Source organism: Lolium rigidum, chromosome 5 (genome assembly GCF_022539505.1).
Source record: "Lolium rigidum isolate FL_2022 chromosome 5, APGP_CSIRO_Lrig_0.1, whole genome shotgun sequence".
Classification (NCBI taxonomy): domain Eukaryota; kingdom Viridiplantae; phylum Streptophyta; class Magnoliopsida; order Poales; family Poaceae; genus Lolium; species Lolium rigidum.
The window spans coordinates 28961938-29034026 of NC_061512.1; the positions used below are offsets into that span (position 1 = coordinate 28961938).

Here is a 72089-nt window from a genome sequence, read left to right on the forward strand (position 1 = left end):
ATTGTTGCTGACATACTCCCCAACTAAATTAAATGTAACATCGGGAGCGTAGACACTCTTTAAACAAGGAAGTTCATCAATTTTATGTCTAGCATGTGATAAACATATAGGTGGATCCATCACAATAGAAAACAAAGAATTAGCATGAGAAATCTGAGCCAACACTTCATTGTTCATAACCATTTTTAAATGATCCTTACTAGAGTCAACTTTCAAATCACAAGGTGCATTATCAGGAGCAAGAATTTGTTATCACCAGATTTTTACCAAATCAGAGGTGGGCCGTGATTGAGATGGGCTTAACAAATATACGTAGAAAATATTCATGAATCGGCCTTGTATAAAGAGTTTGGGCTAAATTGCCCGTGTATCTGTAAATATAGTAGGATACGTGTCGGTTAGGATTAAAAGATAGAGTTTAGCTCGTACACGGTTGGGATTATTCCCACGTTAGAAAGTCTACGGACTATAAATATGTATCTAGTGTTATTGAGAAAGAAGACAATCACGTTCACAACAAAACCAATCTAGGCGCATCGCCACCCCTTGTTTCGAGGGTTTCTTCCGGGTAAGCGCTATGCTGCCTAGATCGCATCTTGCGATCTAGGCAGAATCTTGTTTATCTGTTGTTCATGTGTTGCTCGTACTGAAGCCTTTTTGATGGCGAGCAACACCGTTATCATGGATATGTTAGGGTTAGCATCGGTACTTTCTCGATGTATTTGATTAGTCATGCTATTCCTGGATATCTAGCCACCCTTGTACCAATCTTAGGTGCAAGGGTGGCACCCTGCTTAGTCATTGTTTAGTAGATTCGATCCGTTACGATTGCTCCTTGTTCTTCAAGGATTAGTTTAATATCTACATAGTTAGGCCTTATAAACGGGTTGAAGGATCCAGTAGCACGTAGGGTATAGTTTGCTAGTCCTAGAGAAGATGTTCCGGGAATCAGCTACATGTTGGTTGTTAGGCCTTGTCTAGAGCTGGTTTATTATCACCTTTCGTGTCTGCCAGGCTCAATCACGTGTAGGACGTTCCGATTATGTGGTGAAAACCCTAGATCGTCGTAGATCGTTTTAACATAATATTGATCAAGCAGGACCACCATGTTATCGTAGATCTCATATGAATCATGGGTGGATCGGCTCCCTGAGCCGATTCACAGGACAACCTGAGAGCCGATCGAGGCTCGTATTTAATGTTTACGTGTATGCCATGCAGGAAACTAGTCGAAGCAATCCATCACCTTCCTGACCAGGTATAGGTCAGGTGGCACGCCCTTGCACCAGCATCGGACGTGCGTGCCGGATCTTTGCGGGCCGTCGACCGAGGGACCAGGGCCCTCCAGCAGTCCTGGGAGCCTCCCGGCTCTTCGTGTTGCCCGTCGCTACTCGTCTGTGGGTTTTGGTGGTCAACACATTCTGGCACGCCTGGTGGGACCTTCTTCTACAACAACTGCATCAACATCCGCATCAGAGATGGCGGAAGATCCAGTCACGTACGAAGAGCTGTCTGAGGAGTACAAGAAGAAGTACGACGAGATCAAAGCTCTCTTCGAAACCGACCTCATCGGGTCTTTCCAGAGGACCCGCTCACACGGCATCAGGTGGAAAGGGTTCTCAGCTGAAGGCGCTCTCGATGGAGTGGATCTGTCTACTCCTTCAGAAGAACGCACCAGGTCTCTACGTCAGGAGGTTAATCACATGGTAGCGCACTCGCTACACCGCCATTCTGAGAGCCTGGTGAACGCTTTAGAGCGTGTTGCGCTGCGCGTGGTCCAGGAAATCATGAAGCATCAGTACTCTCCGTCAGGACCTGCCCTAGGGACTCACCAAGGAGAGAAACAGTTCCAGACCCGACCACCGCTGCCGTTCGCGCTAGCAGCACCAGAAGTGCCGAGTTCACCGGCATACGTCGTCTACAAGATCGGTGGCGATCCTAGTGATTACCAGTTCTTGTATGAGCCGCCTAAGGAGATCCCGCACGGATACATGTGCACATATGTGCCAGACTGCAATAACTGGGCGTGCACGAACCAGGTTGCAACAGTAGGGGTTTCTGGAGCAGCAGGAGGGATTTCTGGACCAGATCCTGAGAAGCAGGCGTGGCTAGCTAAGTATGCCACTCCAACGAATCATCAAAGCTCAACTCCTGCAGCTAGCACCGTGGATCAGATCAGCGCAATCTTGAGGGACCAGTTCAGCATGGTGCCGAAGAGGAGGGTAGTCAGCTACTCCAAGCCGTACCCCAACGAGTATGATTTGATCCCACTACCACCCAAATATCGGCTCCCTGAATTATCCAAGTTTAGTGGATCGGAAGGCTCTAGTTCAGTTGAGCATGTGAGCCGATATTTGGCGCAGTTGGGCATGATCTGAGCATCTGACGCATTACGTGTGAGGTTTTTCGCGCAATCTCTCACAGGACCGGCTTTCGGGTGGTACACCTCGCTGCCACCAGATTCAATCCAGACTTGGAAGCAAATGGAAGAACAGTTCCACATGCAATATCACTCAGAAAGTTCCGAGGCTGGCATTGCCGATCTAGCACAAGTACGACAGAAGCGCGGAGAAACGGTATCTGAATACATTCAGCGCTTCAGGGCCGTCAGGAACCGATACTATTCGGCTCGCATGAATGAAAAAGAGGCAGTCGATCTGGCAGTGGTGGGTCTCGCATCACCGATCAAGGATATGGCTTCCCAAGCAGAGTACACTTCACTGGCGCATATGGTTCAGAAATTATCGTTATATGAACAGCGCCACCCAGAGTTGTACCAGGACAAGTTCAAGCGCGCGGTAGTCCTGGTGGAGATGCAGGAAGATGAAGACTCTGCGGGAGAGCAGGAGGTAGCCGTGGCTGAATGGACTCGGGGGGCAAACCCTGTGTCCTGCAAATGGGTTAAACCACAAGGTCCTGCAAAAGGGTTTGACTTCGACGTAAGCAAAGCTGAGCAGATTTTCGATCTCTTACTCAAGGAGAAGCAGCTGAAGTTACCCGAAGGCCATAAAATCCCTACGGTGCAAGAGATGAACGGAAGGCCATACTGCAAGTGGCATAACACGTTCACCCATACCACCAGCGACTGCAGGGTGTGGCGTCAGCAGATCCAAATGGCTATAGAACAAGGCCGTCTAATTTTCAGCCAGTACGCCATGAAAGTTGACACGCACCCCTTCACTGCCGTTAACATGGTAGAGTGCACTTACCCTGGGAGGTGCCAGCCAGGTTTCTCGTTCAGCATCAACATGGTAGGACCTGTGTACCACCCTGGTAAGGACAAAGGCGAGAGCAGCCGCTCTCGTAGCAAGGACAAAGAAGAGGCCGTTCCACGTGACCGGCCCCAACGTAGTGACAAGCGCTACATCACAGAGGAGCAAGTGAGGAACGTGCGATACCAGCGACCTCTCTCCGAGCACCTCCTCAACAAATATGAGCGTCAGTACGACCAGCGCCGGCGATACGACAGTGACGACGAGAAAGATCGTCGGTCTAGTATGGAGAACAGGAAATATCGTCGGTACGATCGAAACGTCGAAAGATATGAGCGCCGTGTCAAGGAAGAGTCAAGGGAGCAGGACGACGTGGACATACACTGTGATTGTCCTTTCTTCAAGCATTGCTGGGATTCAGGGATGAGCCGATTGCCTACAATCGGCAACTGCCCAGAGTGCAGACAGAAAAAGAGGGACACAGGAGACGTGTCAGTGTTCAAGCGTCTAGGGCCTCTCCCATCTCGGAACAAGCAAGCTGAGTCCTCTCGGGTGGAAGATCTAGAGGAGTTAGAAGATGACGAAGAAGAAGAAGATAGATACCACCGGCCAAGGTGGTGCCCTGATGGACTCAGCCATTCTCAAAAGCGTAGGGTTCAGCGACTACGTAGCGTAGAGGAAGCCGAGAGACGATACCTACACGCGTTAAGGAAGGCGCGGCCTGATTTGGCCACGAAAATTCAGCAAACTCTGGATGAGGAGGGTCATCCACAGAAGAAAGAGTGGCGCCCCAAACCAAAGAAAGCCGATGATACGACATCGGCTGGCACGAACATGGTGTTCATCCTTCCATCGGAGTTTTGTGCTCCAGGAATAGAAGAGGCACCTATAGCTCAGCTCGACTGCAGCCCACGGCCAGTGATCTTTGAGAAACCAGAAGAAAGGAGCTACAGGCATCTGAAAGCCCTATACTTAAGAGGTTATATCAACGGGCAGCCTGTCAATAAGATGCTAGTCGACACGGGAGCGGCAGTCAATATAATGACATACTCCATGCTACGTCGCTTGGGACGCTCTAGCGCAGACCTGATCAAAACCGACGTCACTCTGAACGACTTCAACGGCCAGGCATCAGAAACGCAAGGCGTTCTGAACGTGGATTTAACTATAGGCCGAAAGACCGTCCCTACGTCATTCTTCATCGTCGACAGCAAAAGCACTTACGCTGTCCTGCTAGGGAGAGATTGGATCCACGCTAACTACTGCATTCCATCCATGATGCACCAATGCTTCATACAGTGGGATGGAGATGAAGTGGAGGTCGTCCATGCAGATGATTCAGCCGAAATATCAACGGCTGGCATGAACATTTGGGAAGCGGGAGGCCAAGAGCCACTCTCCGGGATCAATCTGGACGGCTGCGAGTTCATCGACGTGACAAAAAACGGGGTGAGGCTGGTCTTATCCACTGGCCTGACAGTATAGCAAGAGCAAAGGCGATGGACATACGTGGCAAGGCCGATCCCTGCGATCGGCCCCAAAAAATAAAAAGTGATGATCTCGTCTCAAGTATGCCACGTAGTCACAATAAAGCACAGACAAGATGTAAACCTTCATTGAGCAATGCAATAAAAATGGGGGCCGATTCCAGCAATCGGCCCGTACTATCCTCGCCATATGTTTTGCCCGTGTTTAACATCGATCTAGCAGGCGACGGAAAGCTAAGGTATGGGTTTACATCGGCTGATGAGCTAGAAGAGGTTGACATTGGTCCTGGGGATAAGCCACGACCAACTTTTATCAGCAAAAAGCTAGATCCACATCTCAGGAACCAGATGATAGCTCTACTAAAAGAATACCCAGATTGCTTTGCATGGGATTACACAGAGATGCCTGGGTTAGACAGGAGCATCATTGAGCATCGGCTCCCTCTCAAGAAAGGATTTCGGCCGTTCCAGCAACGTGCACGTGAGATGAAGGCCGATACCCTAGAAGAAGTCAAGAAGGAGGTCGAGAAAATGTTGATCGCCGGGTTCATCAGGCCGTGCAGGTACGCTGAATGGATTTCCAATATAGTGCCTGTACAGAAAAAGGATGGCCGATGGCGCGTTGCCATAGATTTTCGAGATCTCAATAGAGCCACTCCAAATGATGAATATCCCATGCCGGTAGCAGAGACATTGGTCAATGCAGCTGCTGGTCATAAGGTCTTAAGTTTCATGGATGGCAACGTCGGCTACAACCAGATCTTCATGGTTCTAGAAGATATACACAAGACTGCATTCAGAGTACCAGGTTCAGTGGGCTTGTTTGAATATGTAGTCATGACTTTTGGACTGAAGAATGCCGGTGCAACATACCAAAGAGCCATGAATTACATCTTTCATGATCTAATCGGCAAATTGGTGGAAATCTACATTGATGACGTGGTGGTCAAGTCTGTCTCCGTAGAAGGACACTTGGAGGATTTGCGACGCATCCTGGACCGAACCAGAAAATTCAGGCTAAGAATGAATCCAAAGAAGTGTGCCTTTGGGGTGACTGCCGGTCAGTTCTTGGGTTTCTTGGTTCATGAACGTGGAATCGAGATCGGCTTGAAAAGCCAGGAGGCAGTACGCACCATGCAACCACCTACCACGAAGAAGGAACTCCAATGCCTCATCGGCAAAATCAACTTCGTCCGAAGATTCATCTCCAATCTGTCGGGACGAATTAAGCCGTTTATGGGATTGGTGAAAATTAAGTCTGATGACGAGTTTCACTGGGGGGCAGAGCAGCAGCAAGCGTTCGACGAGATTAAGGAGTATATATCGACACCACCTGTGCTGGTTCTGCCTCAGCAAGACAGACCGTTCTACATTTACTTATCGGTAGCTGACACTTCCATCGCGTCAGTTGTGGTACAACTGTATGAGGGTCTGGAAAAGGTGGTTTTCTACCTCAGCAGGAGGATGTTGGATGCAGAGACGAGGTATCCTGAGATCGAGAAGTTTTGCCTCTGTTTGTTTTTCACCTGCACCAAGCTTCGTCACATCTTTCTGACGGCAGAAATCATCATCATATGCAAATCAGACGTCATCAAACATATGTTGTCGGCCCCTGTTTTAAAAGGCCGACTCGGTAAATGGATGTTTGCATTATCGGAGTTTGATCTCCGGTATCAGCCTGCGAAAGCAGTCAAGGGACAAGCGTTGGCCGATCTCATTGCTGAACGAATCAATACTGATATAGCAGCACTATCTGTACGTGCATGGGCTATGTTCTTCGATGGATCGGCTTGTGACGATGGTTGTGGCATCGGCATTCTGCTCGTGTCGCCTCGGGTGGCAACATATTCCTTCTCCATCAGGTTATCTACCCCTTGTACCAACAATGTCGCTAAGTATGAGGCAATACGCAAGGGAATGGAGTTGCTTCTGGAAGCCGGGGCAGAAGCAGTGGAACTTTTTGGAGACTCTAAGTTGGTGATTTCCCAGCTCACAGACGAATACAAGTGCGAGAGTGAGTCACTCTTCCCATTATGGATGGAATGTCGTGAGCTGATGGCACAGTTTCGGTACATCAACTTTAATTGGGTCCCAAGATCTCAAAATACCGAGGCCAACAATCTTGCACAAATGGCGTCAGGATACAAGGACATACCAGACGGGTCAGAAGTTCAGGTGCAGTTCCTGGAACAGGATGACTGGAGAGCCGATATCTTCAATTACTTGAAGGATCCGGCTCGGGGGGCACCTAAACGGATAAGGTATAAGGCCATGAAATATGTCCTTATAGGAGATGATATGTTCTACAGGACGTTAGAAGGGTTCTTGCTCAAATGCACGGGACCAACCGAGTCTAATCGGCTCTTACACGAGGTGCATGAAGGCGCTCGTGGAACTCACCAATCGGCTCATAAGATGAAGTGGCTGATTAGGCGATCAGGGTTTTACTGGCCCACCATGCTTGAGGACTGCTTTAGGTACTATAAAGGGTGTCAAGCGTGTCAGATGTTTGGGAAAATTCAGATGGTGCCCGCATCAGCAATGAACCCCATCATCAAGCCTTGGCCATTTCGAGGTTGGGTCATGGATATGATCGGTAAAATCCATCCTGCATCGAGCAAAGGCCACGAGTGGATTTTGGCCATTACAGATTACTTCACTAAATGGGTGGAGGCCGTCCCGATGAAGAAGGTAAAATCGGAAGATGTCATCAATTTCGTGAAGGAACATGTCATTCATAGATTCGGGATTCCCCAGACTATCACGACCAATGGAGGATCGGTCTTTGTTTCTAAGGAATTCAGAAAGTTTTGCGATGACATGGGGATTAAGCTGATCCGATCGTCTCCATACTATGCTCAAGCCAACGGGCAAGCTGAAGCGTCCAACCAGAGCCTTATCAAGCTGATTAAGAGGAAAGTTGACGAGAACCCTAGACGTTGGCACGAAGTATTTTCAGAAGCCTTGTGGGCCTACCGCATGTCATGCCATGGAGCTATAAAAACTTCACCATACCAGCTGGTCTATGGGCAGGAAGCCGTATTGCCTTGGGAAATTACGGCTGGATCGAGATGTGTTACGTTTCAGAATGATCTAACAGCTGAAGAATATGCAGCCCTGATGGGTGATACTATTGAGGATTCAACAGAACTCAGACTTTGGTCGTTGGAGAAGATTAAGGAAAACAAAGCCAAGGTAGCCCGTGCATACAATAAGAAGGTGAGACCAAAGGAGTTTCAGGTTGGTGATCTAGTATGGGAAGCTGTGTTGCCATTAGGGACTAAGGATAAAGAATATGGTAAATGGTCTCCTAATTGGCACGGTCCGTACAAGGTCGACCAGGTTTTGAAGGGCAATGCATACATGCTCGAGCAGCTGGACGGTGTTAAGTTCCCAGTAGCCGTCAATGGTCAACACCTCAAGAAATATTTCCCAAGCATGTGGGATGACGGACAGTGAAACATGGGGGCCGATGCATAAAATCGGCCAGTAAAAAAAAATTTCACAGCCGATGCACAGACATCGACTTTAGACATATGGATACCAGTACAGCCGATGCACAGACATTGACTTCAGAATAATAATAAAAAAGCCGATGCATAGCCATCGACTCTAGAGGAATAAGCTCAATTGAGCAGTTAACAGATTATGTTCAGGCCAGAAACCATGGCATTGGGATGATTCTCCCATTGGATTTGCTGAGGAGTTGAACCTGTGCGTTTGAGATCTAAGGTTGGCGTGGACACGGATTGAACCTGTTTGGACGGCAATTTGGGGAATCTGATTCTATTTTCTCAAACGAAGGTTGCAAGTTACTGTGCAAATAGGCAACTGATTTGGCCTTAATCGCGATTCATGGGAAAAGCCGATGCGTGGCCATCGGCTCTTTGCGCGTTGACTTGCTTTGGCAATCGGCAAAATTAAGGTGAAACAAAATCAACATAGGAACATTTTCTTCATTATAGAAGGGATTTCTTACAAAGAAAGAGCCGATTGCTCGAGGGAGGAAGAACAAAAGAGAGGTCTATTGACCAATCTGCTACTACTACTAGACCTATACTAGTAGGTGCTGCTCTACGGGCCGTTGATGCCCTCGTCGTCGCCGTCGGAGCTATCATCGGCGCTGCTGCCGGCGGGCTCCTCGTCGCTGCTCCCGTAGCCCTCATTGGGAGCCTCCTCCTCCTCGTCGTCGTCGTCATCGTCATCTGATCTGGCGCGGAAGCGCTTCGCCGGCGGGTAGTCTTCGAGGGAGTCGTCGTCCTCCTCTTCTTCCTCCTCTTCGGAGGAGGTGAAGTCGTCCCAGGAGAAGAGGTCGTCCTCGCTCTCCGCCTCCAGCTCCCCATCAACGAGGAATTGGAAGTCGTCTTCTCCGTCGGTCAAGGACTTGTCATCCTCGGACCAGACGGAGGAATCATGATCCTCCTTGTCCCACTTCGGTGGGGCGAGGATATCGTGCGCCGCCAGCGAGTCCCACTCCGGTGTCGGCTCACGAGAGGAAGAGGATAGGGAGGAAAGACCCGACGAGGTGGAGGAGGAAGAGGAAGAGGAAGACATTGCTACAGGAGATGGGGGTTTTTTGGTGCCGATGGCTAGAACAGAGCAAGGGGATGAAGAGGCGAACTGTTCGGCGCGGTTAAATAAAAGGAGATATAGTGGAGATTCAATGCCACAGCAGTTTCCGAGGAAGTGGTGCCAAAAGAAAAAAAAACTGTCAGATCACGCGGAGAAGTTGAGAAGGCAAGGCATCATGATGAAGGATACTGTGACGGTTCTGCTCTGCCACGACATGGCCCGACGAAGAAAAAAACAGAGTGGTTTTGAAATTATCATTACCAAAACCAGGGGGGATGTGTTATCACCAGATTTCAACCAAATCAGAGGTGGGCCGTGATTGAGATGGGCTTAACAAATATACGTAGAAAATATTCATGAATCGGCCTTGTATAAAGAGTTTGGGCTAAATTGCCCGTGTATCTGTAAATATAGTAGGATACGTGTCGGTTAGGATTAAAAGATAGAGTTTAGCTCGTTGGGATTATTCCCACGTTAGAAAGTCTACGGACTATAAATATGTATCTAGGTTTATTGAGAAAGAAGACAATCACGTTCACAACAAAGCCAATCTAGGCGCATCGCCACCCCTTGTTTCGAGGGTTTCTTCCGGGTAAGCGCTATGCTGCCTAGATCGCATCTTGCGATCTAGGCAGAATCTTGTTTATCTGTTGTTCATGTGTTGCTCGTACTGAAGCCTTTTTGATGGCGAGCAACACCGTTATCATGGATATGTTAGGGTTAGCATCGGTACTTTCTCGATGTATTTGATTAGTCATGCTATTCCTGGATATCTAGCCACCCTTGTACCAATCTTAGGTGCAAGGGTGGCACCCTGCTTAGTCATTGTTTAGTAGATTCGATCCGTTACGATTGCTCCTTGTTCTTCAAGGATTAGTTTAATATCTACATAGTTAGGCCTTATAAACGGGTTGAAGGATCCAGTAGCACGTAGGGTATAGTTTGCTAGTCCTAGAGAAGATGTTCCGGGAATCAGCTACATGTTGGTTTTTAGGCCTTGTCTAGAGCTGGTTTATTATCACCTTTCGTGTCTGCCAGGCTCAATCACGTGTAGGACGTTCCGATTATGTGGTGAAAACCCTAGATTGTCGTAGATCGTTTTAACATAATATTGATCAAGCAGGACCACCATGTTATCGTAGATCTCATACGAATCATGGGTGGATCGGCTCCTTGAGCCGATTCACAGGACAACCTGAGAGCCGATCGAGGCTCGTATTTAATGTTTACGTGTATGCCATGCAGGAAACTAGTCGAAGCAATCCATCACCTTCCTGACCAGGTATAGGTCAGGTGGCACGCCCTTGCACCAGCATCGGACGTGCGTGCCGGATCTTTGCGGGCCGTCGCCCGAGGGACCAGGGCCCTCCCGGCTCTTCGTGTTGCCCGTCGCTACTCGTCGGTGGGTTTTGGTGGTCAACAGAATTTCAGTTTGTACACTCATAGATATGGAAGAATTAACTTGTACAGTAGGTGTACTCAACATAGTTGGTATATCATTTACACAAGTTCCTAACACATGGTCATCATTGGAAACAAAATTCTCCATTGGTACACTCATATCCATAGAGGAACGAAAAACAACACATGGTACACACAAATCTGTAGGTCTATCATAACTAGAATCAACCAAAAGATTGCTAGTCATATCGATGATATTTTCAGTGGGTGCACTTATATTCCAAGACATATTAAAGTGATCAATTGGTACACCCAGCCCAAAATGACTCTTAGCATGTAACTCATTTGGGGCACTCGAATTGATAGATGCATGAATGTCCGCAAAATAAGCACCCAAAACATTTGGTATTGTAGCATGCAATTCAGTGGGTGTACTTAAATTAGTGGACGTGCACATAGTCAAAGAAGAATTGAAAACAGGACTAATTGCGCTCACAACAACATCAATTTCAGTGGTATGATCACATGGTACTTGCAAATCAGTAGTATGATCCTCTAATATAGGCGGTGTGGCCAAATCATCAGTGAACTCCACACATGGTATATTCATATGAACATGGTAGTTACCAATTTCAAGTGGATTAACAAAACTAGGAAGCATCTCCAATGGTTGATCATGAGATTGTTTCAAAGCGACAACTCTATCCTCAATCAACTCAATAGACAAATCATCACATGACATATGTAGATCAGCATGGTGTTCATCAGTCACATGTGGAAGGACAAAATCAGTACCTTCATTTTTACCTTGTGACTCCAACGTAGAAGATGTTCGCAGCGACGTGTCACAAGTCTGTGGCTGGGAAACTCGCACAATAATATTCATGCATGGAACGTTGGAAGAAACAATCGGTGCTAGTGTGCATGACTTGAAGGAGTTGGAATGGTCCAACGTTGTCTCCTGTATGTGTTTCTCAAAAGCACAAGCTCGGACATATATACCAATAGTAGAACGAGGAATATACTTAAATATAACCTTAATATCAGGGTTCAAACCGTTGAAAAATATGTTTCTAGTACTTTCCTCAAATTCATTTATATCACAACGGTACAGGTAAAATTTAAATTCCTGATAGTAAACATGCACAGTATTACTACCTTGTTCTGATCGTTCAAGTTTGCGGAGTATTTCACGTTGATGAGAAAGAGGCATAAATTTACGTTTCAAAACAGATTTTAAATCTACCCAAGTAGTAGGTGTATTATCAATATTTTCTTTATAATTCCAGTCCCACCAAACGGAAGCAAGATCAATAAAAGTTTGGGCGGCAATTCTTACTTTCTCATGTTCATTAAAATCATGGCATCCAAAAATATGGTCGACCTCAAACACCCAATCAAAATAAGCATCAGTATTATATCTACCCTCATAAACTGGTAAAGAAATAACCTGATCATGATCTCCTATAAATGGTCGCACATGCATCTCCGTAGTCTTCATGGTACTCGGGTCGATGGCTTGGTCCTCAATTCCTGTCATGGTTAGTACCCAAAAAGCACAAGTGTATATGCCTAGAAGCTACGCAAATATGGTGGTATCACGCTCAATTCATCAAGAAAGATACAAAGCTCTTACATGTTCTTTACAAAATAGGAGGAAGGCGATATGGCAACCAGCAAAGATCAGCTTCTCCCCGAGATTGCACAAAGCGATTACCAGGTGTCGACACAAAGCACGTGGAGAAATCTGTGGAGCTCTGGGAAGGCAAAGTATAGTGATATGGTGGCACAGTAATCAAATCAGCGATGCAAATTGAGTAAATGCTCAACGAAGGTACTGTGCTGGTCCTAGGCTAGATCGTATTAGAGACGCGAGCCTAAATCACCAACGAGGTCACAATGCGGCACAAGATGCAAGAGGCAGCGAAACTGGTGCTGGAGGATAGAGGCACCTACGGTAAGGTGGCAAGTTTTTTTTTTTTGACTCAACTTAGCGCTAGACCCTAGAGGTCTCTATGGTAGGGCGCCTTTTTTTTTGGATCAACCTTGGCGCATGACCATAGAGATCTCTATGGTAGGGCGCCCAGAATTTTTTTTTTTTGGATCAACCTTGGCGCATGGCCATAGAGGTCTCTATGGTAGGGCGCCCAGAATTTTTTTTTTTTAGGATCAGACTTGGCGCATGACCATAGAGGTCTCTATGGTAGGGCGCCCAGAAATTTTCGGATTTTTTTTTGCAGCTAGACTGCTATCAGGATTCCGACGGAAAACGCGAAATTGACCAAGAAAACGGATCTAAAACCCGAAAAAACTCTGAAACGAAGTTCAAGAAAGACCCTACGATGATGGGAAACAAAGGGCTCAACAAAGAGTTGCTGGCAGATGTGGCGGAAGTATATGGTGGCGGTGATATGGCGAGGACTGCAAGCGGAGATGGTGCGGCGGCGACGCGACTACTATGACCAGAACTCGAAACTCTAACGACTCTAGACGCTAAGACCAGCACGCGACACAACGATTGCAGACAAAGAATCAAAAAGCAAAAACTGAAAAGATCATGCAATGGCTTGGCAGGGGCTATGGGACGGATGATCTAAACCTAATATATTTTTGTGGGGCTTTTTCTGGGTTATAGGTAAAACAAATCTACACTAGGAAAACTGTAAATCTCACCGAGCAACCTGAAATCTGATACCACTTGATAAGGCAAAGGTGTCCGATCTTTCGATGAGATGGGGATAAATCGATTTGTTGGTGGAGTTCGTGCTTGACGATCCGACTACACGTGCAAAGCTCGTGTGCCAATGCAATCGCTAGGACAATCTCCGGGAGTTACTGATCTTGCGGGAGCACGATCGGCTCGACCAACAAGGGTCTTAATTCCTACCTGAAATTGAGAACAAGTAAGAACTAAAGATGCAATCAGAATATTGCGAATAGAGATGAAAAGCTTGATTGATAATGGTGGGATTCTGAATAGTCGGTCTTGTTCTGGGCGTTGGCCTCAAAAGAAGTACACGTAGTTGCAGCAATTGGCTAACTTTTAATCTAATCAAAATCCAAGTTCTAATGACGGCTACAGAGGGATATATATGGGGGAAATGAAGGGATTTTCGTCCAACCAGCTAGGGTTGGCCAAAAACACCCCTAATTGGGCCTTCCTCCACTTATATGGCCTCTTAAAATCCCCTAAAATACCTTTTTCGATAAAGGGAATATATTAATATCAAGAAGATACTAATTACACCCAGCCTCTGCAACAACGCACCACCCTAATGGCACTACGGATGCACACAGCCAAAAACAAAAAAAGAAAACTAAGAAATAAAAGTCCCGCTATAGTATCTCGGGCCTAACAACAGCAATACATCCACCGCCAAGACAACACCTGAATTACAGACTAGTCCCCGCTCTCAAAACAAATGCCTCCACCAAGGACATTGCCAGGCACAACCAATTAAGGCCAGACCTTGGATTTTCACTCTGAACAGTAGGACTCTGCACTTCACCTGTGTTGTCGCCCCCACTTTCATACCGCTGCTGTGAAGCCCGAAACACCAAGAAAGTCCCTCAACATCACAAAGACTTGAACCTCCCTTAGCTAGTCCTCCCCTCTGACCTTCATGAAATTCTCTTCTTCCGACTTTCATCATGGATCCATAGTCACTTGATGTCAATCAAAGAAAAAGAGCTTCGTGCCGCTCCCTCCGGAACCAATCGGTCGGAATAAAAACATGGGTGCGCACGACCGAATACCTCCGATCCAACAAACTCCAGGCAAAAGCACTGTTACATTCATCGGCGGAGCCTTCCGGAACTCAACACTCCGGCCAGATCACGAGTCCAGGCCTCTGGTGGGTTCTCCTCTTCACGCAAGAGAGGCCCTAGGACCGCTGCCTTTATTCAGGTCGGACCCCCACGTCGCGACCATCCCGGGCTGGCCACTCCAACCCACCACCGGTGACACCGACGCTGGCCTCCAAGCTCCTCCATCACGCCGCCGGAATGCGGTGATAGATCGATAGATCCACCACCACCAACCGCAGGCCGACCCTCTCCGACGAAGAAGATGGCCACCTCCACCGTCGTACCCAAGGCTGCTGCCCCGGGCGACCTCGTGACGCGAGAGAAACCCGAGATCGCCTCCACACACGGCCTAGAGGCGGGGGGAGAGTGGCGCAGATCATGGCCTGGCCGCTGCCCGCCACCAGCCCCTCTGGCGTGCTGCGGTGAAGTCCGGCGGAAGGCAAGGGCTGCCGCTTCTGGCCGATCTGGCCGCCGCCGCCGCCCATCTCCAATTCCGTCCGGCCGCAGCGAGGGTAGAGGGCTCCCGGTCGCCGTCCCAGCGCGACAGCAAGGAGAGGCCACCACCGCCGCCACGCCCCGCGGCCTTTGCCCGGTGGCGCTACCGGCGGCGGCGGCGGAGGGGTGCGTTTAGGGTTGGGAGGGGTTGCGGGTTGGGAGGGGTTGCGGTCCCTGATGCGTGTAGTTGACACGTCCGTTGGGAACCCCAAGAGGAAGGTGTGATGCGCACAGCGGCAAGTTTCCCTCAGTAAGAAACCAAGGTTTAATCGAACCAGTAGGAGTCAAGAAGCACGTTGAAGGTTGATGGCGGCAGGATGTAGTGCGGCGCAACACCGGAGATTCCGGCGCCAACGTGGAACCCGCACAACACAACCAAAGTACTTTGCCCCAACGAAACAGTGAGGTTGTCAATCTCACCGGCTTGCTGTAACAAAGGATTAACCGTATTGTGTGGAAGATGATTGTTTGCGGAAAACGAGTAGAACAAGTATTGCGGTAGATTGTATTTCGAGTATAGAGAATTGGACCGGGGTCCACAGTTCACTAGAGGTGTCTCTCCCATAAGATAAATAGCATGTTGGGTGAACAAATTACAGTTGGGCAATTGACAAATAAAGAGGGCATGACCATGCACATACATATTATGATGAGTATTGTGAGATTTAATTGGGCATTACGACAAAGTACATAGACCGCCATCCGGCATGCATCTATGCCTAAAAAGTCCACCTTCGAGGTTATCATCCGAACCCCCTCCGGTATTAAGTTGCTAACAACGAGACAATTGCATTAAGTATTGCGCGTAATGTAATCGAGTAACTACATCCTTGAACATAGCACCAATGTTTTATCCCTAGTGGCAACGACACATCCATAATCTTAGAGGTTTACGTCACTCCCCGATTCACGGAGACATGAACCCACTATCGAGCATAAATACTCCCTCTTGGAGTTACAAGCATCTACTTGGCCAGAGCATCTACTAGTAACGGAGAGCATGCAAGATCATAAACAACACATAGACATAACTTTGATAATCAACATAACAAGTATTCTCTATTCATCGAATCCCAACAAACGCAACATATAGAATTACAGATAGATGATCTTGATCATGTTAGGCAGCTCACAAGATCCGACAATGAAGCACAATGGGGAGAAGACAACCATCTAGCTACAGCTATGGACCCATAGTCCAGGGGTAGACTACTCACACATCACTCCGGAGGCGACCATGGCGGTGTAGAGTCCTCCGGGAGATGAATCCCCTCTCCGGCAGGGTGCCGGAGGCGATCTCCTGAATCCCCCGAGATGGGATTGGCGGCGGCGGCGTCTCGGTAAGGTTTTCCGTATCGTGGCTCTCGGTACTGGGGGTTTCGCGACGGAGGCTTTAAGTAGGCGGAAGGGCAAGTCAGGAGGCGGCACGAGGGGCCCACACCATAGGTCGGCGCGGCCAGGGGCCAGGCCGCGCCGCCCTAGGGTTTGGGCGCCTCGTGGCCTCACTTCGTCTCCTCTTCGGTCTTCTGGAAGCTTCGTGGCAAAATAGGACCCTGGGCGTTGATTTCGTCCAATTCCGAGAATATTTCGTTACTAGGATTTCTGAAACCAAAAATAGCAGAAAACGACAAGCGGCACTTCGGCATCTTGTTAATAGGTTAGTTCCGGAAAATGCACGAATATGACATAAAGTGTGCATAAAACATGTAGATAACATCAATAATGTGGCATGGAACATAAGAAATTATCGATACGTCGGAGACGTATCAGCATCCCCAAGCTTAGTTACGCTCGTCCCGAGCGGGTAAAATGATAACACGGATAATTTCTGGAGTGACATGCCATCATAACCTTGATCATACTATTTGTAAAGCATATGTAGTGAATGCAGCGATCAAAACAATGTATATGACATGAATAAACAAGTGAATCATAAAGCAAAGACTTTTCATGAATAGCACTTCAAGACAAGCATCAATAAGTCTTGCATAAGAGTTAACTCATAAAGCAATAATTCAAAGTAAAGGTATTGAAGCAACACAAAAGAAGATTAAGTTTCAGCGGTTGCTTTCAACTTGTAACATGTATATCTCATGGATATTGTCAACATAGAGTAATATAATAAGTGCAATATGCAAGTATGTAGGAATCAATGCACAGTTCACACAAGTGTTTGCTTCTTGAGGTGGAGAGAAATAGGTGAACTGACTCAACATAAAAGTAGAAGAATGGTCCTCCATAGAGGAAAAGCATCGATTGCTATATTTGTGCTAGAGCTTTGATTTTGAAAACATGAAACAATTTTGTCAACGGTAGTAATAAAGCATATGTATCATGTAAATTATATCCTACAAGTTGCAAGCCTCATGCATAGTATACAAATAGTGCCCGCACCTTGTCCTAATTAGCTTGGACTACCGGATCATCACAATGCACATGTTTTAACCAAGTGTCACAAAGGGGTACCTCTATGCCGCCTGTACAAAGGTCTAAGGAGAAAGTTCGCATTGGATTTCTCGCTATTGATTATGCTCAACTTAGACATCCATACCGGGACAACATAGACAACGAGATAATGGACTCCTCTTTTATGCATAAGCATGTAACAACAATTAATAATTTTCTCATATGAGATTGAGGATATATGTCCAAAGCTGAAACTTCCACCATGGATCATGGCTTTAGTTAGCGGCCCAATGTTCTTCTCTAACAATATGCATGCTTAACCATAAGGTGGTAGATCGCTCTTACTTCAGACAAGACGAACATGCATAGCAACTCACATGATATTCAACAAATAGTAGTTGATGGCGTCCCCAGAAACATGGTTATCGCACAACAAGCAACTTAATAAGAGATAAAGTGCATAAGTACATATTCAATACCACGATAGTTTTTAAGCTATTTGTCCCATGAGCTATATATTGTAAGGTGAATGATGGAATTTTAAAGGTAGCACTCAAGCAATTTACTTTGGAATGGCGGAGAAATACCATGTAGTAGGTAGGTATGGTGGACACAAATGGCATAGTGGTTGGCTCAAGTATTTTGGATGCATGAGAAGTATTCCCTCTTGATACAAGGTTTAGGCCAGCAAGGTTTATTTGAAACAAACACAAGGATGAACGGTGCAGCAAAACTCACATAAAAGACATATTGTAAACATTATAAGAATCTACATCGTCTTCCTTGTTGTTCAAAACTCAATACTAGAAATTATCTAGACCTTAGAGAGACCAAATATGCAAACCAAATTTTAACATGCTCTATGTATTTTCTTCATTAATGGGTGCAAAGCATATGATGCAAGAGCTTAAACATGAGCACAACAATTGCCAAGTATCACATTACCCAAAACATTTATAGCAATTACTACATGTATCATTTTCCAATTCCAACCATATAACAATTTAACGAAGAAGAAACTTCGCCATGAATACTATGAGTAGAAACTAAGGACATACTTGTCCATATGCTACAGCGGAGCGTGTCTCTCTCCCATAAAGTGAATGCTAGGATCCATTTTATTCAAACAAAAAAAAAACAAAAATAAACCGACGCTCCAAGCAAAGCACATAAGATGTGATGGAATAAAAATATAGTTTCAGGGGAGGAACCTGATAATGTTGTCGATGAAGAAGGGGATGCCTTGGGCATCCCCAAGCTTAGACAGCTTGAGTCTTCTTAGAATATGCAGGGGTGAACCACCGGGGCATCCCCAAGCTTAGAGCTTTCATTCTCCTTGATCATGTTGCATCATACTCCTCTCTTGATCCTTGAAAACTTCCTCCACACCAAACTCGAAACAACTCATTAGAGGGTTAGTGCACAATAAAAATTAACATGTTCAGAGGTGACATAATCATTCTTAACACTTCTGGACATTGCATAAAGCTACTGGACATTAATGGATCAAAGAAATTCATCAACATAGCAAAAGAGGCAATGCGAAATAAAAGGCAGAATCTGTCAAAACAGAACAGTTCGTATTGACGAATTTTAAAATGGCACCAGACTTGCTCAGATGAAAATGCCCAAATTGAATGAAAGTTGCGTACATATCTGAGGATCACTCACGTAAATTGGCATATTTTTCTGAGCTACCTACAGAGAATTTAGCCCAGATTCGTGACAGCAAAGAAATCTGAAACTGCGCAGTAATCCAAATCTAGTATGAACTTTTCTATCAACGACTTTACTTGGCACAACAAAACACAAAACTAAGATAAGGAGAGGTTGCTACAGTAGTAAACAACTTCCAAGACACAAAATAAAAACAAAGTACTGTAGGTAAAAACATGGGTTGTCTCCCATAAGCGCTTTTCTTTAACGCCTTTCAGCTAGGCGCAGAAAGTGTGTATCAAGTATTATCAAGAGACGAAGTGTCAACATCATAATTTTTTCTAATAATAGAATCAAAAGGTAACTTCATTCTCATTCTGGGGAAGTGTTCCATACCTTTCTTGAGAGGAAATTGATATTTTATATTACCTTCCTTCATATCAATAGTAGCACCAACAGTTCGAAGAAAAGGTCTTCCCAATATGATGGGACAAGATGCATTGCATTCAATATCCAAGACAACAAAATCAACGGGGACAAGGTTATTGTTAACTGGTAATGCGAACATTATCAACTTTCCCCAAAGGTTTCTTTGTAGAATGATCAGCAAGATTAACATCCAAATAATAATTTTTCAGTGGTGGCAAGTCAAGCATATTATAAATTTTCTTAGGCATAACGGAAATACTTGCACCAAGATCACATAAAGCATTACAATCAAAATCTTTAACCTTCATCTTAATGATGGGCTCCCAACCATCCTCTAGCTTTCTAGAAATAGAGGCTTCGCGCTCTAGTTTCTCTTCTCTAGCTTTTATGAGAGCATTTGTAATATGTTGCGTGAAAGCCAAATTTATAACACTAGCATTAGGACTTTTAGCAAGTTTTTGCAAGAACTTTATAACTTCAGAGATGTGGCAATCATCAAAATTCAAACCATTATAATCTAAAGCAATGGGATCATCATCCCCAATGTTGGAAAAAATTTCAGCGAGTTTTATCACAGGCGAGTTTCAGCGGTTTTAGCAATTTCAGGCGGTTTCTCGCGCTTTGCATTAGAAGTGGAAACATTGCTAACACCAATTCTTTTATTATTAATAGTAGGAGGTGCAGCAACATGTGTAGCATTAGCATTACTAGTGGTGGTAATAGTCCAAACTTTAGCTACATTCTTCTCTTTAGCTAGTTTTTCATTTTCTTCTCTATCCCACCTAGCACGCGAGTTCAGCCATCAATCTTATATTCTCATTAATTCTAACTTGGATGGCATTTGCTGTAGTAACAATTTTATTATGATGATTCTCATTAGGCATAACTTTCGATTTCAAAAGATCAACATCAGCGGCAAGACTATCAACTTTAGAAGCAAGTATATCAATTTTCCCAAGCTTTTCTTCAACAGATTTGTTAAAAGCAGTTTGTGTACTAATAAATTCTTTAAGCATGGCTTCAAGTCCAGGGGTTGAATTCCTATTATTGTTGTAAGAATTCCCATAAGAATTACCATAGCCGTTGCCATTATTATAAGGATATGGCCTATGGTTGTTACTAGAATTGTTCCGGTAAACATTGTTGTTGAAATTATTATTTTTAATGAAGTTTACATCAACATGTTCTTCTTGTGCAACCAACGAAGCTAACGGAACATTATTAGGATCAACATTAGTCCTACCATTCGCAAGCATAGACATAATAGCATCAATCTTATCACTCAAGGAAGGGGTTTCTTCGACAGAATTTACCTTCTTACCTTGTGGAGCTCTTTCCGTGTGCCATTCAGAGTAATTGATCATCATATTATCAAGAAGCTTTGTTGCTTCACCAAGAGTGATGGACATAAAGGTACCTCCAGCAGCTGAATCCAATAAATTCCGCGAAGAAAAATTTAGTCCTGCATAGAAGGTTTGGATGATCATCCAAGTAGTCAGTCCATGTGTTAGGCAATTTTTAACCAGAGATTTCATTCTTTCCCAAGCTTGAGCAACATGTTCAGTATCTAATTGTTTAAAATTCATTATGCTACTCCTCAAAGATATAATTTTAGCAGGGGGATAATATCTACCAATAAAAGCATCCTTGCATTTAGTCCATGAATCAATACTATTCTTAGGCGAGAGATAGCAACCAATCTTTAGCTCTTCCTCTTAATGAGAAAGGGAACAATTTTAATTTTATAATGTCACCATCTACATCTTTATACTTTTGCATTTCACATAGTTCAACAAAATTATTGAGATGGGCAGCAGCATCATCAGAACTAACACCAGAAAATTGCTCTCGCATAACAAGATTCAGTAAAGCAGGTTTAATTTCAAAGAATTCTGCTTTGTAGTAGCAGGTGGAGCAATAGGTGTGCATAAGAAATCATTATTATTTGTGGTTGTGAAGTCACACAACTTAGTATTTTCAGCGGTAGCCATTTTAGCAACAGTAAATAAAGCAAACTAGATAAAGTAAGTGCAAGTAACTAATTTTTTTGTGTTTTTGATATAGCAAACAAGATAGCAAATAAAGTAAAACTAGCAACTAATTTTTTTGTATTTTGATTTAGTGCAGCAAACAAAGTAGCAAATAAAACTAAGCAAGACAAAAACAAAGTAAAGAGATTGGGAAGTGGAGACTCCCCTTGCAGCGTGTCTTGATCTCCCCGGCAACGGCGCCAGAAATTTGCTTGATGCGTGTAGTTGACACGTCCGTTGGGAACCCCAAGAGGAAGGTGTGATGCGCACAGCGGCAAGTTTCCCTCGGTAAGAAACCAAGGTTTAATCGAACCGGTAGGAGTCAAGAAGCACGTTGAAGGTTGATGGCGGCGGGATGTAGTGCGGCGCAACACTAGAGATTCCGGCGCCAACGTGGAACCTGCACAACACAACCAAAGTACTTTGCCCCAACGAAACGAGTGAGGTTGTCAATCTCACCGGCTTGCTGTAACAAAGGATTAACCGTATTGTGTGGAAGATGATTGTTTGCGAGAAAACGATAGAACAAGTATTGCGGTAGATTGTATTTCGGTATAGAGAATTGGACCGGGGTCCACGAGTTCACTAGAGGTGTCTCTCCCATAAGATAAATAGCATGTTGGGTGAACAAATTACAGTTGGGCAATTGACAAATAAAGAGGGCATGACCATGCACATACATATTATGATGAGTATTGTGAGATTTAATTGGGCACTATGACAATTTACATAGACCGCCATCCAGCATGCATCTATGCCTAAAAAGTCCACCTTCAGGTTATCATCCGAACCCCCTCCAGTATTAAGTTGCTAACAACAGACAATTGCATTAAGTATTGCGCGTAATGTAATCAGTAACTACATCCTTGAACATAGCACCAATGTTTTATCCCTAGTGGCAACGAGCACATCCATAATCTTAGAGGTTTACGTCACTCCCCGGATTCACGGAGACATGAACCCACTATCGAGCATAAATACTCCCTCTTGGAGTTACAAGCATCTACTTGGCCGGAGCATCTACTAGTAACGGAGAGCATGCAAGATCATAAACAACACATAGACATAACTTTGATAATCAACATAACAAGTATTCTCTATTCATCGGATCCCAACAAACGCAACATATAGAATTACGGATAGATGATCTTGATCATGTTAGGCAGCTCACAAGATCCGACAATGAAGCACAATGGGGAGAAGACAACCATCTAGCTACAGCTATGGACCCATAGTCCGAGGGGTAGACTACTCACACATCACTCCGGAGGCGACCATGGCGGTGTAGATTCCTCCGGGAGATGAATCCCCTCTCCGGCAGGGTGCCGGAGGCGATCTCCTGAATCCCCCGAGATGGGATTGGCGGCGGCGGCGTCTCAGTAAGGTTTTCCGTATCGTGGCTCTCGGTACTGGGGGTTTCGCGACGGAGGCTTTAAGTAGGCCGAAGGGCAAGTTAGGAGGCGGCACGAGGGGCCCACACCATAGGTCGGCGCGGCCAGGGGCCAGGCCGCGCCGCCCTAGGGTTTGGGCGCCTCGTGGCCCCACTTCGTCTCCTCTTCGGTCTTCTGGAAGCTTCGTGGCAAAATAGGACCCTGGGCATTGATTTCGTCCAATTCCGAGAATATTTCGTTACTAGGATTTCTGAAACCAAAAACAGCGAGAAAACAGCAATCGGCACTTCGGCATCTTGTTAATAGGTTAGTTCCAGAAAATGCACGAATATGACATAAAGTGTGCATAAAACATGTAGATAACATCAATAATGTGGCATGGAACATAAGAAATTATCGATACGTCGGAGACGTATCAGTCCCCCCCCTAAAATACCTAATCCGAAAATACATGGGCCTGGCCCATTAAATAAGGTGACGCAGCACCATAAATAACTCTTTGGACGAATTTTATGATGGAGTAACTTGTATAATTCATCCAAGCATCGTTGCTTCACTATGGTGGCTTCAATATTCTGAAATCCTCGCTTGCAACGCCATCATGAATCTTTGCAGGTATGCTGCCATCTCCATGCACGTTCCTAATCCAATGCTTGGCGTCCATGCTAGATCCATTCCTAAATAATATAAATACATTTGATTTAGGCAGCATCATATTCTCATATATATTAGGAAGGATTCCTAGTAACGAAGGTACCTGAGATGTGGTTGTAGGAGTATTGGTTGTAACTATCATAATGATGTCCTCATCAATTGTTCTATGTGATCTGTTAAAATCATTTATAGCACTAATGTCTCATGACTATGTTTTTGTCTTTGCATCATTTTCTAAAAGTTTGCCGTTGATGCATGTAAAATGCATGTATGGATTTTGTAGTTTGTTGATACATATTTCCAGATATTTGTAATATATGATGTTATATCCATATCTGATAAAAATGTATTTACAAATAAATTTAGACAATATAAATAAACTTTTTTAGATATACCAGAGTCATATCCCACACGAACGTATTAGGTGGTGGCAAAGGCCAATGACCCCTTTGCCGATTCAACTCACACGAGTCCTATGGCGCCTTCTTCTGTACTATGAGGCGTAATCCTTCGTGACTTCTTGTGCATTATTGAGTCCTCCGTGGATCATGGTGTATTATTGATTTCACCAACTTCCTCCGTCTCGGTTTAACAGGCATGCATGCAGTTTAAGATAAAATTTAACCTTTGATTGAGTTAACAAAATATAAATTTTATGTCTACAAAATATGTATTATTAGATTCGTATGAAAAAAGTTTTCTAATGATATAATTTTTTTGACATATATTTTATATTTTATTAACTAAAATAATGGTCAAAGCAATTTCTTAAACTACATACGCGCCTATTAAACCGAGATGAAGGTGAAAACTCTAGCCAAAAAACATGGGAAGGAAGTTGTGTCGGAATTTATTTTACAATATCACAGTATCTATCGTAGAGGATACCAATTAACACAGAAAAGTATTCTTGAGTATAGAGAAAAACAGATTTTGAATTTCTTTTTTGCGAAACACAGTACATCGTAAGCGCTCACAAATACGCACATACACTCACATCTATGACTCGCGCATACCCTACCTCGATGAACACCTCCGAGATGCTAAGTCCAAGAAACTGATGACTGGTGGATCATAAGATTGACAAAATCACCATAGGTGTCTCACTATCTTCGGAAACGTCGCCGCGCACTGAAAAAATATTCCGTTTTTATGAGACATCTACATCAAAGCGTTAAACCCAAAGTTTAAACTCTTGTGGGTTTGGGGTGCCACTGCCGTCGTAACCACACAACCACAAGTTGATTCTCACAGATTTTTAGTTTATAAGCACAACAAATTTCACAAAGATGCTGGTGTAGATTGAGTAGCAAAAGAGGAACGTGACAGCGGGCACACCTCGTTGAAAATTATTTGACATCGCTATTCTTTTCTTGAGATGGACATGGCAATTCTTGTGTGAAAAGAAAATAAAAACGTCATTCTAGTATCTTAATTGGGGACAGGAAAAGATAGGCTGTCATCAATTGCTCGTGGCCTGCCGTGAGTCGTACGGTGAGCAGAATTAGTTAACACAATAGCAACCCTAGCTCGTCGTTCCTAGTCATTGGGAGTTGATAATTGTGCTGGCAAAGTCCAGCATTCCATTGGGAGTTGATAATTGTGCTGGCAATGACCGTCGCTCTGTGCGTGGTGGTGCTGGTTCGATCTGTGCGAACGAGAACAACGAGCAGCTGCTAGAGCAGTTCAAAGCGGCCGTGCGGAACAAGGGGGAGCTCGGGGGATGGACCCGCGGCGATGGCGCGTGTCGTTTCCCTGGCGCGCGGTGCGTCGGAACGAGGCTCTCGTCGCTGTCCCTAGCCGGTGTCCCGCTCAACGTCGACTTCCGCGTCGTCGCTGGCACGCTGCTGCGGCTGGCCATCGTCGAGGCGATCAGCCTGCGAGGCGCCAACATCAGCGGCTCACTCGCGGATGCCTCCGGCAGAGGGTGGAGGTGCGGCCACACGCTAGCCGAGCTCGACCTCTCCGGCAATCGCGGGCTACTGCGCGGGTCGGTCGCGGATGCCGCGGCGCCTGTGGCGGGCTGAGGAAGCTGAACCTTTCTCGTAACACACTCGTCGTCGGCACGAAGGGCGACCGAAGCGGCGCGGGCTTCGCCCGTTTGGATGTCCTTGACCTGTCATACAACAGGATCGCCGGAGACCTTGGCTGGATGCTGGTGCTCGCCGGCGTGGGGGGTGTCCGCTGGCTAGGCCTCACCGGGAATATGATGTCCGGGTCAGTCCCGGCGTTCTCCAACTGCTCCAGGATGCAGTCGCTTGACCTGTCCGACAACGCCATCTCCGGCGAGGTTGCGGCCGGTGTCTTCTCCGGCTGCAGCGCTCTAGTTTCGCTCGACATTTCCATGAACCATTTGTTGGGCGCTTTCCCGCCGGACATCCTGGGGCTCGCGTCGCTCTCCTACCTAAACCTGTCGTTCAACAACTTCTCCGGCGCACTCCCTGCCGGCGACGCGCCCGCTGCTGGGCTCCCGCGTCTCGCGACTCTCTCACTATCTTCCAACTACTTTGACGGCTCCCTGCCAGACTTCATCGGCGCGCTTGCCGAGCTAAGGACGCTGGACCTCAGCTCCAACGCGCTCACTGGCGCTATACCGGCGTTGCTCTGCCCGAGCATGGGAGCCTCCAAGCTCCAGGTCCTCGACCTGCAGAACAACTACCTCAACGGAGGCATCCCGCTGGCCATCTCCAACTGCGCCAGCCTCGAGTCTCTCGACCTCAGCCTGAATTACATCAATGGCTCCATTCCGACATCCCTCGGCGACCTTCGCCGTCTCCGAGACCTCATCATGTGGGAGAACGAATTGGAGGGCGACATCCCGGCGTCACTTGCCGGTGCTCGAGGGCTCGAGAACCTCATGCTTGATTATAACAAGCTCACTGGCGGCATCCCACCAGAACTGGTGAACTGCGAGGATCTGAAGTGGTTATCCCTCGGTAGCAACAAGCTCTCTGGACCTGTGCCGGCATGGTTGGGGCGGCTAGACGACCTGGCGATCTTGAAGCTGAGCAACAACTCCTTCTCGGGGCCGATACCACCGGAGCTAGGAGACTGCAAGGGGTTGGTTTGGCTCGACCTCAACGACAACCAGCTGAATGGACCAATACCGCCGGAGCTGGCGAGGCAGTGCGGGAAGATGTCCGTGGGCCTCCTCACCGGGCAGCCGTACACCTACTTGCGCAATGACGAGGGGTTGGGCGGCCAATGTCGAGGCAAGGGGAGCCTGCTTGACATCAGCGCCGTACGGCCCCTCGATCTGAACCGGATGGCCATCAAGAAGGTGTGCAACTTCACAGTCATACACATGGTGGCGAGCACGGAGTACACTTCCAATAGAAATGGGTCCATGATATTCCTTGACCTGTCCTTCAATCAACTCCATTGTGCGATCCCCAAGGAGATTGGGAACATGTACTACCTCATGATCTTGAACCTTGGGCACAATTTGCTCTTTGGTGCTATCCCTGATGAGCTTGGAGGCGCCAAGAAATTGGCTGTGCTTGACCTGTCACACAACAAATTGGACGGCCCGATTCCGGAATCATTGTCAACGTTGGCATTGTCGGACATTGATCTGTCATGTAATAGGCTCAGTCCCGAGAGTCAGTATGGGAAAAACTCTGGGTTGTGTGGTATACCAAATTCGACAATCGAAGGCGTGTATGGCTCCGATGACAAATTCTTCATCTTCGAGCTGGCGATCCTATTGGTAGGTGTCACTATAACTCTTGGTACTATTGCTTTTTGCTTATTCGCAGTGATCGTTAAGAAGATGGAGAAAGTTGGGGACACAGCTTCTGCTGATGATTCGGTGGACCAAGTAGGGCATCAATTAATCTCTCATCCCGAGCTTGTTCGTGCAACCGATAATTTTAATGAAGACTACATGCTCGGATCAGGAGGCTTTGGAAAAGTTTTCAAGGGCCTACTAAGCAGCGGTTTGGTGGTTGCGGTAAAGGTTCTTGACATGCAGTCCAAGTACACCATTAGAAGCTTCGTCGCCGAGTGTGGTGTGCTCCGCATGGCGCGGCACCGAAACCTCATACGGATAATAAGCACGTGTTCTAACATGGACTTCAAGGCACTAGTGTTACAGTATATGCCAAATGGCAGCTTAGACACACTGCTACACCACTCCCAGGTGAAAAAGGTTCAAATTGGATTTGGCGAGAGGCTGGGAGTTTTGCTCGATATTTCAGTGGGAATGGAGTATCTGCATCATGGATACCATGAGGTAGTTTTGCATTGCGACTTGAAGCCAAGCAATGTCTTATTTGATGAGGACATGATTGCACATGTGGCAGACTTTGGCATTGCAAGATTGCTACAAAGTGATGATAGCTCAATGCTCTCCTCAAACATGCCTGGTTCGATTGGGTATATGTCACCAGGTACCTAACTAAGATTGTTTATCTTGTTCAATAAACATAGTTTCTTTTTGGAATGATCAATTATGCTGTATTTTTTCATCCTTTTCTTGTGTAGAGTATGGGTCATATGGAAAAGCATCACGAAAGAGTGATGTTTTCAGCTATGGGGTAATGCTTCTAGAAGTTCTGACTGGAAGGAAGCCTACAGATGCTATGTTTGTTGGTGAGTTAACCATTCGGCGATGGGTTCACCAGTTATTTCCTTCAGAGCTTATCCATGTCATGGATACCCGGCTACTGCATGGATCCTCTTCAACCCGTGACCTGCACGATAGCTTTCTTGTGCCTATGATAGAAATTGGTTTGCAATGCACAAACGAGATACCTAGCGAGAGGATAACAATGAGCGATGTGGTCCTCAGGCTAAAGAAGATCCAAATTGAGTACGCCAAATGGATAACAAGGACATCATATCTAGTGCAGGGCAATGATTGATGATGGTTACCCCAAATGTTGTGTTTGGATGCACTGAATTGAGCTCCGAATTGAATTGTGATGGAATACCAAATCAACCAATTCAATGGAATACCATAATTGTTGTTTGGATGCGCATAGTATTCATCTGTATAATCAAAAGAGCAATGGAATTCTAAATCCTGTTTGGATGCACATTGTGTGGAATTGATTCAGAGCTTTCGGAGCTAGGAGCGGAACCGGAGGGCCGCGCCGGCCGCATCCGGCGAGCAGCGGAGGGGGCACCGATTCAGAGCTGGTTGAGGATTTGCGGCCGAGGAGGAAGCATCGGCGGAGCTCGGGGCGAGGAGGAGGCGGCGGCGGAGCTCGGGGGCGAGGAGGAGGAGGCGGCGGCGGAGCTCGGGGGCGAGGAGGCAGCGGCGGCGGCGAAGCTCGGGGTCAAGGAGGCAGCGGCGGCGGAGCTCGGGGGCGAGGAGGAGAAGGCGGCGGCAGAGCTCGGGGGCGAGGAGGCAGCGGCGGCAGAGCTCGGGGCGAGGAGGTGGCGGCGGAGCTCGGGGGTGGCGGCGAAGCTCGGGGGCGAGGAGGCGGCGGCGATGGAGCTTGGGGGGCGAGGAGGAGGCGGCAGCGGCAGAGCTCGGGAGCGGGGACGGACCCAAGCTGGCCTGCGGGACGGAGCGAAGCGTTATGCTTCAATTCAGAGCCAATACGGAGCACCTGACCTCTGAATTGGGGAAGGGATAAGTTACACACGCGTGGGGGTGAGCTCGGAATTGGGCCCGAATTCCAAGATCCAATTCCGAGCGCAACCAAACAGCAGAATTGGCCTTTTTGGTCCTTAATTCCAATTCCGAGCCTCAATTCCGCGCAACCAAACAGGGCATAAGTGAATAATAGCCCTCCATTTACGTCCATCTAAAGGCTAAAAAAAAATACTTCTCTCGAAGACGTGAGCAGTATGTATCATACCTCTACCAATTTTCGCACCAAAAAAGAAAAAGGCCGTAGCCGGGCCCCAGTCCAGTAGACGCCCCAGCCCATGTGCAATCCCTGGGCAGCGCTGGAGGGGACGGGATCGCACTAACCCTCGTTCTTCCTGAGCTCGCTGGGTGGGATGCCGCCGATGATCATTCGCTTTCGCAACTCCAGCGCCACAGCCGCCGCGGCCCCTACCTCGCTCGCGAAGGTGGCCGATTTCGTTGCGCGGTTCCACGTACCGGCTCTGCAGTGGCGCGGGAGATGGTAGGAGGGTGACGAAGTAACTTTGGGAAGCGGAATGGAAGGAGGAGGCGTCGCTGGCGCGTGTTTTGGTGGTCAAAGGCGTCGCTGATGCTTATCCTTCTCCGGCGTCGCTCCTTCTTGCTCCTCGTGGCCCTGCGGCGTCACCTGGTGCGTGTGTTGCGACGGGCCGCCGCACACCGGGGAGGAGGGGTCCCCTGGCTACGTCGAGCCCGCGCCCGCCAGCTACGACCTGGTAAGCAACTAATCATCCATCCATTTTATCTAGGCTCTTACAGATTTGTGATCGTCCTCTACGAACCATAGCATCAAGGGTTGGTACCATTAGCCTCAGATTTATTACCGAATTGTAGTTTGAAACACAAACATCTTTCTAATTAGAGCGTTTTGCTTACATATTATATATTGAACTGTTATGCTTGGTGCGGTTGCAAAATGTCTGTGTTATCAGTAATCACATTGTTCAATCGTGTGGTATATCCTGAATTAAAATGAACCTGTAGCTGAGTGAGCATCCTCGTCAACACTATTAACAAAAAAAAACAAGTGATCACTAGTTGTACTTAGTCAACTAGCAAGGTATACCGAATAAGATATAATAATATGCTGCTAGTTCATTGAAGTACTTTTGCCTTTTGGCTAAAATTAGGTATCACCAAGAGGAGATCAAAGTTGCTCAAAACTTCAGGGGATAGTCCAGTATAGAAAATTAAAGAGCATTTACCTTGCATCGAGTTAGTAGCCATATGTACCTTGCATAGTTGTGATGTAGTGCAAATGTTCCATGGATTAAGCACACTAAGATGAAAACAGAGCCCACATATTCTTTTCATCTTGTTTCGCTAGTATTCACTGTCACTGAATGTCATAAAACTGCGAAATAGCTTTGGTTTTGCTGCCCTGGCCCAATTCATCATTATTATTGAAAATTAAAATCAATGGCATGACATAGATAAGGGTGTACTACTGTAGTAGTAAGCTGTGTATTTGCCTCCATGGTTTGAATGAAATAGAGAATTAGAAGTAAACACGGAGTTCAGTAGTTGTAATTTACCTTGGTGATGGGATATCTGAGCAGATCATTTTAACCGTTGAATGCTGCAAGTTGCTTAATTTTCATGTTAATGTCTGATTTATCAGTGCTTTGTTTCTTGCACCCAGTATGTTCATCAACAGAGCCATTTCAACCTCCTCCTGCTGGTCCATCTTTAACTAGTTGGCTGACAAATGTTGCTGTTTCATCATCTATTCAGTCTGCTAGTGTGGCCGCATCATCAATGTTTGTTCCGCCAAATCAAGGTATAAATACCTTTGTGTTGACATGCATGGAGCGGCTCGTTTTACTCATCTTTGCACCAAAATTGACATGGCGTGGCAAGATCGACGACACAGGTCCTGGTCTTCATGGCGAGGCATGATTGGAGTTTGCTATGAACAACTTGTCTAGTGGCAAGATCGACGACACAGGTCCTGGTCTTCATGGCGAGGCATGACTGGAGTTTGCTATGAACAACTTCTCTACGGTGTTTAATTCAGTTTGTAATGTTTGGTACTGTTTATGTTTAATTCAGTTTGGTACTAGTGTTTAATCCAATTTGTCATTCGGTTTGAGATAGAAAGCTAGCAGCTAAGTTTGTTTAATTCATATTATTCATTTTTGTATTTTCATTGTGCCTGGGAATATGTAAATTAAATTTGGACTTCAGTAAGCTGACCTATTCTGATGTTACAGTTGAGCCAAATTCTGAAGTTGGGCCAAATTTTGACTGCATATAAGCTGAACGACTCAAAATGTCTTGTTTGACAACAAATAAAAAGGAAAGCTATTTTGACAGCACCATATGTGAAACATATTCGCGGTTGACATCGCTCCAAATGTCAATGTTTAACAGCAAATAAGTACCAAGTACAATAACCTAAATAAGTAGAATTTTTTGCAAGCACATTTAGTTTCAGCAACAAATAGATCATGTAATAACATTGCAAAACTGCTACCACAAGTACGAGTGCATGGTTATGCTTGTCCTCAAAATCCTTCACGGACCATTCTCCGGTACTCGCACTCAGCTCAGATCGTTTTTGAAGTTCTTTTTGGTTCAGGTCTTTCGAAGTTCCCCAATGTACGGTATCCTTCTTTAAAGCACGTGTAAAGCTGCCTGAATCGAGTCTGTATGCTGGCAAACACTTCACCTCCTCCTTCCAAACACTGAAACCTTTGACCTTTGTGTGCTTATTATAAAACTATATCCTTCGTCCTCACTTCTAAAGGTCTTGCTAACCACAAGGTGATACTTGCTCCTCCTCGCCATTGCCTTGACAATCCATGTCTGATAACCACAAACATAAAAATAAGATTCATGTTACTAGTCAAATAAATCATGTCTTACAAAAAAGGATTTATAATATACTCCACTCAACACAGCACAAATGTATCAGTACAATACTTTGTTTCTTCATTACAAAAAAAAGCTCTATAATATACTTCACTCAACACAGCACAAATATATCAGTACAAATGTACAATACTTTGTTTCTTCATTGCCAAAACAATTCTACTTGCCTAGAAAAAATATCATAGAACAGTACATATTCTTATTTACAGTACCACGCATCTGCATGTAGCTGCATATGAATGTCGGTTCAGTAGGTTAAACAGAAAGTAGGTAGCATGTAGAATTTCACTAAAGGCACACAAAATGCCAGATTATTGCTCAGAAATAACAGCTACAGATTCCAATTAGCTGTGCAATTATGTCTGCTCTTCCTGATTCGAGAATCATGAAGTTTCATCGCGAGAGGAATTAGCCAGGAGAGAGTTGAGCTGTACTTTTTTACATCAATCATGGACTGTTATCAGAAGGACATGTGACGTTCTGCTTCACAGATCATATCATGTGAGCTTGTAATAACAATCGATCATGGACTGTTTTCCAAGGAGGTCTGATGTCGCTGTCAATGCTTGCGCACACTAACCCTATCAATGTGGCGATTGCGTCGCTCGCTGGTAGACGTGACGGCGGAGTGAATGGGGCGGGCGGTGGAGTCGCTAATGGATAAGGCGGCGGCGTACCTGCTCGATGTGGCGGCAGCGGTCGCTGGTGTGGCGGCGACGACGTCCCTGGTCGTGTGGCGGAGGCAGCGGCGATCGCTGGTGTGGCAGCAGCGGAGGGGATGAGGCGACTACGTCCCTGATCGCTGGTTTGGCGGAGGCAGCTTCGATGCTGGTGTGGCGACGGCGGAGTGGATGAGGCGGCGGCGTTACTGTCGCTGGTGTGGCGGCGGCGGCGCTCGCTCGTCTGCCAAGTTTGCTTGGTCAACTCTATTACTAGCTAATTGATGGACTGGGCCCAATTACTTCTATAAATGTTCCTAGACTACCCGGCCAACCAGCCATCCAAGAGGGGCAAAATAATCTGGTTCGTCCGTTCCACTTTGCACAGTAAAACTTCAATCCCGCTTTTCACTGCAGCCGTTCGATTGGTGAATTCCTCGTTCACGTTGGCTCAAGGCTGAAAAGTCTATGACAAGTAGGCCCTCCCGTACGTGGGGTCGTGTGGTTGAGAGTAGAGGGCTGCTCCTCAGGGTACGTGATTTCTGCCCACCGAGGTGAAAACCTAGGCATCCCGAGCAACTCCCGTCCCCCAATCGGGCCGCCTCCTTCCTCCTCCCCCAGTCCCCGAGCCGCCTCCTTCTCCTCTCGTTTGCCCGCCTCCTCTCCTCCTCCCCAATCCATGGTCAAAGTTGGCGCACCGCCTTACGCCGCCTCTCCCCGGGATGGATCGACCGGCAGGAGCGACGGCGCACTCCTCTCGGAGGTGGCTGGATGCAGGAGCCGCCGGCGGCAGGGAGGACGCCGCGGCTGGAAGCGGCGGCGGCCTGCAGCGCGCGCCGAGCGATGGGACGCCTAGACGCACCAGCGGCGATGGAAGGCAGCGCTGAGCGACGGGGGCGGTTGGACGCGGCAGCAGTGGAGGCATGGAGCGTGCCCGAGCGAGGAGTGGTCGTCGGCGGCTGGTTCCCTGTGTACCCATCGGTAATGGTTCCACGAATCCAACCTACAGGATTTTTCTTTTCGTTTCTTAGGTTCTATGGCAGATTTACCTCACCCTTGGCCTTTTTAGTTGGTATTAAGATCTGAAGTAGTCTCCATCCACATGCTTCCAGGACTGCCTGCAGTACCTCTCATCTTCCTTCCGATCAAATTGTGCCAATAGGTCAGTACTAAAGATCCTCCTGAACCATATCTTTACCCCCTTTTCTATTGCAGATTTACCTCACCCTTGGACTTTTTAGTTGGTCAGGTTATGTGCTTGCACGTGTGTGTATTATTTGCTAGATCCGAAGTATTCTCCACGAAATCATTGTCCTTTTTTCGAGCAAAAAATTTCATAGCTGCGTCTTTGTGATTTAGTTCACACGCATGAGGTTGCATCCCATAGTTATACTGAATTTGAGCATTCTCCTTTTAGCCCCTTTATTCCTGATTCCCCATGGCAAGTTCATGTCTGCCTGTGCAGTTCATACTTAAATGACCCCAGATTTATCTGTTTGCAGTTCATATTTTGAGTTTTGCATCATGATATTATCCTACATATTGAGCTAAATGAACACCTTATGAAGGTAACATTGTTGGTTACGTTATAGCTATGCACGTACTAATGTATTTGACCCCAATCCAGAAGTCACATTCGACGAGGGTTCTGATCAGATACACGAAGGCTTGGTTGCAGTGGCTATTTTATTTTGTCTACTGGAATATTGCCATGAGGAATTATTCACAGGCTTATCTTGTGGTGTGTATGTGTTGAGTGTACTCCATCATGAGCAAGGTCAGATACTCATATTTAATAACTATGGTTGCACATGCAGGACCATTTTACCGGCTCTTGTAAATATATGAAGATTAGTATTAGGGCTTTGATGTGCTTATCTTAAATATTATGAATCTCCAGCACACACGAGGCCATCAGTATAACCATCCATTCTTCTATTTGTACACTAGATTTGTCTTCTGGAATCCACTACTGATGTGAGCTTTCGAAAAGGGGACTCGAGCAAACTTTTGGAGTACAAAATAGATCTTGTAGAAGCTCTATTCTACTCATTCCCCTGAAACATTGGACATGTATTTTCTCCAGATATTGTAGGTGTCTTATGCCAGTCATGGAATACCCTCTAACCTTGTTCTTATTTTTCTTCTAGATAGCCTACTTTGTGGCTAATCTTTCAGGCCTAAAGAGAATATTATTTTGAGTTGCTTATGTCTGTTGTCATGAGAAAATTGGAACGTGTGGTGCAGATTCAAAGAAATGGAGGTTTTGCTCGACAAGCTCTTTGTGCTCAAGCTCTGAAGCTGTTCATATTGCAACAAGGTGATGCTTTGTAACCTGCCAATATCCGCTCCCAAACTATCACATCATGTTAGCTGTTTAGAAGTGTTAATTATTATGGTCTTTAGCTGGCACTTACAAAACCTTGGAGGTTTCTGCAGTTCGGTGATTTATTTGTGATGAATGTAATACTCCCTCCAGGTCAAAATAATTGTGAGTTTAACCATTTAGTCATATGTTATTCATTTTCTAACTTCCATTACGTACTGGAATTTTCCTTGGGTGCGAAGTTACTCAACCTGGTCTCTTTTCATGTTCTAGAGCTCTAATTGGCATGTTGCTACTGCTTTTAACTCCTGAGTGAACTACTTTGTCCCCTTGGCTAGCTTCGTTGTCGGCGTGCATATATATGGTTTCTAGCTTGGCATGTGAAGAATCCACTTACAAGCTATTTCCCTACCTTTCTTCAAATCAAACCATTGTTGATTTCATTTACAAATCATGTTTATTCATGTATCTCATATGTACATCCATCTTGTTTAGTTAAAGGCCATTCTTCTCTTTTCTCCTTGCGTGTTAGTTACTTATTCTTAGAGAGCATTGCTTGATTTCCTTCTTCTAGCTTTCTTCTGTTTAATGGAAAGGATTCTTAAAAGTTAAAGGTGCACCTCAATTATTTGTATTACCTTGCAGCTTTCTTCTGCATAGTTGTGCTCCTATTGGAATATATATGCTAACGTGGTACATTATTGGTCAGGCTTCTGCACGTCTAAGTGTTGTTTATGGTGGTACCTATGTGCTAAATAAGCCAGATGGCCAGGTAGTTCTTATCCCTTCTGTGATAATCATGCATTGTGGTACCATAGTCATGCAGTCTTAATAATACCAATAAATTGATAGATTTACAATAGAAGTTAAAATTTTCCTTTCCTTTATGTGATAACCTTGCTCGTGATAATTATCTGCAATGGCAATAGAACTTCAAAGGTTTCTTTCCTCTATTTGCTGATTCTTTGCATTCAACTCATGCCAGATTAAAGTGAAGCATGGATGACCCCGAATAATTGGGAAACAAGAAAAGTAGAAGCATTCTACCAGTATCCTCTTGTTTAAAGTGTCCTAATATAACTTCTAACTAAAAATAGTACAATAATTGATCCTGGCTTCCATCGTTTTTTCGTCTAACTGTGCCTTTTCTGAATTATCTAATTAGTGTTTAAGCTGAGCCTTTCCTTCCCTCCAGTATTGTTTTGATATTTCCAGAACATGGCTTCTCCTGATAACTACATGTTTCTGCATTTCAGTTCAGATCTCCGAGTTTCTTCTTGGGTGCCCTATTTCACGATGTTGAAGGGAGAATGCATTTGGTTTATATTCCAGGTGTCGTCATCTATACCAAGCAGCTAGACAGTATGTATCCTCCAAACTTGGTTTGATCGTTGCAATGGAACATGGTGCTTTCCTCTTACTATTCTGAAAAGCCGTAACTCTGCATTTAAGAAGTGATTGTCTTCACGGACGTATAGATGAGTTAGAATGGTGACTAGCACTCGTGTGTTGAATATAACACTCCCCTTTATCAGATGCTTTAGTACAGACTATTGATATAAGAGAAAAGGCAAGTTATGTCTTTTTGTAACCTTTGTGGGTGACATGACTAACTATTGTACTCTCTCTGTCTCTAAAAAAAGCTGCTCAACTTTGTGTAGATATGGAGGTATATATACATGTTTTAGTTATAGATACATCCATATCTACAAAAAGTTGAGCACTTCTTTTATTTTGTCTCACTTCCCTTAGAAAAAATATAAAAAGTCAGAAATTCTGCAGTCTTGATTTCAAGATGTGAACTAGCTGTCTTGAAGTGATTCATATAATTGGAATTTTTTTTTGCGGGGCATATAATTGGAACCTGAATTGTGTAAAAACTGAATTTTATAAAAAATACTTATCTTAGCAGTCCCCTTTATTTGTATTAAGATTTTGATTCATATAATCAGAACATATAAACAGTTCCACAGTTTTGAGTTGAATTAGCTGTCGATATGCTTTTTGTGAGAACTATGTACATGTGCTCAAGATGATAGGATATGAAGCTGCCCTATACTTTAAGGTTATATGTTTTAAATTCTTTTGGGAGAAGATGCTGCAGCAGTCATACAATTCAGGTTTGGAAAGATTAGGAATGAAAATAGAGGGGCCATACACATACAAGATCATTCAAAGCTGTGCTGAATGAAATCGTAATCGGGAAGGCATTGAACTGAAATCATGTTCTTGTTTAGTTATGCCATAAATTTATTTGGTCTGGTTGTAGATGGTTCCCTTTAACTTGGTACTACCTATTTAGAAGTGTTCACGGGAAGTTTCTTCCCTGCACGCTATAAGATTAAAAAATGATCAATTAGTTTACTTGTTTCTTGCTGTCATTTTAATTGAGGTGATGCTTAAATAATCTGGGATTTTTACGATGGATAGTGGTTTATCTACAAATCTAATAGTTTGATAGGCATGTGCCCATTATGATGATAGGTTGCCTCAAATGATTTAAATTTACATCAAATGAGGCAAACATGAGGCCGATTTCATTGTGTTGGGAGGAGGTGCAGTGATTTTGCCGCACTTTTTTCTACCTAAAATACTTCTTCAGCACCGTTATTTTATTGTGTTAATGTCTTTGCAACCTGAATTTTGTACAGGTAGTGTCGATCCCGGTTCTGGGGAATTGATTTGGGCAACTTTTGAAGTTTGGTTCTAAAGATATTTTTGTGCAAGTGGCCAATTGATGTTACGCTTATTTGAAAGCCAAGCCTGGTATGTCTCGGCTCTTGTTTTCTATTATGCATTTCTTCAGAAAAATATATTACTCTCTGGGCTTGATGATTTGGGTAACAAGTGTTTAATCTTCTAGAATTTGGTACAAATTAAATTTTAGTGTGTTCTCGAGTAGGCGAGTAGCTGCTTGTCTGTTATTTACTTCTTATTTTAGTTTAAAGTTTTTTATGCTTCATTTTCCTCGGTGATGTGTAAGAAGTTTAATTTATGCCAGAATCTGTATATGAGTCCCTGCACATCCATTCTAATTAAGAAAAGAATATTTACACTCCACTATGTATGCATGAACTACTATTAGAGAGCTCTTATTGCCAAACAGGTCCAGCAATGTACACCAAGTGTACACCACTTGGTATGCCAGCTAATTTGTTGCTTTTAGGATGTAACATGTGCTGTAGGTGGCTTAATACAGATACAAATAATATGTTCTTTTTTACTCATGAACAACAAGTACTCAGTTTTTCAGTGTACCTGCAACCCAGTTCGGCAGCAACAAGAGCACATGGTATTTTCTCTGTCAGTATATCACAATTTAATTATGTTTATAGGTGTGCCTACACTGCAATAATCAGAGCCGGAATCAGTTAGGTGGTGTCAGTTCTTGATTGTGTATGACTGATTATGCCAAGGTCTTTAATCTACCTTTTGTTCGCTCGATAGAGGTTTCCTAGGATACTCAATCTCTGCATGTCTTACACGCATCGGCCAACTTTGTGTTCGCCGATGACCGTTACCTCCGCGACATTAGCTAATTTTTCCAGCGTACAGATTTTAGTAGACAAAATGAATGTTGGTATGAACGATTTTTCAGACCAGAAAACACATAAGAGCCTGTGAGACCAGGGGGAACCAGTATGCATCTTGTTTGGAATGCATTTGGCCAGCTGCCATGGATGTGGTATGGTGGCATTACAAAAATTTCTAATTTCTTCATGCTGGGTAGTGTGCTGTATAACACCTTGGCTTGCTTGCTTCTTCATGTTGTGTAGTGCTACAAAGGAAAATGATCAATTAGTGTACTTGTTTCTTTCTGTCATTTAATTGAGGTGATGCTTAAATTATCTGGCACTGTTTGAAATACTACAGAAATAGATGCATGTATATTTGCCTTTTCCGTAGATAAAGCACCTTTATTTGTCTACTTCACCGTTTGATTTACACTCATTCACAACACAGTACAGTTGTTTACTTTACCATGTGATTTCCGGTGAGCTTCACACTCACATCCGTAGTTGATTATGTTCCCTGTAGAAAATTCATAGTAGCAGTGGTCTGAGGATTATAATTTATCTGATGTGCTATGCTTTGTTATGTTAATGGATTTGACAAAGATAATGATGACCCAAGCATGTTTTATTTCATAGCTGTGGAACTCTAAGCAAGGTGCAGTTCCCCTCCAAGTTCCCTCCAAGTGTGCAGCGTGTGATTCGCCATGTCGAGGAATGCTGCATTTACTTGCATATAATTCTCCCTTTTTTTGTAAAATTAGAGCTTAAATCAGCTAGCCAGTGGCAGCTAAATGCCCAGGTAGGTTGAGATGTTGATGGAGCTGATAAAATCTATTACTTTATGAATTAATGATTGCTGGTATCACTAGGATAGTAGTTAATGAATCTTGAAATCATGCCTCGCTATGCATAATTTTGCTGATTGGTATAACCATGTTATCTACGATATTGGTTGCTGTTTTGGGTACTACCTCCAATTCATATTACTTGATGCTAAAATGGATGTATCTACAACTAAATGTGTCTAGATACATCTATATTAACATCAAGTAATATGGGCCAGAGGGAGTACAAGAAAATAAAGATCCGGGGCAATGAAAGCATCCTTATTTGTAGTTGAACAATCATGATATGTTCTGAATTTGTAGTTGAAAATAAAGATCTGGGCCACTTCTCATGTTGTTTTGCAATCATGATATGTTCTGAATTTCTATTGGAAGGATGGTGATGATGTTGCTCTCAGGACAGCCTGGCAGAAGATGAAGCGGCCGATTACCTGAAATTATTTTATGGTGTAGCTTACTAATAATCCAAGACATCTCTATTGCTTGGTTCATTGAAATCTGGTATACAGTTGAGTTTATGATGACATTATTGTCACTTTACTTGCAATATAGTATTATTGCTGCTTAAAATTTACATTAATTCTTAGTATTTCTTTTCCATTCATGTAAACAATGTACCTTCAAAATACTTACTATGACCTATAGTAGATATCGCTAATTCACTCCAGCTTTGTACAAACTGGTCGACACTTCATATGAATCGAAGAGAGTGGTCTATGGAAACACAAATGCTTCCTTAGAACTAAGTTCATATGAATCGAAGAGAGTGGTTATATAACACCATGCATAAGACTTGTAAGTACTGGCCCTTGATTTTCCCCTTGCGTTTCTTTTGGCGCGTGCTTACCTACAGAAACACGGAGGTTTAAGTTGTTCTGCTGAACTGCGGTACAATTAATTGTATTGTTCTTTGTTTGTTGCCTGGCTCGGCTTAATTGCAATTGTTGCAAAAACTAACCAAAATTCGACTTAGAATAGCTGCATAAGGGGGTGGAAGAGGGTTGGAAGAGGAAGAGGAGGATGTAGGAGTGGAACGAGGCGTTGAATTGGGGGATGATGTTGGGAGAAGTTTATACTTAAATCAGCTAAACTTATGGTTTAAATCTTAATTTGATTCTGCCATTTGCGCGATAGCGCAACAGGTCATCTAGTTACTTCTATAAATGTTCCTAGACTACCCGGCCAACCAGGGCATCCAAAGGGGCAAACCTTCGTTGGTCGTCCGATCGGTGCTGGACAGTAAATTTTGCCTCCCGCAGCGATTGACCACCGTCCATTTTACCTCTTCCTCGTTCACGTTAGCGCTGTGCTGAGAAGTCTATGACATTTGGGGTCTTCTTTGAGTGGGGTCGCGTGGCAGAGGCAAGAGGGCTCGTGCTGTGAGTCTGTCATTTCTCTTGGCTAAGCTGAAAACCTAGACACCACGATTGGCTCCGCTTCCTCCTGTCTTCCCCAATCCGCCGCATTCTCTCCTCCTCCCATTTTGCCCAACTCAGGTCGCCCAGGAGGTCGGAGCACAGTGGACCGCGCATCGACCTCGCCGCTCCTCTTCCGAGCGTTGGAGAAGCATGGTCGGGAGGCAGCGCGGGCGCCGCCGCCTCGTGCCTTGCTCGGGCCGCTGCGTAGAGCGCCAGGAGGCCATGGTAGCCACCGGTCGGCTACCGGTCGCGGGCATCAGGCCGTGGCCGCATCAGCCGACGGGCGGCTGGACGCGGCAGCGACGGCTGGATGCAGCGGTGGAGGCTCACCGGACGGCCGGACGCGCGGCGCTGGCTGGACGCGGCGATGGATGGACACGGCGGGTGTAACGGCAACGGCGATGGCGCATCCCCGGCTCCGATTCGCCCGCCACCTGCGCTGGAAGCGGGAGCCGACGGCGGATGCTGGACGCGGCAGAACTGCGGCAAGGATACGCGGTCAGGCGCAGTACGGGATTCTCCCTCGTCTCTCTCGCTCTTCCTCTTTACCTATCTCTCTCAGATCTCACTCTTGTTTCTCACTTTTCAGCTGCAGGGAACGGTGGTGGAGTAGGTGTGAGTCAAGGACGGCTAGGATCCGGGGCAGGGCCGGCCAAATCGTGGCGGGCGGCGGATTTCGACAATACAGGGACATCAACGGCAAGCACTGCTGGTTTTAAGACTCCAAGGTGGGCTTCAGGAGAGCTTTTCCCAAATCCCAATCTCAATACAGTAGCATTTAGTTATTGTTACGTATTAGCTAAGAGCTCCTAATAGTTTGTTTTTCCTATTTGCAGCTACTATTTTAGTAAAATATTTGATGTGCTAAAACAATAATGCGGAGAGAAGTCGTTTCTCCAATGAAAAATAATAGGTACAGATTTTTGTTTTGTTTTCAGTACCATTTTAGGCTTCAGTTAGCCGAAAAGGAATATATCGACCAATGTTGGACCATGTGGTTGTGCTTATCATGGTCAATGAGGTGGCTGAGGCAAATTAGTAATACAACAGCTAGATGAGTGGCGTATACTAGATTGTTGCAGTAGGTACATAATTGATATATTTGCTTCCCTCATTTGCAAGTGGCCCTTATTTGAGATGATTTTCACTAGAAACCTGATATCGTGTTGTGTATACCAGATTGTTCAGTAGGTATGATTGATATGTTTGCTTCCCACATTTGCTTGTGGCCCTAACTTAAGATGATGTTCATTGGAAACCTAATAGAGTAAAATTAGATTATCGTGTAAATCCGCTGTCAATTGCTACATCTTCCAGTTTATGATGTATCTTTGTTCAAGGAGTGCTTACTAGAGAGGGATGTATATAATTGAAATTTCATTTCAGTTGTATATTTTACTTTATAAGGCACTATTTTGTTTTTTCTGAAACCTACCGTATCTTATGCAGCTCAAGAAGGTGATTTCAGATCTTCCTTGTGAGGTACTTCAAAAAGTATGTGTTCTCATACGAGATGCAGCCCTATTCCCATACCTTTGTTTATGAGATTTGATTTTGTGACATGTTTGTCCTTTTTAGTGGCTGAGGTGCGTTGAATTTTATGGAATGAATTCCTAGGCACCAACAGAAGGATTTGTGCAATGGTGTAAGTTCCTACTAGCTCTGAATCTTGAATGCTTACATTATGGCACTATCAAATCTCAGGTTTTTGTACCCATTGAGTTGTTGTAGGTAACAAGTTTGGTGTTGAAAATAGCGTTTATTTCTGTGATGTTTCATTCGTGAAGGATGCCAATGATGCACAATGAGGAGATGGTTGGGCCTTGTGGTGTGCTTACGACAGCAGCTCTGCGGTGTTCTCGGCTGTAGTAGGGCGAACTTGCCAGCAAACTCGCCATCTCTTTCCCTAGGTATACCAGCTCTCGCCCCGCTCCCCTCTTCTTTGATTTTGCAATGCTTTTACAATGTTTTATTATCTACTATGTATGAGATACTATTTACAATGCTTTTATTGCCAAACAGGTTCAGCAATGTATGCCAAATGCATACTACTCGGCATGCCATCTTATTTGTTGCTTTTATGATGTAACATGTGCTCTAGGTGAATTAGTACAGATACAAATAATATAGTATTTTTACTCATGAACAAGTACTCATTTTTTTTTAGTTTGGCTGCAACCCTGTGCTTGCTTGTTTTGCGATTACCCACCAATTATAACTCATCGCCGTGTTCAGGTTCAAACTCCCGATGAGGTTCTGCAGCGCTGATATCAACCTCACCAGAGGCATTCGCCGCCTCTCTTCCCCTGCAGTTTACTGCCGTTGCTTCACCTGTGGAACTTCGCCAGAAACGCCGGAAAAGAGAATAGCCGCTGCATCTTGGAGACCCTCACCCATAGTCGCAGTCCCATGTTTGCCGGTAATTTACTTCGATTAGGATTCTTTCTCTTGTAGACTTTCCTCTTTTATGTGATTATAATTCTCATTGAATTGAAGTGTAAATAATAGTATTGACCTGCTTGCTTTGGCCATCTTTTTCCATGTATTACTTGGTTGATATGCTTTTGGCCATTACTTTTTGAAGTGAGGTTTACTCATTCAATGGAGATCTTGCAGCATCCTCCAACTTTTATTTAGTATCGCATCAGAAAGTCAGTTTTCTTTGTGCATTGATGCATATGCATGCAAAGATATGACCGGAAATGTTATCTACAGGTTTTAGTTCCTCCATTTTATTCTGGATCCAACTTTGTGTCAGCATCATTTGTTGTATGGATTTCAAGCATAAATAGCAGAAACTGATTGGCGTGTATGATCATTGGCCAATTCTGCTGCCTGGTATGTTAACTAAAACAACATATATTTGTAGATATATGGGAATCTAACCTTGTGTTTACTAATGAAAAAATAATTTTCCAGGTGATCACTCGCTTGCCGTCACCTGAAGGACCTAACCTGAGGTTTCACATGCTTCATGAACTTTTACTCAAATGATCAAAGAATTGCGGGTATAATTATAATACAAGATCACCCAGTTTACTCTTCCTCCTTTTAGCCACACCTCCTTAGTGCGTTCATCTACTTTTTAATTTGTCACAGATGGTGCTACTCGATTTTACAATTGAAATTCCTTTTTAGCTCTAATTGCATGTTTCTACTTGATTTAGCACCCCCAAGTGAACTCCTACAGGCTGGTTTCTTGCTTAGCCTGTGAAGAATCCGCTTATTATGTATTTCCTTACTTTTTCTTCAAAACTCACCATTGTTGATTTCCTTCTTTCTATCATTTGTGCATCCATCACATGTTCAGTTAAAGGATATTCTTCTCCTTTTATCCTGCCATTTTTTAGTCTGCCACAAGCAATTGGGTACAATCATATTTACAGAGGACATTTAAAAAAATCTGCTTATTCCGAAGTCAGGTTATACAATTTCTGATGCAATGCTATTAATTGTTTGTCTCTCTTATTTTATTTACTTCACGGTGCGGATAACTCAAAATTTAATTTGTTATTTTAATATACAGGAGCTAATGTGGATATACATTTCATTTCAAAAACTTAGAGGGTGGCTTGCTGTTTGATGTTATGATTATGAAGCTGCAATTCACCAATTTATCCCTTCTCAGGAGGTAATTCTTTTGCTTTGACCTGAAGCAGTAGTGATAGTGATTACAGGAGGATAGCATGGTTTTCTAATCAGTTATCCCTTCAATATGACTATTTTATGTAGATCAGCAACATTATGTCACATTGCAGGTTTGTGTGTGATGCAGCTTTCACGTGTTTGGAGCCTTTAGCCTTGCCTGGTCATGCACGTTTCTTACAGTGTCAGTCCCGCATTCATTTCTTGAAGAAGATGATGATTCTGTGAATAGTTGGTCTTGGTCATGTCTGTCAATGGATGAAGCACGCAGCTCTGTTTGCTTTGGGGTATTGCTATCCACCTGCCATCGGAAGATGGTGCTGGAGTGTTTGATGGTATTTCTCATATTGATATCATCACTCCCAACTTAGATATGCTTCGGCAAGTAATTTACTTTATGAGCTTGTAGTAGAATTAACTGAAGGATGCGATATGTTGTTCTTCTAAAAATGTGTAACTATAGTAGTTCATGATCACATACATCCTCACCTCACCCACAAAAGAGGGCACATCGAGCTGTTATTCCTTCCAATCTTCCAGATCTGTATCTCTTGCACGTGCTCATGTCTTGTTCACCTAGATAAATTTGATTGCCTTGGGTAATGTTTGATCTATCTTCTCAGTAGTATCCGACTCATTAGGTTTTGTGATAATGTTTTTTTTTGTAACAATCTGATAATGGTCTTAACCCAATGCGAGCTATTGTACAATATTTAAATCTTTGTACATAATTTTTTAATCAGTGTGCTTGACAACCCCGTCCTCCAGCACTTGCATAGTCAGTTATGCCAGCCTGATTCTCCATTTCCTTTGCTTGATATATATGTTTAGCTCATGTAGCATCAGGTTGGGGGATTTATTTCAAAAGTGAGCTCAATGAGACATCAATTTTTTTAAAATAGAGGTACAAAAGTAAGATTATTAGCTACGTGCTATGCTTCTTGTTGTTTATGCGAAAGAACAAAATTAGGGCATTAGTCCGGTCTCCCTTCCTCTTCTAACCATTGTTTGTTTACAATGCTGAAATGTTTCAAATTAGTGAGCTTAGTCATGTTCTTGCGGGCTTCCCAACCATTTAGATATATTACTTATATGTGTTTCTTTGTATTCAGATATACATTGAACCAAGTAATACTAAAATATTTTGGGTCAGTGGAATGCCTGAATGCAAATTTTGGAATGCATGACAAGGTTCTTTTGGAGCTTCAGGAGCGAGCAACCAAATTGAAGGAAATAGACTTTGATTGTAAACTATTTAGTTTTTTGTTTCATTGCAGGAGCTAGAAAAGAACATGCAAGTCAAGTGACTGATTTTTGTAGCAGAGATGTTCACGAGGCTAGAAGGTAAACTATGTATGACCATTTATTTACGGTTTTGTGTTCCTGCGATTGGTTACTAACTGATGTGTTGGGTGAGCACATTATTAATTTTATTCTGATGGTATTTGCCAGGAACAACCTTAGTTGAGGCATTTCTACATAAATATGAAGGTAAATGATTAGCTCCCGATGCCTTATATGTAGATTTTAGATGCGGATCATCCTGAAAACAAATTCCAAGTGGTCCCTTAGACTTCAGTAGCATGGTTCTCAGATACTCATATTTAACAACTATGGTTGCACATGCATGACCATTTTACCGGCTATTGTAAATATATGAAGATTAGTTTTAGGGCTTTGACATGCTTATCTTAAGTATCATGAATCTCCAGCACAACTTTGGAGGTTTCTGCAGTTCGGTGATTTATTTGTGATGAATATAATACTCCCTCCGGGTCAAAATAATTGTGAGTTTAACCATTGTTGATTTCCTTTACAAATCATGCTTATTCATGTATCTCATATGTACATCCATCTTGTTTAGTTAAAGGCCATTCTTCTCTTTTCTCCTTGCGTGCTAGCTACTTATTATTAGAGAGCATGGTTTGATTTCCTTCTTCTAGCTTTTTCCATTCTACATTTTTTTTCTTCTGTTTAATGGAAGGATGCTTAAAAGTTAAAGGTGCACCTCAATTATTTGTATTACCTTGCAGCTTTCTTCTACATAGTTGTGCTCCTATTGTAATATATATGCTAACGTGGTACATTATTGGTCAGGCTTCTGCACGTCCAAGTGTTGTTTGTGGTGGTACCTATGTGCTAAATAAGCCAGATGGTCAGGTAGTTCTTATCCCTTCTGTGATAATCATGCATGGTGGTACCATAGTCATACAGTCTTAATAATACCAATAAATTTATAGATTTACAATAGAAGTTAAAATGTTCCTTTCCTTTATGTGATAACCTTGCTCCTGATAATTATCTTGCAATGGCAATAGAACTTCAAAGGTTTCTTTCCTCTATTTGTTGATTCTTCGCATTCAACTCATGCCAGCTTATAGTGAAGCATGGATGACCTCGAATTATTGGGAAACAAGAAAAGTAGAAACATTCTGCCAGTATCCTCTTGTTTAAAGTGTCCTCATATAACTTCTAACTAAAAATAGTACAATAAGTGATCATGGCTTCCATCATTTTTTCGTCTAACTGTGCCTTTTCTGAATTATCTAATTAGTGTTTAAACTGAGCTTTCCTTCCCTCCAGTATTGTTTTGATATTTCCAGAACATGGCTTCTCCTGATAACTACATGTCTCTGCATTTTAGTTCAGATCTCCGAGTTTCTTCTTGGATGCCCTATTTCACGATGTTGAAGGGAGAATGCATTTGGTTTATATTCCAGGTGTCATCAGCTATACCAAGCAGCTAGACAATATGTATCCTCCAAACTTGGTTTCTTTCTTTGCAATGGAACAGGGTGCTTTCCTCTTACTATTCTGAAAAGCCATAACTCTGCATTTAAGAAGTGATTGTCTTCACGGGCGTATAGATGAGTTAGAATGATGACTAGCACTCGTATGTTGAATATAGCACTCCCCTTTATCAGGTGCTTTAGTACAGACTATTGATATAAGAGAAAAGGCAAGTTCTGTGTTTTTTTGTACCCTTTGTGGGTGACATGACTAACTATTGTACTCTCTCTGTCTCAAAAAAAAGTTGCTCAACTTTGTGTAGATACGGAGGTATATAGGCATGTTTTAGTTATAGATACATCTCTATCTACAAAAAGTTGAGCACTTCTTCTATTTTGTCACTTCTCTTAGAAAAAATATAAAAATTTAGAAATTCTGCAGTCTTGATTTCAAGATTTGAAGTTAACTAGCTGTCTTGAAGTGATTCATCTAATTTGAACCTTTTTTGCGGGGCATATAATTGGAACCTAAATTTTGTGTAAAAACTGAATTTTATAAAAAAAAATGCTTATCTTAGCAGTCCCCTTTGTTTGTATTAAGATTTTGATTCATATAATCGGAACATATGAAAAGTTCCACAATTTTGAGGTGAATTAGCTATCGATATGCTTTTTGTGAGAACTATGTCCATGTGCTCAAGATGATAGGATATGAATTTGCTCTATAATTTAAGGTTATATGTTTTAAATTCTTTTGGGAGAAGATGCTACAGCAATCATACAATTCAGGTTTGGAAAGATTAGGAATGAAAATAGAAGGGGCCATACACATACAAGATCATTCAAAGCTGTGCTGAATGAAGTCGTAATTGGAAAGACATTGAACTGAAATCATGTTCTTGTTTAGTTATGCCATAGATTTGTTTGGTCTGATTGTAGATGATGCCCTTTAACTTGGTACTACCTATTTAGAAGTGTTCACGGGAAGTTTCTTCCCTGCACGCTATAAGATTAAAAAATGATCAATTAGTTTACTTGTTTCTTGCTGTCATTTTAATTGAGGTGATGCTTAAATAATCTTGGATTTTTACGATGGATAATGGTTTATCTACAAATCTAATAGTTTGATAGGCCTCTGCCCATTATGATGATAGGTTGCCTCAAACGATTGAAATTTACATCAAATGAGGCATACAGGAGGCCGTTGGATGGGTTCCAATGGTTCAAGTTGTCCTGGCTGCATTAGGTTTCATTGTGTTTGGAGGAGGTGCAGTGATTTTACCGCAGTTTTTTCTACCTAAAATACTTCTTCAGCACTGTTATTTCATTGTGTTAATGTCTTTGCAATCTGAATTTTGTACAGGTAGTGTTGATCCCGGTTCTGGGGAATTGATTTGGGCAACTTTTGAAGTTTGGTTCTCATATATTGGTCCTGAAAGATATTTTTGTGCAAGTGGCCAATTGATGTTACGCTTATTTGAAAGCCAAGCCTGGTATGTCTCGGGCTCTTCTTTTCTATTCTGCATTTCTTCAGAAAAATCTATTACTCTCTGGGCTTGATGATTTGGGTAACAAGTGTTTAATCTACTTTCTCGGTGATGTGCAAGAAGTTTAATTTATGCCAGAAGCTGTATATGAGTCCCTGCACATCCATTCTCATTAAGAAAAGAATATTTACACTCCACTATGTATGCATCAGCTACTATTACAAAACTCTTATTGAAAAACAGGTCCAGCAATGTACACCAAGTGCACACCACTTGGCATGCCAGCTAATTTGTTGCTTTTAGGATGTAACATGTGCTGTAGGTTGCTTAATACAGATACAAATAATATGTTCTTTTTTACTCATGAACAGCAAGTACCCAGTTTTTCAGTGTGCCTGCAACCCAGTTCGACAACAACAAGAGCACATGGTATTTGCTCTGTCAGTATATCACAATTTAATTATGTTTATAGGTGTGCTTGCACTGCAATAATCAGAGCCGGAATTAGTGAGTGGGGCTTTCAACATGATTCTTTGTTGCATCTAGCTCCACAAACCACCTTTATTCAGGTAGGTGGTGTCAGTTCTTGATTGTGTATGACTGATTATGCTAAGGTCTTTAATCTACCTTTTGTTCACTCGATAGAGGTTTCCTAGGATACTTGATCTCTGCATGTGTTATACCCGTCGGCCAACTTTGTGTTCACCGATGACCGGTACCTCCGCGGCATTAGCTAATTTTTCCAGCGTACAGATTTTAGTAGACAAAACGAATGTTGTTATGAAAGATTTTTCAGTCCAGAAAACACATAAGAGCCTGCGAGAGCAAGGGGAACCAGTATGCATGTTGTTTGGAATGCATTAGGCCAGCTGCCATGGATGTGGTATGTTGGCATTACAAAAATTTCTATTTTCTTCATGTTGGGTAGTGTGCAGTATAACACCTTGGCTTGCTTGTTTCTTCATGTTGTGTAGTGCTACAAAGGAAAATGATCAATTAGTGTACTTGTTTCATTCTGTCATTTAATTGAGGTGATGCTTAAATTATCTGGCACTGTTTGAAATACTACAGAAATAGATGCATGTATATTTGCCTTTGCAGCACTAGCATTTATGATACACAACTTGTTGTATTTTCCGTAGATAAAGCACCTTTATTTGTCTACTTCTCTGTTTGATTTACACTCATTCACAACACAGTACACTTGTTTACTTTACCATGTGATTTCTGGTGATCTTCACACTCACATCCGTAGTTGATTCTGTTCCCTGTAGAAAAATTCATAGTAGCAATGCTCTGAGGATTATAATTTATCTAATGTCCTATGCTTTGTTATGTTAATGGATTTGACAAAGATAATGATGACCCAAGCATGTTTTATTTCATAGCTGTGGAACCCTGAGCAAGGTGCAGTTCCCCTCCAAGTTACCCTCCAAGTGTGCAGCGTGTGATCCACCATGTTGAGCAATGCTGCATTTACTCTGAGCAATTTTTTTTTTGTAAAATTAGAGCTTAAATAAGCTAGCCAGTGGCAGCTAAATGCCCAGATAGGTTGAGATGTTGATGGAGCTGATAGGCTTTATTACTTCATGGATTAATGATTGCTGGTATCACTAGGATAGTAGTTAATGAATCTTGAAATCATGTCTCGCCATGCATAATTTTGCCGATTGGTGTAACCATGTTATCTATGATATTGGTTGCTGTTTTGAGTACAAGAAAATAAAGATCCGGGGCACTGAAAGCATCCTTATTTGTAGTTGAACCGGATGACCACTTCTGATGTTGCTTTGCAATCATGATATGTTCTGAATTTCTATTGGAAGGGTGGTGATGATGTCACTCTCTGGACAGCCTAGCAGAAAATGAAGTGTTCGATTATCTGAAATTGTTTTATCGTGTAGCTTACTAATAATCTAAGATATCTCTATTGCTTGGTTAATTATTTCTGGGTATTTCCTTTCCATTCATGTAAACAATGTACCTTCAAAATACTTACTACAAAATACTTACTATGATGCATAGTAGATATCGCTGATTCACTCCAGCTTTGTACAAACTGTTTGTCACTTCATATGAATTGAAGAGAGTGGTCTATGGAAACACAAATGCTTCCTTACAACTAAAGGCATATATAACACCATGGATAAGACTTGTAGGCACTAGCCCTTGATTTTCCCCTGTGTTTCTTTTGGCGCGTGCTTACCTACAGAAACATGGGGGCTTAAGTTGTTCTGTTGAATTGCGGTACAATTAATTGGCTCGGGTTAATTGCAATTGTTGCAAAACTAACCAAAATCTGACTTAGAATAGCTTCATAAGGGGTTGGAAGAGGAAGAGGAGGATATAGGAGGAGTGGAAGGAGGCGTCAAATTTGGGGGGTGATGGAGGGAGAAGTTGTTTATACTAAATAAGCTGAACTTATGGTTTGAATTTTGATTTGATTCTGCCATTTGCGCGATAGCGCAACAGGTCATCTAGTAGTACTAAATTGTTCTCTTCTTTCTTCGTTTTTAACATCTTGCTGGGCTGCCGGGCCGAATCTGTCACACTCAATCCTAACCGTTAAATAAAATCATACCTCTCCCTTTTAGATGAGAAGTAAAAGGTACTGTAAAAGAAGCCCAACAAAAAACTAGTGATACATAATTACAGCAAAGATGTATACGTAGTAATTGATGCATGTGTTTCATTAGTGAGTTACGATCATCCTTCACGCTAACCATTTGCTACAACCAAGCTGGGCTGGTACCTTTTGAACTAATATTTTTTAAACTAATGATGGAACTTTTGATCATCTGGGTACTTTCAATTATATTTTAAAATAACCCTATCTGTTCCTGAATTTTAGACAGCAATAACGTTTGGTCATTGTTTTAGAAATTCATACTTGCAAACCATTCAAGTGTATATCAACCCACTTCCAATTTCGGTACCATCTTGAGTCTGAATTGATGCACATGTCTCATTATCAAGTTTTAGATATGATCATATTTCCGGTCCTACCATTATTTCCTCCATTTTACTCACACGCTTCCAGACATTTTCATGCTTATATATATGCTGGCAAAAATTGGTCTCCTCTCTCATTCCATTTCTTTCTCCCCATCTCTTTTTTTTTTTCTCCAGCGACGCAGTCTAGGTAGTAATAGTATTACAATGCTATATGTCTCTTCCTAGCTACCATCTATTGTGTCATTCTACTTTGCTATCCAAAAGCGCATTTACCTTGGAATGGGAGGTGTTAGGAACCTATCTGTCCTTCACAAGATAAACTATGAGTGACGCCTTAGTGCCCTTGAGGCTTGGTATGGTGAGCCAAGATCATAAGCTGGCGTGGTGATCCCACATTTGTAGTGCCCCATCGGCCTTTTCAGAGGCAGTAGGTTGGAACAAATTGGACAAGGTACAAGCAGAATATGATCACGAGCCGCATCAAGAACACCCTACTCTGCTTCTGCCAGTCATCGGCTCATCACATCCTGCCTACTGAAATCAACCCTTTCCTTGTCTCGCTTGTCATGTGCTGTTAGCTGCTACATGTGTGTGTATCAGCTCGTGTAAATCAACTGGAGAATAGTAAAGGAAGTATAACACACGTTTATGTAGGAACTGATGCACATGTTTCATTAATTTTTTTTTCCGATATGGGAGCATCGCTCCGGCCTCTGCATCAATAGATGCACACAAACCATATCTTTTATTAAAAGAACGAAGTTCAAAATAGTGTACTTATTACAATCATATGGAAGCTAAGGCTGTGACAATAAACAGCCACACAAAGATGAACAACAAACAAAATCTATCCATCTTCAATCGTGAATCCTTCTAGTGTGCCGCCATCCAGTAGCCTGGAAATAGCAATCCCGTGCGAACGTCAAGATTCGGTTGCATCCAATAGCCATAGTATCCCGCTGGTCCTCCGGAAAAAGATACGCCCAAAGTTGGATCCAATGCGCCGCACGAATAATAACCTGCAAAAAATTGGTTCCCTTTTGTTTATTAAACACAATATCATTTCTACTTGTCCATATAGACCAACAAATCGCTGAGATTCCAATACGAATATGTCCTTATCATTCTTTTTCACTCCATTCAACCAATTACCAAACATATTCGTGATATTAGCAGGGGGAGGAATGTTATAAGAAAAATATACCATTCTCCAGATTAATTTTGCAAATGGACAAGATAGAAATAAGTGATCAATGGTCTCAATATTATCACAGAAACAACAATTTTAATTACCCGTCCACTTCCTCTTAATTAGATTATCCTTAGTAAGCAACACTTTATTACTAAGAAACCACATAAATATCTTTATCTTGAGGGGTATTTTAATCTTCCAAAGGTATTTTCTCAGAAATCTAGTATGGCCATTCATAAGGTCAAGGTACATGGATTTAACTGAAAATAAACCCGACTCTGTTAACTTCCATACAAACTGGTCTTTATCATTATTCAGTTGTGCCATCATTAGTCGTTCACATAGGTGTATCCACGAATTCCACTTATGTTCATTAAGATATCTCCTAAAATCAATGTTAATAGGGGATTGATTCAACACCGTAGATACCAACACATTTTTCCGTTGGACAATATTATAAAGAGATAGATATTGTTGAGCTAAGGACACTTTGCCCAACCAGACATCCTCCCAAAACCGAACCGTCATCCCATTCCCAATTTTAAATTCACCCCTCTTAAAGAACTCATCTTTTACTCCCATCAGCCCCTTCCAAAAGGGTGAATCAGTAGGTTTCGCCTCCACCTGAGCTAGCGCTTTATTTTTAATATATTTATTATGCAACAATTGCTGCCAAACTCCTTCTTCCGATAATAATTTGAATAATCATTTACTTAACAAACATTTATTTTTCAATTCAAGAACCTCGATCCCTAGGCCCCCTTGATCCTTTGGTCTACAAATAATATTCCCTCTTGATAATCTATATTTCTTTTTGTGTTCATCAGATTGCCAAAAAAACGAGATCGATAGAAATCAAGCCTCTTCCTCACACCTTTTGGGATCTCTAAAAAAGATAGCATGAAGATAGGCAGACTAGTAAGAACGGAGTTAATAAGAATTAGACGATCCCCATAAGATAACATTTTACTCCGCCAACAGCCTAATTTTGCAGCAAATCTATTCTCCACCGGATTCCATTCAGAATTACGGAGCATTCTATGGTGGATAGGAATACCAAGATACCTAATCGGTAAAGCTCCGGATGCACACCCAAAAATATCTTTATAATGGTGTTCCATTTCCGATGCTTTGCCGAAACAGAATAATTCACTCTTATGAAAATTTATTTTCAACCCCGATAGTTTCTCAAAGATACAAAGAATGAGCTTCATATTAACCGCTTTTTCTAAATCATGCTCCATAAAAATAATAGTGTCATCGGCGTACTGTAGTACCGACACACCCCCCTCGACCAAATGTGGAATAAGACTCCCTACATGACCAGCATCTTTGGCCCGCCCAATCAAAATAGCTAACATATCAGCTACAATGTTGAAAAGAATCGGAGATAACGGATCCCCTTGCCTCAGCCCCTTTTTAGTCTGAAAATTGTGGCCAATATCATCATTAACTTTTATCCCTACACTTCCCCCTTGTACAAAATTTTTATTACGATCACACCAAACTGGATCAAAGCCCTTCATTCGCAAGACTTGTTGAAGAAAAGCCCATTTCACCTTATCATATGCCTTCTCGAAGTCGATTTTAAACAGAACCCCATCCATCTTTTTACGATGTAATTCATGAATTGTTTCATGTAAAACCACCACTCCTTCCAAAATGTGTCTCCCTGGCATGAACGCCGTCTGAGTAGGTTTTACTACCTTATGCGCCACTACCGACACTCGATTAGTAGACACCTTAGTGAATATTTTGAAGCTCACGTTAAGCAGACATATAGGCCTATATTGCTGGATTTGTACCGTATTATCTTTTTTCGGTAGCAATGTTATGATCCCAAAATTGAGCTTGAATAAAGGAAAACCCCCAGCCTGAAAGTGTCCAAACATGGCCATTAGATCTTTTTTAATTACTTCCCAAAACCGCTGATAAAACTCCGCAGGGAATCCATCAGGACCCGGTGATTTGTTGTGTTCCATCTGAACTATGGCTTCAAAGACTTCCTCCTCAGTGAAATTAGCCGTTAAAAGGACATTCTCTTCCTCAGACAATTGAGGGATATCATCATTACGCTCTTCCATCATTTCAAAAAAGTTGTCTTCAGGTGGCCCAAAGAGTTTCTTATAATATTCTGTAATGTAAACTTTCAAGTTATCGTCACCAACAATGGTGCCTTCTTCTTGCTCTAATTGAAATATTTTTTTCTTCCTATGTTTGCCATTTGCAATCAAATGGAAGTACTTTGTATTGTTACCTCCCTCCTGTATGTGTTTAACTTTAGCCCTCTGTGCCCATTTAATCTCTTCACCTCGTCGAATTTTATTCAGTTGATCATTCGCTTGTTTTAAATCTAGCCTTTCCCGCTCAGTTAGGGGGCAAGTTTCGGCTTTGATATCTAGAAAATCGATTAACATTAACAGACGTTCCTTTTCTTTTTTATACTTTCCACTCAGATTTTTTGCCCAGCCCCGCAAATTTTTTCGTAAATGCCTAATTTTGTTCTGCCAAGTCTCGATAGGTGTTTTGCCAATTGGACCAGCCGCCCATTCATGTCAACCAAATCATAAAAATCCTCTTGCTCAAACCAATATAGTTCAAAAAAGAAACGAGCCGCATTCCCCCGATGAGCCTTACTTCCTGAATCAATCAATAAAGGAGTATGATCTGACCCGGAGCGAGATAAAGCTCTAACCGACACTGGTGGGAATTTTTGTTCCCACTCCACACTTGCTAGCACTCGATCCAACTTTTCATATGTCGGAATGACACGTCTATTAGCCCATGTATATTGGCGCCCAGATAAGACGATCTCCCGAAGATTAAGACTTTCAATAATTGCATTAAACATAAAGGGCCACCTAGGATTAAAATTATCAGAACTCTTCTCCTCAGGTTTTCGTAAAATGTTAAAATCGCCCGCCACCAGAATGGGTAAATTTTCAGTATCACATAATCGAACCAATTCAGACAAGAACTCGGGTTTTCGTGTATCTTGCGCCGCCCCATACACAGATACTAAAATCCATTCAAACCCATCATGTTTCGAACGGACATGAATCTTGACACAAAATTCCCCATTCTCCACCCTTTTAATTTGAAGGGTTGAAGCGTTGATCCCAACAAGAATCCCCCCTGAACGACCAATCGGTGGCAAACAGAACCAAGCAAACTCAACACCTCCCGACAGCCCAGAGATGAATGAATTAGAAAAGTTTGATCTACCCGTCTCCAATAACGCAGTGAAGTCTAACTGATATCCCGTAGCCTCTTTTACAAACAGATGTTTCCCAGGATCCCGAAACCCCTCACTATTCCAAGATAAACCTCTCAAACCCTCCATCTAAGAAAATGTTTTTTTAAATCTAGTTCGCGTGCTCCTACGAAGCGGTTCCTTATCAAGCGATTTCTTTTTATTTCTCTTCTTAATAGCTTTTACCTCAACCGGTAAATCAATTGCTATATCATCATCCAACATATTTTCTTCATCAATCAAGTCTTCACACAAGTTGGAAGCTTTCTTAACAATTAAACAGCTAGGCATACTTTCATGATTTTCATTATTTTTTAGAATTGTCATAGACCGCTCGAATTCATTATTTAAAATTAGACTAGCAGATTCAATCTCCGCCTTATTTGAAACACCCATAGAAACCCCCATACTCTTAGCCCTTGCAATAATATCATCACTTGTAAGAGATAACAGAGAAGTTTTACTTGTGTTGGACATACCATGAACTTTCTGAGCCGACCGACTTTGCATATGGTCCATCGCCCTCTTCAACTGTGTGTCATCCGCATTGGGCTGAGCTTCGATCCTAGCACTTGATCGAATACCCCGTATAGTTGGTTCCTTAATGCCGCCAAACGCTATGACATCCTCGCGGGAAAACCTCTTTGGCTCATCTAGAACAATATCTGAAACAGAATCAGTACGAGGTAAACTGCAACCCGTCGTATACAAAATATCAGATTGCAATTCACCATTGAAATACACAGAGCACTCGCCATCATTAATGAGTTTGGACCATCTTTCCACCTCCAAGTTGTGTGCATGTTTCAGTGAAACTAGGAATATTTGAATTCATAATTTTCTTTACCGAACTCGTGGTTTCTGCTAGTCCTTCTGATTCTTTATATATTTTTAAATGACCTTGTACATTCCTTCATTTTGAACACCAAAATCTTTACATGAGTGTCTTATGAATTCATAGTTCCAAGTCTCTGTGCACATCCCCATTCCAAGGACCATCTTGTGTCTCAGTTGATGTACATGTCTCACCAATGAGTGGGTTTCGATCATTATGTAGCAGCAGTGTCGCAAGTTGGACTTATCGTGCTGAATATTCTGAAGAATATTATGGATAATCCTCCAGGATATTATTATGAACTGAAGGAATGTGTAGTCTCTTCAACGGTGGAACATGCTTAGTCAGCAGCTACAACTGTTCCGGAAGAAGCCACACAGAAAATTGAAACATCAAGTCACAGAAGACAAATAATTTAAAAAATTGTTTTGATGCGTACTTCACAGCATCAAGCAAGTCAGCGAGATATGAATCTGATAAGACTAACAGTAAATCTGCACCAAGGTACACTGCTCAGGACCTCAGATGGCAGGTAGTTGAAGGAAGCCGGCAAGAAAAAGGTGGAACACAACGAATCAGAACACTCTAGCCCAAAGTTTTTTTCTCCGTAGGCAAAAATACGGGTGGGTAGCGGTATTCCGATATTTCGGAAATCTCGGAAATACCGGAAAAATATTGTCCGAGATTTATCAAAACCAATTCACTATTTCATCTAAAATTTATCTAAAAAATTGAAATTTGACCCAATTATTTGAATACCGGAAAATTTCGTTCGGTATTTGTTTTCTCGATGGTATCCGGTAAAACCGGTTTTCGCCGGAATCTCTCAAATTCCGGCCGAGGAAAAAAAATCCTGCTCGAGCTCCAGAGAAATGAGAAGATGGGCAACTTTGTGAATGCTTCCATTTCATGGAGCGAGGGGGCTTATAACTCATGCTTAATACATTACTCTGACCTAAAAGCCTATTACTTGGTGACGACTATATATTTCCTATCGCTTCTATTTTGCAACACTATAATTTTTATGAACTGGTGTAGCGATTTCTTTTTGTACTGGTATATTGATTTTTGAACTGGTCACATCATATAGCCATATAATTTTCGAAAAAAATAATACACTGTTGCTATTTCGTTAGGCATCTGGCTTTCTGAGAAGTTGAATCATGGAACTGCAGAACTCTATATAGTAACATCAGCACCCTGTTATATGTTCAGCATATCATGCTGCAGAAGAACATCGTGGGCATCGATGCTCTGTTGTCCAGCGCAAGTTCAGTGACAAGGAAATAAATTATATGCTCCGAAACAAACAAAGAACAACATAGACCAGCGTGCCAATCTTTGGAACGGTATTTATTGAACGACAGAGCTTAACTGATGGCCTGAAACAGAATAGCCTAACTGGTAGCAGGATACTTGCTCAAACGGCTGACATTACTTCGTATAAATGTTGAAAGAGTACCCCTCATTGGAGGCACCTCAGAGGAGCAAATGCATCTGGTTCGTCCGTTTCACCCTACCACAGTAAATTCGCGGCCGGTGATGGGGGCGGCGGGGCTCCTCGCATGATCCCTCCGTGCGGCGGAAGGAGGCTAGCCTCCGCACGGGGGGGATGGCCCCGGACCGTGGAGGATGGTGGCGGCGCAGCCCCTCGCCGGGAGGCCGGTGATGGTGGCGGCGGCATGGCCTTGATCTAGGGGCGCAGCTCTCCTCTTCATCGTCGCGACCTTCGGGCGGGCGGTGATGGGGGCGGCGTAGCAAACCCGGAACCTGGCGGCGCGATCCTCTCCTTCCGTCCTAGCCTCGGCATCGCCGGGCCAGCGGTGATGGGGACGGATCTCGCACTGCTCCTCCTCATGGTTTGGGACCACGGTACCAAGGGCGGCGGCCCTGGATGGCGGTGGCGCCGTCGACCTGGTGGCAGGTGGCTGGCGTGGTCCTAGGGTCTCTCTTGCGTGAAGAGGAAGACCTACCGGAGGCCTGGACTCGTGATCTAGCCGGAGTGTTGAGTTCCGGAAGGCTCCGCCGGCGAATGTAACAGTGCTTTGTGCACGGAGTGTGCTGGATCGGTGGTATTCGGTCGTGCGCACCCATGCTTTTATTCCGACCGTTTGGTACGGAGGGAGCGGCGCGAAGCTCTTTTCTGTGTTGACATCAAGTGACTATGGATCCATGATGAAAGTCGGAAGAAGAGAAGTACATGAAGGCCGGAGGGAGGACTAGCTAAGGGAGGTTCAAGTCTTCGCGCTGTTGAGGGACTTGCTTGGTGTTTCGGGCCTCACAACAGCGGTATGATAGTGGGGGCGACAACATATGTGAAGTTCGAGTCCTACCTTTCGGGGTGAAATCCCAAGGTCTGGCCTTAGCTGGTTATGCCTAGCAATGACCTTGTTGGAGGCATTGTTTTGAGAGTGGGGACTATCTTCGGGGTGAAAACCTAAGATCGTTGATCGGGCGACGACGGTGTTAGAGCACCTTGTTCCCTTCTTGGAGGCGTCGTTTTTGGAGAGTCTGTATTTCAGGTGTTGTCTTGGCGGTGGATGTATTGTTGTTGTTAGGCCCGAGATACTGTAGCGGGACTTTTATTTTTTAGTTTTCTTTTCCTTTTTTTTTGGCTGTGTGCATCCGTAGTGCCATTAGGGTGGTGCGTTGTTGCAGAGGCTGGGTGTAATTGATATCTTTTTGATATTAATATATTCCCTTTATCGAAAAAAAACAGTAAATTCCACTCCCACTTTTCACCATAGCCGTCCGATCAGTTAAAACTTTTGTCACTTGTTCGGCTTCGGAAAGACTCCATGACAGGTGGGGCCTTCTACGTGCGGGGCCCGAGAGTGAGAGGCAGGCAGGTCCTCTCGTTCGGTCGCTTCCTTCTCATGTCCACAGACGAGAGATGAAAACCTAGATCGCATCCTCTCCCCAATCCCGTGCCTCCCGTCCTCCCCCAATCCCTGCCTCCTCCTCCTCTAGAGATGGCGGCGGCTTGACCCGGCCATGGAGATGGAGCTCAGTGAGGTTGGAGGTGAGAGCGGGAGCAGGCGCTGGAGGAGCATATCTTAGAGGAGGGTGGCGGCGACCGGACAGAGCTAGATTGGATGTTCACGGTGGCGCGCCGCCTCTGCCCCGGTTCGCTAGACGGCCGAACGCGGCGACGACTGGTCGCGGAGGCTGTACGCGATGGAGGCTCGCCGGACGGCTGGATGCGGCGGCGCGGCGGCGGCGCAGCGGCTGGACGCTGCAGTGGTGGAGGCTCACTGGAGGTGGATGGCCGGAAGGCCGGCATGCTTAGGAGGCGGGGGTCAGGCGGCGGCGGGGCTGCGGTTCGTTCAGGTTTGCTTCTTCCTCTAATCTCTCTTCTCTTCTCTATTTCTAGGTTGTTAGATCTAACATCACTAGTAGAGAAACACCCCTTTAGTACCGGTTTTGGAACCGGTACTAAAAGCCTCCCATCTTTAGTACCGGTTCCTTACGAACCGGTACTAAAGGTGCCTCCACGTGGACACGGAGGAACCCGGGGTATTAAAGCCTATTTCGTTAAAAAGAATTATCTATTTTTTCTAATTATTTCTCACACCCTCTTTTTTTTTAGAATTTCTAGTATTTCCGTTAGTCTCTAACTACACTTAGTCTCTAGTCAAATTACTTACCCGTGGTCAAACTTCCCGGTCGGTCACCCATCCTCACACTACTCCCGCACTAGCACGCTTAACTTCCAAGTTCTATCCCGTTCCACTTCCAAGTGCTTCGCGCGCATGTATGTGATAGTAGTATCATATCAATCCTATTAACATGTTGGTCGATGTCACACTTCTTTATCGTTTAAATTCCAAATAATTCTTTTAATAAAAAAAATTAATGATGTAATAATAATGTTGAATAAATAAATAAAATTAACTTTTTTAATTATTATTTTCTAAATTATTTTTTAAAATTTTAATTTTTTTTGCAAAAATTAAAACTTGAAAATTTGAAAATCTTATAATTTGCTAAAAGTAATAGTAATATGTTAGGACTAAAAAATCTTATAATTATTAATTTTAATTTAAAAAAAATTAAATTCTAAATTTCTGGAAAAATACTAAAATCTTTAGTACCGGTTCGTGACACGAACCGGTACTAAAGGCCTACCCTTTAGTACCGGTTCGTGAGCCCTTTAGTACCGGTTCGTGTCACGAACCGGCACTAAAAGTTTTTTGGCTGACGCAAACCCTTTAGTACCGGTTCGTGTCACGAACCGGTACTATAGGTCCTTACGAACCGGTACTAAAGGCTTGGGCAATGCAACCGGTACTAATGCACCCTTTAGTACCGGTTTATAAGGAAACCGGCACTAAAGGCTTGGACGGAAACCCCTTTTTCTACTAGTGCATGTAGAATATATCATGAGACATCCAGGGAAGACAGAGAAGAAGGAAAGGATAAAGGATCCCAACGGCCTCGATATAGGACGGAGCTAGCGAGGTGGGAGGGGACCTGCTCTAGCGCATCTCCTGTCTCCTTGTCCTCTCCTCGTCCAACCTCTCCATGGAGGCAATGCGAGGTCCTGGAGGTGGTGATGCCGAAGAGCATCCGAAACTTGGAGGAGATCTAACCCAAGAGAATGGTATCGGCTGTAGTGCTGTATCGTGTGCCCCTAATTCTCCTGGACCTCGTCGTGGTTGGGAGAGGATGAGAAGGTGGAGGAGGAGGGCGTGGAGGAGCGGGAGTTGGTGGAGACTGGTAAGGCGAAGGTGTGAAGAGGATGAGTTTGACGCTGCGAAAGGGGGAGGAGGCCAAGCGAATGGTGGCAGGGGTACTACCCTTCCCGTTCGGGCCAGCCATGTTCTCCCGTCTCGTAACTTAAAAGGAGCGTGCAGAATATATAGAGCACTGAAGGTCAACACATGACAAACCAAAGTGTTTCACGGTTGACATATATTATGTCATCAAAAGCTGGACAAACGGAAGTGTGGTCCAATAACAATCCCAGTTCACGCCAGCAGAACCTGACACAAAATAAGCCCCCATATGTAGATTAAAGCCTGCAATCAGATGCAAATGAGAAATCACTGTTGTGCAATGAGAAAATTGCACAAATATTTCTTAAATAGTGGCCTAACCAAATAACCTTGTAACTTCACGTCAAGAGAAGACATTCTACCGGGCCTAAGTTCCCCTAGATGTTGATCTGACGGTGGACTTCCTTTTTCATGAAGACTCAAGGTCGTGGGATGCTGATTTGATCCGTAGCTTGTTCCCTGACAATATATGCTCCAAGATTCTTCAGGTTCCGATCAGCCGACATGGCGGCGAGGACTTTGTATCGTGGCCTTTTTCACGGTTTGGCACATACACTGTTCGGTCTGCCTATCACCTAGCTCGGGCAGAACGATTTGCCTCTGATCGCAGCCGTGCGGGTCGTGGTTCATCGTCTGCTGTGGGAGATAACTCAAAGCTTTGGAAGAAATTATGGCACGGAATAGCTCCTGGGAAGATGAAAATCACAACATAGAGATTTGCTCACGATTGTTTACCTTGTGGCCATCAGCTCCAGAAGCGTCGTATTCCGGCCTCCTCCCTATGCATTTTTTGCGGACAACATGAGACCGTCGAGCATGCCCTCTTGTTCTGCCAATTTGCAGGTGAGGTGTGGAAGGAAATCAAAACCGAGTTCAATATTCATCTAAAGCGCAGGGGGTTTGTTTCAGCGCGGACATGGGTTCTTGATTTCTTCGACCGCTGTTCGGACGTGGAAGACACAGTTGTGATGGTTGTTCTATGGCGCATTTGGGATGCACGGAACAAGGCCCGGGAAGGTGATACTCCGATGCATCCACGAGCTACTGCGGCCAAGGCGAAGGCTTATGTCGAGATGATTTTAAACAATTTATACAAGACAGCTCCTACCTACAGGTGTGAGTCCTCCTCATCCAGGGCCAAATGGACTCCACCGCCAGAAGGTACTGTTCTTATCAATGTTGATGCTGCCATCTTTGCGACGTCCAGACGTATGGGAGCCGGCGTGGTCGCTCGTAACCATGATGGGTCGTTCCTTGCCGCTTGCGGCGAGCGATACGATGAGGTCGTCGTGCCAGAGATTGCGGAAGCCATCGCTGTTCGGCGTGCACTCTCGTTTGCCCAGGAGGAGGAATTCTCCAAGATCATCATCGCTTCGGATTGCCTCTCGGTGATCGAACGCATTAAATCAGGGGAGGTTGATCGCTCCTTGTGCGGGCCGGTGATTGAAGATATCAAGCTGATGTCCAAAGGTTTTGTTCTCTGTGAGTTTTGCCATGTCTACCGTGTAACAAATGTCGCTGCTCACTTACTAGCCAAGGAGTGTGAGTCCTTTGAGAGTAGTGTGTGGCGTTCTGGTGCTCCCGTGTGTATAAGGGATGCACTTTGTAATGACATTATGATGATTTGATCAATAAAGTGCAGTACTATCAAAAAAAAAAAAACAGTCAAAGCTGACAATAGGTAAGTTGCCATTTCAGACAAAATCAAAGACCATTTGCGCATGATGCTCGCAAGTGCATCATCATAAGATAAAAACACATATACTTACACAAATTTTCCCTAATATTACAACAGGAAGCATCAGTAGTACTGTGATGCACAAATTCACAGCAAGAGCATCATTCACATCGATGCACAAATCATTACGATTTCTCCAGTTTTCCCTCCAGGCTACATAACTAGGCGACTTCACAAAGTCACAACAGCAAAAATCGAATTTAACATGCTAAGAGCATCTCTAGCAGATCCCCATCCGCATAATAACCGCCGATTTTCAGTTCAGAGGGTAAAAAAGGGACCGTTCAGATCCCGCATCGGACCCCCATTTCCGAAAAAAAAAATCCGGCCGCCCCGCAAGTTCCCAGGTTGAAGGGGCTGGCGAGCGCGGCCTCCATCCATTTCCCCCCTTGGCGCGAAGGAACTTTCAACTCGTCCCTTTCCTCTTCCTCCCGCCAACCGCCGCCACAAATCCGGCCTTCCCCTCCGATTCCGACCGGTAGGAGCACGCGCGCAGGCCCTCCGCGTCCGCGAATCAGCCACCAATCGGCCAGAATCGACGCCGACGCGCTCGCCTCGCCGTCGGCCGGTAAGTCTTTTTCCCAAGCTCCTCGCAGCCACGGATCTGCCGCAGTAGCTCTGATGGTTCGCCGCGGTTTTTGTTGGAGTATTCGTCCTCCTCCGACTTGGAGGAGCTGCTCGACGACGATTTGGAGAAGACGGCGGTGATACTCGTGGCGGCGGCAGTCACGGACGTGTGGCCGAAGAAGCGGAAGGGCTCGACCATGGGGCATCTGTGCGTCCCGCGGAACCGCGCCCTCGGACACAACTTGCTCATGGGCGATTATTTCGCCGAGGTACCGACATATCCAACCCATTTTTTTTCTTTGATAATGTTGGCACCCGGGTCAAACCTGCAAAAAATCCAGATACTGTGCAGGTTTTTCTTGAAACATACCGTCTGATTGAGAATGACAAGGATGCAAAACAGTTTCATCTCGTTCGCCACCATTGGTAAAGGCATGGCAAATAGGATTTATTTGTGTTCCCAACCATTGTTCCATTTGTTGTTGTACCATTTGATTCATGTTTTTCCAAAACATTTGTTCCAATTTGTATTGTTTGTAATGTATGACAATAAACATTTCTGTAATAACTAGGATTATTGTTTTATTTGTCGTATCAATTTGTGTAATAATTCAGATTGTACTATTTTGCAAAACCCTTTGTATTCCGTTTTGGTTGCGGGAAAACAGCCGCGCAGTTCAGACGCGCCAAACGCGCCCCGCATTACAGCATATTTCCGAATATGCGTCTGGACTGCGCGTCCGTTTTTCGGCCCTCAAAACGCGCTTGGAGTGGTCTAGATACCCGAATTTGAGGTTTGCGGTTTTGGGGATGAAATCCTACCCCTGAACTGAACTGTTGGTCTAACAAGCCAAGAGCATAAAATGTACTAGGAACACATTAACTAGTAATGATGCTCAACAAGTGGAAGTGGCTGTTGTGATAAAAGGACGGACGTTGTACCCGGCGTGGCGCTGGGCCGGCATGCATCGTCCTACAGGCGGCGTGCGAGAAATATCATGGGCGGGTGGTGCGGCTGCCGGTAGCAGCGGTGGTGCAGCAGTCCAAGGAGCACCCACGCGCCCGTGACCCACCTGTCGGCGCTCTTCTTCAACCTCCAGCCCGAGATATGTGCTTGCACGCGCGGACGTCGGCCATCCCCCAACGGCCCTTTAAAGCCACCTCGTTCTCGTGCTCTTTCAATTCTCGCACGCCGCCTCACACTCAAACTCTCATACTCTCCTCTGTCCATTCCTCACAGCGCAGCGCCACCGCCGAGGGGACCAAGTTCGCTGGAGCCGCCGAGCGCCGCCTCTGGCCGAGCCACCACCCGAAGCGCCACACCTCGTCCGAGCCGGAGGACCACCGGAACGTCGACGCCGCGCACGCCCGCACCTCGTCATCGCCACCTCAGCGCCACGCCAGGTGAGGTCAACCCTGACCGGTCACGATAGATCTGGACCATAGGTTTAATTTAGATCCAACGGATCTGGACCATAGTTTTCAAGGACTTGACAACATGGTTGCATCTTTGTTTGGTTGGCTTTTTTTTCAACGAGAAGAACCGGTTATTAATTTTAAAAAACTTTCTTCTTCTTAATTTATTCTTTAATTTATTCTTTAATTTCAAAAGAACCGATATATATGCAAAATTTCTCTAACAACTTGATCCTAATTAAGTGCTAGTTGTGGTTACAGGATGACGACATCTTTCACAAGATGCAGCGAGTGCATCGTATTCCATAATTGGCACCTCAACGGTGACTGGAAAAAGAGTTTCATCTGTGATTTCGTGGTACGACATCATACTGCTCTCTTCTTGTGCAGCAAGACGTCTCATTTATTTCTTAGACCAGCATTTTCTGAGAGAACTGAAATAGTGCGCCAGCCATCTGATAGACTTGATAGTTGATATGAAGTTGTGAGTTTCAAAACTGAGTCTCATGTATATTCTTCGTCAAAACAATTCTCCTAGCTTATCTGTATGATAAATTTTCTGTGAATATTTAACATGCATAAACTTGCCTATGTAGTACTACCTCCATTTCTTTTAAATGATGTTAGAGAACATGTGTAGTGAAAGTTCCTTTAAGTGGACAAAGTCACACCTCAGAGGCAGCGTGAATCCAGTAACATACTCTAGAAAATAACCCAGAAGGGGGAGTAAAGTTTCCAGCACTAATCTGGTTATAAAAATTAATTCTGGGCATGACGATGAACTAGTGTTTAGCGCATCTGTTGTTGTTTGTGATATTTCCCCCCACTTAATCAAAAAACTGCCGTTCTACGTTCATTTGGTCACACTCAACTATTATTTGCTTGGTACTGACACAGCTACAATTTGATTTGATTCTGTGAGTGTGTTATGTTCCTGCAGATTAAATTAATCATATTTTTGTTAAAATAAAATGGGCCTTTGTATAGGAACCATCTTCTTAGATTCAATAAGATACCATTTGTTTATTCTTGCAGAATGTACCAACAAAGTTGGCAAAAATTATGGGACAACATATATGTAATGAAGTCAAAATAGAAGTGCCCAATGGTAAATCATATCGCGTTGAGGTTTCTAAGGAAGATAATGGCCTAGTCTTTAAATCTGGATGGGCGGCATTTGTCAACGCATATGACCTCGTGCAGCGTGACATCTTATTGTTTGAGTCCAGTGGAAGCTCCTGCTTTGAAGTTCGAATATTCAATCAAAGTTGCTGTGAGAAAGAGTTATCATGTGTTGCTTATGATAATCATGATATGCAGTCACTCCAAAAGGAAAGGTTGGCAACTAAGCTGCAATTAAAATTATGTGGACTCTTATCGATTTTCGATATTCTTGCCTATACCATTATAAATTAGGAACATTGCTAATTTTTCCCTGCCGTTATGATTAAATTTTGTTATTTATCATGTACTTGGTGAATTTACTTTGTGCAGTATGTGCGGATGTGCAAAGCATCTACACGTGAATATCTGATTAAAGTTCGCTATAACAGTTTCATCTGAACTAATATGGTAGGCATGGTGACATAAGGAGCAAACGCATGATGTGCAAGGAATGTGCTGCACTTGATTATTGGCACCACAAGGATAAAATTCGTTTCTTCTTGGTCAAGATGGGTGTCGATGAGTTAAAAAATGGACTGGTAATCAATGTCAATTACGCTGTTCTTGTGCACCAAGATATGTTTTCTATAGTTTATAAGATGAGTGAATTCCACCTTTTACCCTGTAGTTGTGCATTTGTGGTACATATTACCCCATTTAGTAGAACATGTACCGAAATATCCCATTTAGAAGACTTTAAACACGGTTTAGGCCTAATTTATCATTTTACTTGTTATTGTTAGATAGAATAGGTATGATACGTCGATGTGGAGCGATAAAATATGTAAATATAGAAGGTCCTTATGGACGATTTATGCCTAAACTTGTTTAATCCATATGTTCCCTTCATCACTAACATCTTGATATTTTTGGACCCTGCTCATCACCTAATACCTTGCCCAATGGGGACACACCAAAAAATAAGGGTACAAAGCCTTTAAAATGGGTAATCTACACAAATTTACACCCGGCTAGGTAATTAGTGTCGCAAATGCAAAACTACAGGGTAAAAAGTGGAATTCACTCTTATAAGATTATTACTTCTGGGGGGGTGAGAAACTGTGCTAGCAATGTTTGTAAATTTGATGCTGAAGTTGGGAATTTCAAAACAATTTCAGATAATATACCTGTTGAATCAAATGATTTATGAAGCATGTCTCAGTAACCATATGTTCCGAAGTAAAAATGTGTAAAATAAGTTTCCTTTTGATTTTCTAGTGAATTTAGCCACACTAACCTGTTTTTCTATACATATAAAAGAGATTACCAAGAGAAGTATCATTTTTTCTAAGGAGGGGAATGGGATTTCAGCGTAGTACCTGAGTAACTACATTCTCGCGTATACCACTAGGCTATGTGGATGTTCCCTGGTTTTAGAATAGCTGAATATGCATGAATATTAGCTAACTGGTGGTTGGCTAGTTGCTAATAGAAAAAATATTTCACAAGCTATATTCTGTTCTGGAAAAAACTAATTTTGATCTGATGTGACAAATTAATTTTGTACATGCTCTTGATTGCCTTTACAGCGACTGTTTTATCTCATAAGTAACAAAGTGTTCTCATTTGGTTATTTCTGCAGATCATACCAAAAAAGTTTGCAAACAATGTCAGAGAGGGAATACCTGAAGAAATCAAGCTAGAACTGCCCGATGGCAGAACATATAGTATTCAGCTTGCCAAGGAACAGCATGAGCTTGCCCTTCGATCTGGATGGGATAAATTTGCTAGGTCCTGTGAACTTGTAGAGGGTGATATCTTGTTGTTTGGATATAGTGGGAATTCCCACTTCAAAGTTCGAATCTTCAATGTAAGTGGTTGTGATAAATTGTTATCCTGTCTCGTGAAGAACACTACTCCTTGTGTCCAAGAAAGGTTAGTGGTAACTGTAGTCACATTTTATGTTTCCGTGACCAATAAGCATAACTTTGTGCATTCCTGGTGTCATATCTGATATATGATTTATTGCAAAATTCCTACCTTGTACTTACTAATATGAACCTGTGTATGTGCGCGTGTGGGTTTTATTTTAATACTCTTAACAATTTCATCTCAACAGATATGGAAGGAGTGCACTAAATGGTCACAGGATGAACGAAACATGCACAATATGCATAGAAAGTGTTAAGCGCCATTATTGGCACATGGATGGTCATGACTGGTGTTTCTTCAAGGTTATTATGTGCATTGAAAATTTCAAGGATGAAATGGTAAGACCTTGTCAATTATATTTTCTTGTGCACCAAATATATTTTCTACTGTTTTTAAACGTGTTGTTTCACAAAAAAAAAAATACAATGCTAGAAAATGATGATCCTGATGGTGAAGTTAGGAGTTCACGAACCAATTTTGGCTACATCATATATACTTTATTTGAAAATTAAACTTCACAAAGTTTACCAACTTACCCAGATAATCAAAGTTTGATAGTACATAGTAGACTTTTTGTTTGCCTCATATTGAATTATATAGACATAAGATGGATTATAAATAACTTAGCTTCCTCTGTGGTGATTGGATGGTCGATGATCCTTTGTCATTTGTTTCTTCACGTAGGCCATACCAAAAAAGTTCAGCACTAATTTCAGAGGTCACGTATCTGATGAAGTCAAACTAGAAGTCCCAGATGGTAATATTTATAGTGTTCAGGTTGCCAGGGAACATGATGAGTTGGTTTTTCGATCAGGGTGGGCAAAATTTGCCAATGCTTATGAACTTGAACTGGGTTACATTCTGGTCTTTACATACAGTGGGAACTCCCACTTCAAAGTGCGGATCTTGAAACAGAGTGGTTGTGAGAAAGAGTTGTCGTGCGTTATGATGGACCGTGGACCTGATGTCCAAGAAAGGCACATTGTTCATGATCAATCACTACCTACCAAAAGAAAAAGTCAGGATGACGGTTCGGATCACAGTAATAAAACTTCAAAGATGACTCCAGCAGGCTCGCCTTCACAGAAAACCAATTTAGAATTGAACAGTTGAGTGTGCATATCTACTGATGTATTTTTTTTCCCTGTTTTACTATTTTTTTGTTCTCATTTCTGCTTTCCTGCTTGATGTTGTGCAGATGAAAATGTCTTATCTTCAAAAGATATTCAGGACCCCGGGAGTTCAGGTAGCCTTCAGGGATCCACTAGATCACCGTACATCTTAGAGATGGGTTGTAAACTGACTGGAACTCAGAAGGCAAGAGTCGACGACCTTGTGAAAGAAAATAGGTCTGGAGTTTCATTTTATGTCGCAGCCATGAACGAGAAAAATGCGTCAAATGGATTTCTGGTACGTTTGTATTAGCTTCTAGAATCAATCAATGGCTCGGTTAGATTTTGTCACACATTGTTCAGAACTTCTTGAATGAAGACTATGATCAGACTATCTTGCTAGAACTTCATGAAAATTGTTGAAACACTAGCACACTGCAAATTACAGTTTCAGATAATTCACTAACTACACCATTCATTTGTAACAGGTCATTAGCAAGGAGTATGCTGTCAAGCACCTTCCACATCAAGACCAGACCATCAAACTCTGTCGTCCTGCAAACAGCAAAACGAGCGATGCCAGTTTGAAGGTTATCACAGATGGCACATGCGTCCTTTCATGCATCATTTCTACTGGTTGGACTGGCTTCTTTCGTGAAAATAAGTTACAGGAAGGTGACATCTGTGCCTTCGAAGTGTCCAAGAGCGATGGTAGAGTAACAATAACAGTCCATCATCTTAAAAAAATGTATGTGACTACATCACATACCAAGCTGACCAGCGAGCAGGAGAGAAAAATTGAAGAGAAGCTCCAGGTTATTCAGCCTCAAGTTGAAATATATGTGTCCCTTATCCGGAGGAACAGGACCAAAATTGTAAGTTCTGCTCGATCCACGCTGTTTATTTTAATAGATAATGGATCCATGTTATTTCCTTAATTACTGACAGCTTACCATCTGCCTTGTGAATATGCAACGAACAAAACTAGTACGTCAAGAAGAGCTATGCTGATGCTCATCTCTCAAGCAAAGGGCAAGACAATAATACTTCAGAGACCTGAGAAGACTTGCACTTGGAAAGTCGATCTCTACATCGACAACACGAAAAACATAAAAAATTATTTGCTACAGGGTGGCTGGACGAAGTTTGTTAGAGAAAACAAGCTACATGATGGTGACATATGCCTGTTCGAACCACTCGAGAACGAGAACGAGCCCACCATGAACGTCTACATCATCAGCATGGCGGCGGCGCCAGTCATGTGACCATTACTTAGTGATAGTGCCTTTTCTGTTGGAAATTCGCGAGCTTTTGGTTCTCCTCTGCCAGCTCCATCTCCCAAACTCTTGCAAGAACCCCTATGTTAGTTTGGTTTCTGGTGTGATGTTGCAAGCAAGGCTACCTTATGTTTCAGAAGTACTGGTTAGTTTATTATGGTTAGATGTTGTGGCTTGTAAATTGGTCAAAACATGGTGAACATGTTGCATTAATCTGCTACCTTTCTCATGCATTGTCGTGGCTGTGATCTCTATGTTGTGCATTGTGATATACTGCTTCAGCAAGTTGTGTTTTTGGTTATGCTTGTCAAATTTCAGCCAAGTCTGCATCCCGCTGCAAATTATGCCTTTTTTTTTGCAAAAATCAGCTAACCAATTGTGTGATGCTTGAAAACTTCAAAAAAATAATCATCTTTTGAGTTTATGACAGTACGCATAGATATTAAGTGACAAGACTGGATTTTCAGAGTACACAACTCGCTACACACTAAGAGCATCTCCAACAGACGCTGTAAATTTCGGCGCGCTATACCTCCCTTCCGACGCGCTGTAAACGTTTGCTGCGCGTTTTGCCGAACTTTGCCCCGCCGGACGCGCCAAAATGCAGCGCCCGCGCGCCGCCACCCGAACGGCTAGTTTTTTGTATATCGTTTGAAACGGATCAAACAAATCAAATAAAATTACGAAAATTTAACTGAAATTACGAAATATATTAAAAGTTCGACAAATACCGACATTTTATTTAAACTAAACTAAACTATACTACTCGGAGTCCTCCCAATCGAAGTCCGACGATCCGCTAGTCGGAGTCATGTCGGAGTCCGGAGTGGTCGTCCACTCAAAGGAGGAGGAGGAGGTTGGCATGTTCGTCGACGGTCCGGCGCCTCTCTTCTTCTCCTCCGCCCTCTTCGCCCTCCGCGCCGCCTTCTCCGCCCTCTCCGCCTTCTTCGCCGCCGACTCAGCGCGGCGCCTGTCGCGGTCGGCCTTCTTCTTCGCCACCGCCTTCGCCTTGGCCTCCTTCTTCTGCGCGTAAAATGCCTCCATGGCGGCGACGTCCTCCGGGAACGCGCGCGCCCACTCGAGGCGCACGCGCTCGTCCTGCTCCGCCACGCGCAGGCGCTGCTCGAGCTCGCGGGCGCGGCGCCGCTGCTCGGTCGTGACGATCGGCAACGGCGGCGCGAGCATCTCCGCCTGCTCGCGCGTCCAAACGTCGTCGAAGTTCATGTGCCGGCGGGGACGGCTGAGGCGCCACGCGACGGCGTCGTAGGCTCGCGCCGCCTCATGCGCGGTGTC

The 72089-nt window shown here is 43.7% G+C and overlaps 1 protein-coding gene, 2 long non-coding RNA genes and 1 pseudogene across 15 annotated transcripts; all 4 read left to right on the forward strand.

The window, feature by feature from the left end:
• Positions 1 to 1478: 1478 nt before the first annotated feature.
• On the forward strand, positions 1479 to 28418 carry LOC124655786 (annotated as a pseudogene).
• A 12831-nt stretch (positions 28419 to 41249) lies between these two features.
• Positions 41250 to 42631, forward strand: LOC124654264. 2 transcript variants are annotated; one of them, XR_006988284.1, is made up of 6 exons: positions 41250 to 41284; positions 41366 to 41504; positions 41613 to 41689; positions 42226 to 42270; positions 42355 to 42421; positions 42564 to 42631. It is a non-coding gene; the product is annotated as an uncharacterized LOC124654264 (long non-coding RNA). The 2 variants fall into 2 exon arrangements; XR_006988285.1 differs by having other exon boundaries at positions 42508 to 42625.
• On the forward strand, positions 42620 to 50278 carry LOC124654262. 12 transcript variants are annotated; one of them, XR_006988283.1, is made up of 13 exons: positions 42620 to 42686; positions 43012 to 43195; positions 43492 to 43614; positions 43696 to 43784; positions 44303 to 44756; positions 45699 to 45765; positions 45874 to 45912; positions 46519 to 46581; positions 47066 to 47141; positions 48305 to 48417; positions 48514 to 48643; positions 49009 to 49206; positions 50026 to 50278. It is a non-coding gene; the product is annotated as an uncharacterized LOC124654262 (long non-coding RNA). The 12 variants fall into 12 exon arrangements; XR_006988282.1 differs by having other exon boundaries at positions 47071 to 47141; XR_006988278.1 differs by having other exon boundaries at positions 44303 to 44407; positions 44509 to 44756; positions 47071 to 48417.
• Positions 50279 to 60049: 9771 nt separating this feature from the next.
• Positions 60050 to 70852, forward strand: LOC124655787. The gene is made up of 14 exons (XM_047194631.1): positions 60050 to 60202; positions 61540 to 61591; positions 62494 to 63233; positions 64036 to 64224; positions 65196 to 65359; positions 65633 to 65729; positions 66407 to 66708; positions 66948 to 67074; positions 68118 to 68410; positions 68595 to 68745; positions 69092 to 69515; positions 69606 to 69817; positions 70008 to 70394; positions 70508 to 70852. The coding sequence occupies exons 1-14, from the start codon at positions 60050 to 60052 to the stop codon at positions 70577 to 70579; spliced, it is 3363 nt and encodes a 1120-aa protein (XP_047050587.1). The 3' UTR covers positions 70580 to 70852.
• Positions 70853 to 72089: the final 1237 nt, after the last annotated feature.

Coding starts and splice junctions, on each gene's coding strand:
- LOC124655787 (XM_047194631.1), top strand. CDS start 60,050: ATGGAGGCTCGCCGGACGGCTGGATGCGGCGGCGCGGCGGCGGCGCAG. Junction 65,360..65,632: donor CCACCTCAGCGCCACGCCAG/GTGAGGTCAACC, acceptor TTGTGGTTACAG/GATGACGACATCTTTCACAA. Junction 70,395..70,507: donor GGAGGAACAGGACCAAAATT/GTAAGTTCTGCT, acceptor GAACAAAACTAG/TACGTCAAGAAGAGCTATGC.